Source organism: Lutra lutra, chromosome 7 (assembly GCF_902655055.1).
Source record: "Lutra lutra chromosome 7, mLutLut1.2, whole genome shotgun sequence".
NCBI lineage: Eukaryota > Metazoa > Chordata > Mammalia > Carnivora > Mustelidae > Lutra > Lutra lutra.
In genome coordinates, this window is record NC_062284.1 from 76494012 (window position 1) to 76561401 (window position 67390).

Below are 67390 nucleotides of genomic sequence, written 5' to 3' on the forward strand. Positions count from 1 at the left end.
GAATACTATGCAGCCATCAAAAGAAATGAAATCTTGCCATTGCAATGACAGGGATGGAAGTAGAGGGCCTTATGCTGGGCAAAATAAGTCAATCAGAGAAAGCAATTATCATATGACCTCCCTGATATGAGGAATTTGAGAGGCAATGTGGGGTCCTGGGGGGTAGGGAAGGAAAAAATGAAAGAAAATGGGATCAGGAGGGAGACAAACCATAAGAGAGTCTTAATCTTACAAAACAAACTGGGGGTAGCAGGGGGGTGGAGTGGGTAGAGGGTGGTTGGGTTATGGACATTGGGGAGGGTATGTGTGATGGTGAGTGCTGTGAAGTGTAAGCCTGACGATTCACAGATCTGTACCCCTGGGGCAAATCATACATTATGTTAATTTTTAAAAAATTAGTAAAAAACCTATGTTATCTTAACCCAAACTTCCTCCAGTAAACACAATGGCTTAAAAAAAAACTAAACTTCAGACTTGATCAAATCTAACTTCACCAAAGAGATCTGACATTTTGCTCCTCAGAAAATAGATTATTTCATTTTTTTTACATTTTAAAAATTATCATAAAAATGCAGAACCAGAGGGACGCCTGGGTGGCTCAGTTGGTTGGACAACTGCCTTCGGCTCAGGTCATGATCCCGGAGTCCCGAGATCGAGTCCCACATCGGGCTCCCAGCTCCATGGGGAGTCTGCTTCTCCCTCTGACCTTCTCCTCGCTCATGCTCTCTCTCACTGTCTCTCTCTCAAATAAATAAATAAAATCTTTAAAAAAAAATGCAGTACCAGAAATACTTTGACTAGCTCCCTGAAAAACAGAATTTTCAGTTAATGAAAATATTCTCATTTTAATGGCTAGAAAGAGTGATAAAAGAGAGAGATAACACAAGTTTGGATGTGCCAGCTCCATTCACTTTGAGTTTCCTACTTGGTTTGAAACATAAATACACTCCAACTTATTAACTCAAGCCCTCCCTGTATGTGCTTTCCTATGCCTAGAGGAAGCAAGCAGAGCCAGGATTCAGCCAGGACTTACATCTGTGAGGTCTAACCAATTCACACACCAAGCATTCAGAAAAGGCCGGGGGATCTATTTCCCCATCAATGCCAGGGGCATTGGCAGATTCTGCTTAGCACCAGTAGGACCACCTGGACCCCTGGGAAGTCCCACTTAATTAAAACATTAGGTCCTAACATACCGAAGAAAGCATCCTAAATTCATATGTGTTGAAAGTGAAATGAGGATTTCCTCATTGAGACTGCTGAAATCCCCTTTCAACTCCCTTTTGTGTACAGCAACCTGCACTGCGTCAAACGTCAACCCAGCCTCGCTAACTCAGTTAGAGGGAGGGCCAATAACAACACTCAGCTGATTATAAAAGAAAGGGAAAAGACTGAACGATTATAGAATTCTTATAATGTGCATAGTGTTATTATGGCACTCTGCCCAGGGCTCATCAAAGATAAATGAGGTTTGAAGAGTGGGTTTTTTTATGTTAAACTTAATAGACATTCCCTTTTCTTTCTTTCTTTTTTTCTTTCTTTTTTTTTTTAAACTGGCAGGGGAATGGAAAAGACATCAAAGCAGTTTTCCTATAAATCTATACGAAAATGAATTTCAGAGTCAACTTTTCTGCTTTTATTACTTATGGTGTTTTTATTTTTTTGGAAGCTGAAAGGGAACATAATTCAGTGCTTTTCAAATTGCTTTGGAGAAATATAATAAATCCAATATATATGGAAAAGTTTCTAGGGTTGAGTTTTTATTTTTTTGCTAAATATATACAACTCTCAGATCTTTCTCAGATATTAAGATTGTTTCAAAAAATTTTTCTTCCAAGTTTTTTCATATATATTTCTCTAGATTTCCTAGACGTTTAGTCATTTATAATTCTGAAGCCCAATGACAGGAGACAAGGTTTAATATTTTGACTACGTGAAGTTGTTGTCTTTTCTAAGCTGCTCCTCCTAAAATCCTCATCCAGGCTTCAAAATACAATAGTAATCTCTCATTTTAGTCTCTATGGCTAAGAATTTTGATGGAAGTAGGAAGGGGGAGAGTGTCCATTAATATTGCAGCATCAGCCTCTGAATGTGCTCCTTGTGTGTGAAATTATATTTTTATGACACTTCTCTGGTTTTGTTTGAATCAGCTCGATTGAAAATCATCTTGAACCCAATTTTTATCCAGTAACTGCCTCTCAATACACATTACTCTTGTAACTGTTAAAGATTTGTTGGTTCAGCTTTTTAGGCAAGGCTATTTGAATGCACAAGAGGTTACTAGAGTGTTCTCACTGCTATGTCAAAGTTAAACAAATCCAAAGTCACAGAGTTAGATCAGTGGCAAAATCTCCATTACAAAACCAGTACTTTAAGAGGAAGTTCAAAGTTCACCACCCAAAAAAGGAACTTAACACTTGTAACATAGTGTTAAATTCAAATTAATAAATCGTAGTGCCCCTGAATTTGAAGAAAAGTTTTCTTGAGTGGAGGGTAGCTTCAGAGCCTAGATAAATCCTTCTGAATCCCAGGTTAGGATCCTAATTTTTCCTCTTACTGTCTGAACATTGGGTTCATCATTTTATAAGTGGTCCACCATGTATAAAAATAAATACCAATTACCAGACACATACAATTAATACCAGAAACCATCAGCTTTCTTTTATCTAGTGGACCCAAGATGTTGTCTGTACTGCTTGGAAGAACTATGGGTCAGAGATAAACATTTCCCCAAGTCATCTTCATTCACCTAAATTGCACTTGCCTTTTGAGCAGGAGGTAGGAATTAATAGATACAGGCAAGAACATGGTAAAGAACTCCAGTGCTTTCTATCAGACTCCAGATCATTAGCACAGCAAAGAAAACTTTAAATAGATGTTAAAGGATTGAAAAACATTTACTCTTTTGAAAGTCTACCTTTCTTAAGTGTGCAGAACAAAGTTGACAGCCATTCAGCGTGCTAATGATAGTGCAACTCTCCCAGATTTAGAACAGTGCTGCGCAGATGGCTCACAGGATCCTTCCTAGGGGACCCGACCAGAGTTTCTCAACACTGGCTAAACATTACTATGGCCTAGGGACCCTGTAACTCAAAGCTTTTAGACTTGGAGAGGGGTGTGTTTTTAAAACTCTCATATATGAAGAACCAAACAGATTGCAGATAGTGTAGAAGAATTTCAAGCTTTTGTCATTCAGAATAGAATGTATACAGGTTCCCACCATCCTACCACACAGAATAACATCCCTCTCAATGAAGAACTAGTTTTCCAAAATGCATGGAAAGAAAATGATTGCAGTCCTATTCTGGTAAAAAGTAGGAGAATTTCTCCTTTTCTTTTTTTTCTTTTTCTATTTTTTTTGGGGGGGAATTTCTCCTTTTCATTTAATCTCCACTGCATATAGCAGTGTTATAAAATTTATTATACTATGTTAGATATGCACAGAAGATATATTGCCTTGATTGTGTTTATAGCTCCCTTCAGGACAACATCCTCTGGTTAATAGGCAAAACTATGTATTTAGTAGAAGTTTAAGCTTAGTTTGATTCAGTAATCAAAGTAGTCCTGTCAGATAGTATTGTCTTTCTTGAACAAAAACAAAAAAAAGCTTAATGTCACAGATGACCTCCTTATTCCCTACTTCCTTTCCCAAGATGATAGTAGAACATATATGGTGTCAGCTGGTATCTTACTGACATGAGACAAGAGTGGAGGGAAACTCTAGTATCACACAGGTCCCAAAAGTACATGGATAGCATCATCAGGCCTCTGGCAGGATGGCTCAGGTCTATTGTTCATTAGATACCATACTTGCCTTGTGCTCACCCCTGAGAGTGAACAGTTTGATGGGTTTTGGTCAACTCCCTCATGCTGTCTTGGCTTTTTTTCATCTTTGACTTCTGCAGGTTCTTGGGCATCTACAGCATGACCCATCCAACCTTCCAGCTTCATAATCCAACCCTATCCTCTCCTCTAGTTTCAACTCTCCCTGACTTACTTGTTAGAAGGCGGCATCGCTTCCATCTCTTCATTTTCTTCCTGGAAATTACAATTATTTGATAATAAAGAGATGTTGGAATAAAACAGAATAACATTCAAATATAATTGACACTTGGAAGACTCCAATTTCATTACTTTACTGCAAGCTTCCGTCACTCATTGCTCATGCTTTCCTGTCTTACCTTTTTTTTTTTTTTTTTTTTAAGTTCTATTCTCTCTTTTCTTTTCCTGGAAATTTGAGGATATAAGAGCTATTATTACCTATTGTTTAGGTAAAGAGGCAAAAACAGATTGCATCAATTCTTGTTTTCCCTGCTTCAAGGGTCAAATCACCATGTCAGGACACACCCAAAAGAGATTTACCTGCTTGAGTTCCCAGTCTATAGTAAGAGGAGAGAGAGCTTTTTGAAGGAAAGTGTATGAAGATAGAGATACAGAAGTTTACCATGTAGTTGACACATGTGGATATTTAAAATTATCTATTTAGACATGGGGTCAGGGTTGATAGTTATTTTCTAAAAATACTATTTTGGAGGAAGCAGAATTTGTAAAATAGCAACCTAAAATCAAAAGGCTATTAGAATTTTCAAGGCTGTATTTCCTAAAATGCTAAAGAGCAGGAAAAAAAAAAACCTATATCCCTGTGATTGTTTATTTATATAATTTAAAATTTAATATTTATAATTAATATAATTAGTATTTATGGTTTAAAATTGCAGTTTCCTAGAAATATCATAATTTTCATGGAATATAACACTTTTGGCAGAAATGCATTTAAAAAATTTTAGTAAGATAAGTATATAATTGTGTGTGTGTGTGTGTGTGTGTGTGTGTGTGTGTGTGTGGTGTTTGTAAGGAAAGAGAAGGAATTAATCCTGGCTGAAAAATAAGGAAGTTAGACTACAAAATCACTCAATGAGTCAACATAATGGTGCAAATGAAAACTCTTTCCGTATTTGCTTATTTAAAATCACCCCAGGGTGCAGACTCAAGCAGTAAGAATTAATTAGACTACACAAAATAGAACACCAATGACCAAGAACAATTCAAATCAACTAAAGATGAATTTTTAAATATCTCTCACTTGTTATCCTAAAAATTTGTATACAATGCATATATCCAGCCAGCAAAAGCAACTAATGTCTTTCATTGTACAAGTTCTATAGCCCATTTTTTGTGGCTCTGTTCTATGCTTCAATTTCCCCAGCTATAATTTAGAAATCTTAAGAAAATCCTTTCTCCCTAGCTCCCTCATTGAACCTACAGTATGGAATTATAAAGATAAGGTTAATACACTATTTGCCTTTGCTCTTTTGCTGATTATATATAGGAGTGCCTAGGTGGCTCAATTGGTTAAATGTCTGCCTTCAGCTCGGGTCATGATCCCAGAGTCCCGAGGTTGGGCTCTCTAACAGTGGAAAGTCTGCTTCTCCGTCTCCTTCTGCTGCTCCTCCTGCTTATTCTCTCTCTATCAAATTGATAAATAAAATTTTTAAAAAATCATTTTATATAAAAACATTACATAATCATTATATATGATATATAGAATGTTTTATATATGTTCTATATATGTCGTATTATATTTATCTATATATATTATATATAGATAATTTATATATATTTTATATATACAACATCCACATATTTTTTTAATGGCCTGAGTTTGTGAACCTCTTTTTTTTCTTAAGATTTTTTATTTTATTTATTTGACAGAGAGCAACCACAAGTAGTTAGAGAGGTAGGCAGAGAGAGAGAGGAGGAAGCAGGCTCCCTGCCAAGCAGAGAGCCCAATGCGGGACTCGATTCCAAGACCCTGAGATCATGACCTGAGCTGAAGACAGAGGCTTAACCCACTGAGCCACCCAGGCACCCGTTTGTGAACCTCTTAAAGTGTTCCTAAATGCCAAAAGTTTGCTTAGCTACATGACGTTCTGGTTTATTTATATTTCTATGCTAAAAATATTTTTTTAAAAATACATAACTGGCTCAAAAAAATCTCATGAAGCTACCAAATGTCTCTGTTTATCACTGATAGTGACTTGTATGAAGAATAAGTTGTGTTCATTGTAAGACTGTCTTTTGATGTATCCAGCTTCTCTATCATTCACCAGAAACCAACCTTAAGGAAAAGGAGTCTTAGGAAAAAACAAACAAACAAACAAAAAAACAAGAACACATAACTGCAAGATGTACTATTTCCAAATGATTCCACGGAGTTTCTGGATCATGCCGCCATTTGCCATGTTCTCTGAAAAAGTCACAGAATTATCTATCTGCCACCAAAAAGGAGATTTAGGCTCAACTTTGTGATAAATGATTCAATCATCAAGTTGATAAAGCAGAGGAGGACTTGAGGGGGGAAGGAAGTAGCTTCTCCAGCCTAAGTGATTAAGTCTGCTCAAGAACATTGAAAGAATGGATTTGGGGATTTGGATAGGTCAGATGTTCCCACTCAGCAGGAGGGAGTGTAAAGACAAGGCCCTGAGGTCCTTTCAACAACTATTTCCCACGATTTTTATTATCTCATTAATTCTGCCAATTTCCTTATGATGCGGGTATGTGGTATTATTAGATCTATTTTACTGAAGGAAAAGCCCCAGGAAAGATGAAGTGGAATTATGTGTTTATAGTCATATGAGTCATCAGCCAGGCCTGGAATGAGCCACCTATACACCTTTCACATTAATTTTAGTGTCTGTGATCTCTCTGATAATAGAAGTTGCAGGGTGATTGAACTCTAGACCCAGTTTTCTCCAAGTTGATCTATTTTTTTTTCAAAAGTACTAATGTATTAGAAATTAGTTGCAAATGAGCAAACATCATGCATGGCTCCCTAAACCAATTAACATGTCAGATCTAATTTACTGTTAGACAAATAATTTGAAATATTTACAAAAGAGCAGCATGAGAATTTATTCTCTGCAATTAGGCAGAGATTTCAGTACATTCTTGATATTCCTTGAGGGAGCTCACAACCAAGAAAGAACCAAAAAAGAAAGTTTTGCTGCCTCAGGTTGTGTGAGGAGAGGGACAATGCTGGGAAGCTTCACAGATTCCAAGTCTTAGTATTAGGAAACAAACATGTCATTGGGTTGATAAGCAAACTTAGCCAATCAAGAGAAATATCTAATGTGGTCATAAAGCTCAGCAGAGAGAGAAGTTAAAAATCCTTTAAATGTAGGTTCTAGAGATGGCATAATGTTTTCCTTGGGTCTTAAATTAAGTTTCTTCTACTATAGGTACAGCCTATTTCTTTGAATCTTATGAAATGGAATGCCTAGGGAATCTACAATTTCACATTCATTTCCTAAAAATATTAACCAAATTTCTCCTAGCATAAATAATACCAAACTCCTTTTACTTCCTTTACCAATGGTATTTACCAATGATTGGTATTTACTAATTATTTTATCATTTTAATGATAGAAGATCTGGAGATACATTATAGTCTGTATCTGTATGATTATAGGCTCTAGTCTTTCTACTGTTGACTTATATGTTTTCCTGGTCTGAACAGGTGGTCACCTAAAGGTCAAGTTTAAAAGGAACTGAAAGAACCAGCATATACATAGATCTCTTTCTCACTATTCTCTTATAGTCTAAAATAGCCATTCTATTTATTTTAGGTAAAGCATAAGAGTACCTTGTTAAAATGAAATTACTATCTAGAATGAGTTAAAAGCTCAGATATTACCCAGAAATTATCTATGATTTTGTTAATTAAAGACTTATTATGATTTAGAGATTTTTTTTTTAATTAACTCTCATCACATTTTTGGCTCTGAAAGTCTGGGACACTGAACAAGTATATTTTAAGGGAGGTCAGAGAAGATACAACATGTCCACATGGAAAATTCCTAGGAGGCTTGAATGAGTGTACCTGTACCTACTAGGTGCACTAATAGTACTGACCCAAAGGGAGACTAAAGACCAATGAAAAAGGAATGGTAAGTTTTTAAAAATAATCTCACTTACTTTATACTTTTGCCTAAAGTTGGTCATTGGTGTTACATATCCTTAACTGAAAGAGGAAGTTACATATTATACACAGTGAAGATGGAATTAATTGTTCTCTGTGGTTTTCTTCACTTTAGTTCCAAGGTTTTGAAAATTGTACAGGTAAAGCAAAGGGAGCCTGATGCTTTCCCCATTTATTTCTCTCTTCATCCGTTTCCTCCATCCCAAAGATTTCCTGTCGTCTCCACTTCCAATTCCACAATTCCCCTTACCAAACACACATGCTTTTTATAACTTTGTTTTCTCTGACACATCTTAATCTAGGAGATTCACATTTATTGTCAGAAAAATAGAATCTACCAACTCCAAAACCTGAAGCTCAAGACCCCACACTGAAGAAAAAGGAACATACTTAAAAAAAAAAAAAGGACCCAGAACAGTATAAATTGGCATCATTCTAGTTTAAACTTCATCCTTTATGTTCCTACTCCTTTCTCTCCTTATTGACAGCCATAAATAGTCACAGAGAGCAGGGTTTTTAGAATGAGTTGGACCATAAAACCAGCAGTTTCAAAGGTAAAGGAAGGAACATTTCAAAGCAAACATAGTAAGCTCCCTGTTTCCTATTCTTCAGTCATTTAAGACAATTAGACCCAGGAATCTAAGCCCCAGCCACGTGCTTAACCCAAGGTTCTATTATTGTGTACTGAGCAGGGCCACTCATTAACTCGTCTTCCGCTGACCCCTATGGGGAGGGCTGTGAAGCTGACACTTCACAGTTCCTTATTCCCTAATGAAAGTTCACCTCATGCATTTCGTTAACTACTCCAAAGAATAACACATGAAACAATGATCAGATATACTCAGAATAAAAGCCAAATACAATGGGTTCTTTTTTTTTTTTAAGATTTTATTTATTTATTTGGCAGACAGATCACAAGTAGGCAGAGCAGCAGGCAGAGAGAGAGGGGGAAGCAGGCTCCCTGCTGAGCAGAGAGCCCGATGTGGGCCCAATCCCAGGACTGCAGGATCAGGACCCAAGCCTAAGGCAGAGGTTTAACCACTGAGCCACCCACGCGCCCCGTGTTCTAAATAATGTTGGACTGTTGATGTCAACATTACCCTGAACTTGCTGAGCTCACAGTGAGTGCTTGTGATACTTTCTCCATTGTCTTCTTTGCATTATTTACACTTTATCAAGCATCAAGGCAGTGCTAGCTATGAGTAGACCCTTACATGGAACTGAGTGGCAACCATATAAGAAACTGACATTATTTTAGCATGAAAAATATTTAATAACCAGTTAATGAAAAAAAAAAAAAAAATAACCAGTTAATGGCCAATAAAGGAAACCACAGATAGAACAAATAAATCATATTGCATCGAAAGATGTACTTTTAAACAATCATTTCTCATTGGTTTTCTTTCACAAATTTAATCTGGAGGGAGAAAAAAAAAGAAGAAGCCTCAGTGACCATCACCAATTTAGTGGATGTCTAATAATGAGAAAAAATTATCCGAAGCAGTAGGCCTCTGTTCCTTCCCCTGCATTTAAGTGTCCAGGGGTTTTAGTTTTACTAGACTAAAGACAGTTTAAGTACGGACATTCCACACTCCCATTTGTTCTGCCAACAGCATAGAGTCATTTTTTAACTTTTTCTCTCAGGCCAGATCCAGTTCATCAAGATAGTCTGTTGGCTCCATCTTTAGAATATACCCATAATGTGGATATAATATGGATATATTGTGGATATAAATGTGTTATATCTATGTATGGTTATGCATGGATATGCATGGATATAATGTAGATATATTCTGAACCTGGATTTCTATTTTAATATAGTTGGCTGCCTTTGTAAAAACATTATTCAGAGGAATAGTCCACAGGCTTCATCAGACGGCCCAAGAGATTGACAGCACAAAACATTTTAAGATCCTCTGATTTAGAAGATCTGGAGTCAGTTTCTACGTTGGACCCTACAGAAAGCTAATGTTCAGACAATAATGATCACCACCTCAGCTATGAAGGAAGACCTTTGTTTTATCAGGATATGAGTCCTACATTTTAATTCAAACAATCTCAATCTATTTCACCACTTCCCTAAGACTTTCTTTCTTTGTTCTACATTCTTAAATATCCTTAAAATCATTTCTCATTCTGAAAGTTTTCTGGAGTATTATTCATTTTTAATATAGTTAAGACCCTAATCTCAGAACAAACACAAGAACCCGGAACAAACCTTGAATCCAATGCAACTACTTAAATAAAAGGAAAGTAGACATACAATCCCAAGCAAGGAAACTACCCAAAGGTCCCTAATGCTCATAGCTTCAAAGTTGGAAAGAAAATTAAGGTGATTTTGTATACCTTTTGCAGCGGGCCAATCACCAGATTTACTGTGTGTATGTGTGTGTGTGAAAACCATCTACAAGGGGTGTCTGACCACTCACTGTAGCTACAGAGAACACTGTTAGCATTCCTTACCAGATATGAACTTCCTATGGCCCATCAATATTCAAAGAAACCTGAAATTTCCTTTAGAAATTTTTGTAAAGCTACTAAAACCAGGGCCTGTATTCTGTGTGTGTGTGTGTGTGTGTGTGTGTGCGTGTGTATGTTGTGTTAACCTTTTTCAGTCCTAGCTTGTTTTTCCACAGAAGCTTATTTCTCTCATCCCTGTCCTCCTTTTTAATTCTGGTGGTATTTTTTTTTAAGATTTTTATTTATTTGACAGACAGATCACAAGTAGGCAGAGAGGCAGGCAGAGAGAGAGAGGAGGAGGAGGCAGGCTCCCTGCTGAGCAGAGGGCCCGACGTGAGGTTCGATCCCAGGACCCTGAGATCATGACCTGATCCGAAGGCAGAGGCTTTAACCACTGAGCCACCCAGGCGCCCCTGGTGGTATGTTTTTTGCAGCTTGCTTCCTTCCAACTGCTTAAGGGGGTCTATCAGTTCAATCTCTTCAGTTTAAATTCTACTTGTAACATGTATTTTCTACATTTAACTCTTTCCCATATTTTATTTTAAGATTTTATTATTTATTTGACAGAGAAATCACGAGTAGGCAGAGAGGCAGGCAGAAAGAGAGAGGAGGAAGCAGGCTCCCCGCTGAGCAGAGAGCCAGATGCAGGGCTCGATCCCAAGACCCTGAGATCATGGCCTGAGCCGTAGGCAGAGGCTTGACCCACTGAGCCATCCAGGCACCCCTCCCATATTTTTTGAGCAGCATTCAGCAGGTTGTGTGTTTACATGGGTACATTTGTATGTATGAGCTTTAAGGAACTTAGATCTCTGAATAACCTAGGAATTATACACAGTTTAGATGCTACAACTTGGAAAATCATTTCTTGGCCCCCTACAGTGTGTGAGCAGGAAGACTGGTGCTTTATCTTTTCCATCATGTGGTTTAATCATATAAAAAGTTTCAGTACTTAAATAAATAAAATCTTTAAAAAAAAAAAAAAAAAAAGGGCGCCTGGGTGGCTCAGTGGGTTAAGCTGCTGCCTTCGGCTCAGGTCATGATCTCAGGGTCCTGGGATCGAGTCCCGCATCGGGCTCTCTGCTCAGCAAGAAGCCTGCTTCCCTCTCTCTCTCTCTCTCTCTGCCTGCCTCTCCGTCTACTTGTGATCTCTCTCTGCCAAATAAATAAATTAAATCTTAAAAAAAAAAAAAAGTTTCAGTACCATTAGGTAGCTTTGATTTTAAGTAGCTCCAATTTAGGCATGCATAGATTTGACATATTTTAAATGGAAAATTTAAGTAGAGGCTGTGGCCACATCTATGATGAAGATGGCTAAAATTTTTCATTCTAACCTTTTGTGTTCAGTTAATGACAAAATCTATAAAGAGCTCTAAATTGAAGAAAGATCTTCCTTGTCCTTTTCTTGGCTAAAGATGATGATATTTTGAGTTCTTCCTGGGTGTATTTTGTTCTCTTTGTTAGAGAACACTACTTTCCAGAGATACAGGGAAATTAAAACTGGTGTGTGTGTGTATATATATATATATATATATATATATACACATATGCATATATATATGTGTATATATATATATATATATAAAATTGAATAAGGAGAAAAGGACTACATTGAAGCTTACATCTCTATATATCTATATACAGATATAGATATAAAGAAAAAGAAAAAAGTATATGTGTGAAAAATTTCAAGTTAAAAAGTTACTATGGAATATGTTGTACTAAGCATCTAGTTGAAATGATAAGTGTGTAAAAAGAAAAAAAAAAACAGAAAAGATGTTGAGAAAGAATTAAAAAAAAAAAAGAAAAGAAAAGTCAAATCAAAGAAATAAAAAGGCCATGAGGCAATACCAGGAACTTAATATACTATTATCCTCTGGTGTTGGTGTTGTACAGTTTTATGGGGACGCTTGGGTTGTTGTCCTCTTGTTCTTCCAGCTTGTCTTCCAGGGAGAGGGGCCTGATGTATTGTTTCTGAAAAATTTGATAAAAATTTTGAAAATTTTGATAAAAATTAATGCAGCAAATCTTACAACTGAAGAGAAGCAAAAGCCCATCTTCTGATAGTAAACTCAAGAGCCAGTCAAATGTCAACTGATCCAAACTGCTAAAAATCAAATGTCAGAATTGGTAGCCATTACTGAAAACATGGCACTTTAACTAGCTGTCAGGAACAGGACTCTTAGCAGTGACTGTGGACTTCTGGGTACAAGAAAGCACACTCCAGAAATTAGAGAAGTAGATGTGCGTTTCTCCTTCTGCAAAGGACAGACTTGCTCAAAAACCACATACCTCTGGGCCCTTTGGTTTCCTCCTTAGAATGGACCATTTTCAGGGCCCATAAACATGGTGGGCTCCCTGTCATCAAGAGTGTGTGCAGCAAATTCTGAAACCTGACACCAGTACCAAACACACACACACACGCGCGCGCACACACACACACACACACACACACACACGCCCCCAGTCAACATATGCTCTTGTTACTAAATAGATGCAACTTGTTAACTTGTCCTGGACTGTTTTTCCTATTTTTCTCTGAGGACAGTTAGTGTTTTTGGCTTTTGTGTAGTTCAAGTTCAGACTTTCCTTGCTAGACCCTAAACCCATTTGTTAATTTCAAGTGGAACAGCTCTCTCTGCGGGTCTCCAAAGTCAACTCTGTTTTTCTCTCTCTCAATTCTTGATTCCCTTGATTCTGCCCAAACCAATTTTAATCAAGTTTCCCTGCTCTAATTTTTTTAAATAGTATCTCAAATAGCAACACTGTGGCAAATCTGGCAGAGTAATCTAGTTTGTCCTTGGATGATTCTTTGCTCTTCTTATTTCTACCTTAAAACAAAACAAAACAAAACTCACGTTAAAATAAATTGGTTCTGAAAAGGATATTAATCTCCTTCTTCTAGAGCCAGTCACATTTTCATTTTCCCTATATCTTACTTTGGTTTTACAGTTTTTGTAAAAAAGACCAAATACAGATTTTTCAGCTTCATTGTCTTTAAGGCCCAGTTAAATTACTGCTATTTTTCTCATACCCAAAGATTGTTACTTTCATTCACCTAGAATAAGGGCCAATGTGTTCATCAGGCTGCACTACATATGTTCTTAGAAGCTGAAAATGAGGGTGCCCAGGTGGCTCAGTCACTTAAGTGTCTGCCTTGGGCTCAGGTCATGATTCTGGGGTCCTGGGATCAAGTCCTGCATCAGGCTCTCTGTTCAGCTGGGAGTCTGCTTCTCCTTCCCCTGCTCCCCCTTTCACATGCACTCTGTCTTTGTCTCTTTCAAATAAATAAAATCTTTTTTAAAAAGTTGAAAATGCACTTATAGTTTTGAAAACTAGTCACAGTGTACTTAAAAAACTCATCAAAGCTGCTTTAAATTAGAATTTTACCACAATTTATCTTCATTGTGAATATTAATATTAATACACTTGATTATTATAAAGCAGGGCCCAGCTGTACTTAATTTATAAGTACTTTCTGACACTAAAGATAAAGGCATCACTTCCTACTTTCACTCTGCTCTGCTCACTTTGTAAGCTAAGGATTCCCAAATGTTTTGGTCTCAGGATTCCCTAAAATTCTTAAAAATTATGGAGGATCCCAAAGACCTTTTCTTAAAACTCAAAAAATCTAAAAGCATGTATTTACAAATAGACTAAAATAATAATAAACCTACCACATGTTAATACAAACATATTTTATGAAATATCGCTATATTTTCCAAAATATTACTTAAAAATTAATAAGAAGATAGGCACTGTTTTACATTTTTGCAAATTTCTTAATCTCTTTAATGTCTGTTAATAAAAGATAGCTGGAATCTAGTATCTGCTTCTAATCTGTTAAATTAATAAATTAAAATTATTAATGAACTAATTAAAATCAATTTTAAAAATCTTTTGGAAAACTCTACTGCACATATGTAAGAGGATAAGAGTAGAAAAGACAAATAACATTACAAAATCATAGGTTTGACCATGAGGACCTCCTGACAGGGTCTTGGGGCTCTTCCAAGAGCCCCCACATAACACTTCGAAAACTGCTATTTGTTCTAATTAGAAGTAAAGTCTAAATAGAATGGGAGAAAGTAGTGCAAATTGTCATTACAGAACAGCTTACTGTAGCTAACTGAGAGATGACAAAATTATATTAAGGATGGAACAAATTTGGTGGCGATTAACTGGCAGAGTCATGCTGAGATATTTTTCTTGGGCTCAGTTATAAACAGGGTTGGAAGACTTATTCGATGTAAGGGGGATGGCTGGTATGGGGTGGTGGGACGCCTTAGAAGTTGAAGCCTGTCCTTTCTTGTTTCTCTGCATTTCTGTGAGGAAAGACCACCACCTTCTACTGATCAAGGCTATCCTGTCTGAAAGAGTTCCATTTTTACCAGATCATAGTACTAGATTATTTTCTTAAAAATATGATGCTCCTTTTTTTTCTTAAGGATATGATGATACTGGTCAGCACCAAGCACTACTCTGCCCTTTGTTCCAGACCATGGTGGGAAAAAATACTTCTCTTGCATAGTAAACACAAAAATCAAAGTAACAACACAAAAATCAAAGTAACAACACAGAGTGAGCAAGCAAGGCAATACACTGACACAAAAAGCCCTTTTATAACCTTTTTGTAGAAGAGAAAACTCAGGAGCATCATTAAGTTTCATTAATTTCCATTCAACAAATTCCAGCTTGACATCATAATTTTCTATTGCCTTATTTCTCCAGTTGCTGCTTTGTTTTTCACTATGGAAACAGAAAACACCTAAATAAACCTAAGTGCAACAGAAATCAGATGTTTTCTTGCAACGATGTACCATGGCCTTTCTCTCACCCTTTGATCTTTCTCCTTGTAGGCTTCTGATTTCACGGAGGACACCACCAGTGGGGAGAGTGAAGCTTTCCAAATTTGGAGATGAAGGGAGGGCCTCAATTGTAGAGCAGGTCCTGCTTGGGGCAAATGGGCACACCTCCCTTTCCACAGCTACTCAAAAGTCACAGGAAACATACGACATGCCCTACAAAGTCCCCTCGGTAAGCCTGGATTTTTAATAATGTATTGAGAAATGAGTTTCTCCACTGACAGGATTACACAGAGACATTTTTTTTCCTACAGTCCTCATAAAGTGAGGAGCAGTAGTTACTTAAAATGTTTAATCATTAAAATCATGTATGCATGTGTGTGTGGTGTGTGAAAAAGAAAGAGAGAATGAGAAAGAGAAGAAAGAAGGATGATTTTGTTGCCAGGATTAAGAAGCTATGTCGAAAAAGATTGACTGGACTAACTTGCCAATGCCATATATGGCCTGGGCTAAGAAAAGCCAATCTTTTGTTGAATCGCCCAATGTAATAAATTGCATTTGGAGGGCTACAGACTTCTGTACAAACTTTTCAACGAGATCTAATTGGAAGTGCTACTCACATAGCCAGGAGCATTCTGAAAAAACAGCGCAGTAGATTAACACCATTTTTAAAAGTCAGAAAGTCCTTTCTTCCCACGAAGGAGGGTTTTCCAGACATCATCTTCAACTTTCAAATATTATAAAGAAGGTTTCCAGCTCTCTCTTTCTCCCCTAAGCCTATAGTCTTCCTCCCTCTTTTGACCCTCCCTCCCTCTCTTCTTCCCCCCTCCTTCTTTCTCTCCATCCCTGCCAGTCCTCCACAGCACTCAAGCCATGAGTGAGAGCTGTATGGGAAGCAAGACTTATATAGTAAATGACTTATCAATTAGCTGTGTCCTAGATATTGTGATGAAGAAAGTAGGGATTTCCTTCAACTGGTTTCTTATTCAATTGATTCCCAGTTGAATAAGAAACGTTCAAACATGTGTCTGAAGCTTTTGTTAAAACTAGATAGTTAGAGGCAAGGATTACCGTATATATGACTACAAAAATTTATCTTTTCATCCTTTCTCCTAACCTACGAAATTTCCTTATGTAGCAACATTTGATTTGCCAATCTATATGCCTCATCTGAATAATTAGCAAGTAGACATAACCAAACTCAAAATGACCACCTTAGAAAGAGATGTTTAAATGAAGGAGAGCAAAAGCTTCTCCAAACTTTCTTCTTATTCTCCCTCATTCCCACCCACCACTACATCCTCGCCAGATATTGGAGTGGATCCAACAAGTGTTTTATGATAATAAGAGCCAGGGTAAGACCTCAGCAGTTTCAAGTTAACAAAGTAAAGTTTGAAAATGAGAAGTAATACATAAAAGCAAAAGTCTGTCTTCCAGCATTTGTGTTTTCTCTTCATGATATTTGCATCATGTGCAGAGGATTTACAACATAGAAACCTGAATATTTTGATTAATCACAGAAAATATAAGAGATGGCAGAGCTTACCAGAGGAAAACTGAATATACGAAACATTCAAAATGTGTGGCTCAAAACCCCAAATATTGATGTATCCTCAATATTCTTAGCACGTATAGATTTTGAATGAACATTTTATTTTCTTGTCAGTGATTCAGAATATCCACTGCTTCTGTTGAGCAATGAGGGAAAATCATGCCAACTGGGAGAAAGCTTTATTTTAAGGTCGAAGGCATGAAATAAGCACTAAGAAGACAATTGTACACCTGTTTTCAAGAGTAAAAAGGCATCTCAAATCTGCTTTGCTTTTGAAAATTTGGCCAAGGAGTGTATTTCAAAGGCCCAATAGCCCATAACATTATTCCCAGGGCTCTGTGCTCTCTGCCTAATTGGGAATCTACACATTTGCATAAGCATGATACTTCATGATTAATGCATAAGACCCAGCATGGAGCCCAGTATCAATCCGTCTGTGGAGGCTTTTCCCCCCACTGAAAACAATCATGTTTCCTAAAATATAATCCATCAAATCTGTAGGTATGACTACTCTGTAGAATATCAGCCTACTTAAATGCCATGACAAAACCTTTAGAGAATTGTACACCTCTTCTATGTAAGAAAGATGTTTTATTTTAAGATGCCCATGCCACTGCTGCCTTGGGACCATCATCATTGCCGGGAAAGGTGTATTTGCAAAACCAAGTGTCAGGCCCACAGATTTTTTCCTGTTTGGCCCAGGCAATAAATATAAAGGGAAGACTATTAAAATAAACACCTTATGATCACTTTTGGATTATGAAATAAATGATAGCTCTTCCCCTTGGTATCTTCAAATACCAACCAACAGCAGTGATGACTTCTAGCATGAGGACTCCACAATGGTGAGGGGAAACTTAGTCAACAATGCTAGAAGGTGAAGGGGTTGCACTTCAAAAATGAAGTCAATTCTCTATTTGATGGACTACCTCCCAGTTAAGAAATAGAACTCCTGGGATACATCTAGGTGTTCCAAATGGTGTTGCCAATAACTTCCCTGCAGGCTGGGTCACTTAATTAAGCAGGAACCCATTCCCATGGGAGGAAGTGGAAATGTGAAGTTCGCCAACAGATCCCAATATGCTCTGGGAATCAATGTAAATGACCTTTTGAGAGACTTCTTTCTAAAAATATCTGAGATGGAGTTTTTTAATTGTTAAAAATTAATATATGATTATAAGAAGAAATAAGCCATTTAGAATTCTATGAAATTAAGAGAAATAGTCTGACATCTCCCTCTTTTCCCATGCAGCTTCCCAGTGATGATCTCTTGAATGAATTATGTATTCTTCTAGATGTTTTATTTTATAGGCACATGAATGTGTTTGTGTGTATGTGTGTCTGTGTGTGTGTGTGTGTGTGTGTGTATCTTGACAAACTTTGGGGTAACACTATATTATGCATACTTAATGTGACTTGTTTTTCTGCTTCACGATTATTCATGAACTTTCCCAAAAAGTACACTCATGTTTATCTCATTCTCTTTAATAATTTCATGGTATCATGTTGTATGGATTACCAACACACAAAAATTCTACTAACATCAAGTTTGTTTGTTTTAAATCACTACAAGCAATGTTATATTTTGGATAGCAGAAACCTTACGGACAAAGACTTTCTTGATCACTGCTGTATCCCTGGTAGTGAACACAGAGAACAGCACATAGTAAGTGTTCAATAGATTATGTGTTTAATATATAAATGAAATATGCAGGGAAATCTCCATTGTTCCTTTATGGGATATAAGAATTTAAGGTGTGTATCAAAACTGCCTGTTTACCTCCAAAAACATTGTACCATTTTATACTGACACCAAGTGTATTGGTCACTGTATTCTATTTACCAACAATGGGATTATAGACTGGTTTCATTTTTCCTAATGTGATTAATGATTCAAGTGTGTTTCATTATTTCCAATTGCGTTTCATTATTTTTTTTTAGATTATTTATTTATTTATTTATTTGACAGAGATCACAAGTAGGCAGAGAAGCAGGCAGAGAGAGAGGAGGAAGCAGGCTCCCTGTTGAGCAGAGAGCCCGATGCGGGACTCGATCCCAAGACCCTGGGATCATGACCTGAGCTGAAGGCAGAGACTTAAACCCACTAAGCCACCCAGGCGCCCCTGCATTTCATTAATTTTGAAGAATTAATTAACTTTAGGACTATTTTAACTTTAGGACTATTCCTAAAGTTATTAACCATTTATATTTTTCCCTTTGACTATTCATATCCTTTGACCATTTTTCTGTTAGATTGTTGGTTAATCTTTTTCACATTGATTTTAATGAATTTTTCTGTCTGTTGAAAGATTCAATCCTTCTGCTTGATACATTTTATAACTATTTTTTAATCTGTGAAAAAAATTTGTCATTTGACTCTATTCATCCATTCATCCATCCATTAATCTTACCTAACAAAAAAGTTTAATACTTATGCTCAAAATATATCAGTTATTTTTCTTTATAGTTGCTGGTTTTATGCTTAAAAGAGCTTTTTCTTCATTCAAAGTATAAAAACAAACTTACTCATATGCCCTTTTAATATTTGTAATTTTCACTTGCACATTACTTTTTTTTTTAACTAATTTGGAATTTATTTTGATATAATGAGAGAAGGGGGGATCAGGATTCATTTAAATTTGTGTCATTCAGTTAGCTAATTATCCTATTAGTATACATTAAGAAGTGCATACTTTCAAAGATTTGAAAAGTCATCTGCATCATAGGCTGACTCTCCTAGGTACATGAGTTTATTTTGAACTTCCTGCTCTGGTTCATGGTCATCAGCTTTATTCCTGCATCAGTGCCATACTGTTTTAAATACTGTTGCATTCATGGTACATTTTATTCTTGGATACCGTTAGACCCCCACATTTCTTTTTTGTTCTCAGTATTCACCCAAATTTATATTCACCCAAATTTGTATTTTAGAATTATTTTGTCAGAATCAAAAAGTAAAAAATTAAAATTAAACATTTCAGTATTTTGATGAGATGTATATATGGTTTTAGCAGATTATTTTACAAAGGATTGATATCTATGCAACGCGAAGCTTGCTAACCAAAATATAAGATGCCTCTTTTCATGTCTTCAGTCTGCTTTTTTTTTTAAGATTTTCTTTATTTATTTGAAAGAGAGAGAGAGGGAACAGAAGTAGAGGGAGCAGCAGAGGGAGAGGGAGAAGCAGGCTCCCTACTGAGCAGGGGACCCCCCCCCCAAGGCGGGGCTCCATCCCAGGAACCCCGGAATCATGACCCAAGGGAGCGGAAGGCAGATGCTTAATGACTGAGCCACCCAGGCTCCCCTTCAGTCCTCTTTCTATGCCCTGGTCAGTGTTCTAAAGTTCTCTTCATGCAGGCTTGCACATTTTCAAAAGCTTTTCTCTGGCTTTATTTTTTTCCTTGCTTTTGTAACGAAGATATTTTCTTTCATATCAGTTATTGTTTTTAAAACCAAAAGCTAATTATTTTATAGATTAATTTTGTAACCAGGCACTTTATTAAATATTCATATTGTGTCTAATAGCTTTTCAGCTGATTCTTTGGGGCTATATAAGTACATTACCATGAGAAACAAATTTGTCTCCCTCTTTGGAAAATTTACACCTGTTATTTCATTCCCTTGTCCTCCTTCGACATATTGATATGATAAATGACTTTGAGATGAGCCCCAGTTATTCATGATTTATTACTTATAGAAGTATTCATTAAACTGTTTTTATTTTAATATTTTATATAACATTTTATTAAGAAGTTTTGCACTGACATTCATTAATAAGATCAGTTTGACATTTCCTTTTTATGCTGTGTTTGTCAGATTATGGGATCAATTTGAGCAGGCTTTATAAAAACAACTCAAATGCTTACCTTCTGTATCCATCAGATTCTACTAAGAAGCATGGGAAGCATTCAGGATATTTCCAGCAGAGAGGGAGTTGAAATAGGAAGTCCAGTCTCAAGACGTTTGGTAGGGCTGGAAGAGCAAGATCTCACCCTGAGATCAGGACCTACAGGAAGCAGCTGCAGGCCTGGAAGAAGTAACCACATAGTCATTGTGGCCTCTGCTGCCTTTGGACCACCACCACCCCCATCACAGCTACTCAGGAGCCCGCTCATACCAGCCCTGGACCGGCCACCACTGCCAGAAGGAGAACTTGGCTTCTCCATTCCTCCCCCTTCCTAATCTTACATTAGTGCCTCCAGCTGGCAGAATTAACCAGAACCCTGCTAGCAAGAGCCCTGCTCCAGATCCTCAAAATACAGAAGAGAATACAGATGGTCAGATAAGAGGCTGGATACCAATAAATAATAGCTGGCATACCCTTTTCTCAATTTTCTCGGACCATGTAGATAACATTGGATATTATCTATTTCGTGAAGTTTTGAAAAAATCAACTGTGAAACCATTTGGACTGGTGCTTTTGTAGGAAATTTGATAGTCTTTGTTCCTTCCCATGGAGAGATTTTTGCCTGCCTCTTTTCATGATAAATTTAGTAAATTATGTTTTCTTACAAAATTATCCATTTCGGTAGGTTTTCACACTTATTTGTGCTTTATAATATATGTTGTGTTTTTCTGCATCAGGAGTTATTTCTCTTTCCTTTTTTTTTTTATAATATGCAGATGAATGCTCAGTCTCTCTGCCACCTTGCCCGGCCCCCATGCCCTAACCCTCCGAATTTTTTAATATGTTATGGTACTTGCAGATAGGATAAGGCTATAGACCTTGAGAAGGGGAGAGTTTCTCGGATTATCCTGGGGGACACAATCAAAGCACGGAAACCCTTAAAAGCACAGAACTTTCTCCGACTGGAGTCAGAAAATATGGTAGAATGAATGTACCGTGAAGAACATGGGCAAGATTGGAAGTATGAGAAGGATTTGACACACAGCTGCTGGTTTGAAGGAGCTGAGAGAGGCTCCTCACTGAAAGCCAGCAAGAAAGCAGTAACCTCAGCCCTACAACCACAAGGAAGTGAGCTTTGCCAATGCTTAAATGAGCTTCGAAAGCAGACTCTTCCTCGGCACCTCAGAATGAGAGCTCAGGTTGACACTTTCATTTCATCCCTTCAGCCCTGGCCCAGAGGAACCTGATGATCATCTAAGCCCACCTACACTTCTGACCTACAGAATTGTGAGATAATAAGTTTGTGTTGTTTTAAGCCACTTTGTGGTAATTTGGGACACCTGGGTGGCTCAATTGATTAAACAGCTGCCTTCAACTCAGGTGATGATCCCAAGGTCCTGGGATCCAGTCCTGCAACAGGCTCCTTGCTCAGTGGGGAGTCTGCTTCTCCCTCTCCCTCTGCTGCTTCTGCCAAATAAAGAAATAAATCTTAAAAAAAAAAAAAAGAGAGAGAGAAAAAAAAACAAACAAAAAATCCTGTGGTAATTTGGAAAAGCAGCAACCAAAAATGGATATATTTCTAATTATATATATATTTGTGTTTCTTCTACTTTGTTTCTTGATTATTTTAGACAGCTTTATCTAGTTTATGGTTTGGTTTTGATTTTTCAAAGATGCAACTCCTATATTTATTCATTGATTCTGCCACTATTTTTTCCAGCTCAGTAATTTCGGAGAAACTGATTCAACCTTTGCTTTGCATACAAATAGAATCATATCCTATGTATCCTGCCATGATTTGCTTTGTTCCCCTCAAAATTGTGTTCCTGAGATTTTTTTCCATGTTCTTATAGTAGAGGCAGTTTCTTCCTTTACACAGGTTTCTAGCATTCATGGAATGCATCCACAAAGAATTCATCCATTATCTACCTGAGCGGTATTTGGTATTTCCAGTGTCTGTGTGTCCATTTGCTTTTACTTCTAGAAAATGTGCTGCTGCAAACATTCTTATTTCATGTCCTGGGGCTGAGGGGCTCATTTTCTCTAGGGCATATCAAGGAAGCAGGGTATCTGGGATTATTTATGAGATAATACAAACTGTTTTCCAAGATGGCTGTACAAATTTATATTTCCACCAGCAATGCCGAAGAGTTCTGATTACTGTAAACCTTTGCCAACACTATCTTTAAGGCGTCTTTTGATAAACAGCAGACCCTGGTTTTACATGAGTCAAATTTATCCAAGTTTTTCCCCGTATGTTGTACCCTCTTTTTATGTCTTAAGAACTCCTTCTTTACCTAAGATACTGTAATTTTTTCTTATTTCTTTTTTCTTTTTAAGATTTTATTTGGCAGAGAGAGAAAGAGAGAGAGACAGCGAGAGAGGGAAAATCAGTGTGTACACACATATGTGTGCACAAACCCATTCAGGCAAACTTCAGACTTTTGGTAGAATAACCTTAAATCTATGGGTCAGAAGGATTATTTATCCTTGAGGGAGATTTCCATTTTCTGATTTTAAAACCAAGGAATTTTTTTTTTGTAGGGGGAGGGGTTTGATATCCAATCATTTTTCCCAGGATGTGTGTTTACGTGTTTTTTGACAACAGTTTTTCCTGGTATAGAGGGCCACATTTTTGATGTACAGGATCATATTTTCTTTCATTTCAGGGGAGTTTTCTATCACATCCTTGAAAATAGACCATTTTCTTCCTACATTATTCTCTACTTCAGGGAACACCAATTATCAACACATATAACCTCCAATTTCTGGCTTCATATATATTACAGCCTCTTTTGACATCATTTCTTCATCTTCTCTGCTCTATTTTGCTCATTTTCCTAAGAATCTCCCCATGTTACTGTTTTGACTGGTACCCATGTTGATTCTCTGCTGCTCTATTTCTAATTTATAAATTAATCCCATAATGTAGCTATTTTTACTGAAGGTCTTTTTTTAAATTGGCTTAGCAATATCCTCTTTTAATTTACACTATCTTTTTATTCTTTTCCTTTGTGTATTTAATCACCTTAAATCTGACAGTTCCCAGCATCTCCTATAGAAAATGTTCTTCTTTCATATACACATGTTCTTCTGGAATGGTCACTTTACCTGCAATAATTATATATTTTCTCTTTTTTTTCTAGGCTTTTTTCTTTAAAGACCTTATTTATTTATTTGAGAGAAAGAGCACAAGGCGGGGGGAGAAGGGGTTGGGCAGAGGAAGAAGCAGAAGAAGCAGGCTCCCCGCTGAGTGGGGAGCCCAGCATGGGACTGATCCCAGGATGGTGAAGATCATGACCTGAGCCCTGAGCAGTGGGCAGATACTCAACCAACTGAGCCACCCAGGTGTCCTGGCCTTTTTTTTTTTTTTTTAATAGTTGCATGTTTCTTTCACCGTGCACATATTTATTCAAAACTTCCATAGTAGCTGTTGATTATGCCTCCCCAACACCTCCTACGCTGCTTTTGGGATGTGTAGTGCTCTGCTCTATGAGGGGGCTGTGGTTGTTTTAAACCAATTAGAGCCTTCCTATGTCATCTGTCAGAGTTATTGGTCACAGGCATATGTCCGGTAATTGACACTGAACCCAATCTGTGCCAGTTTGTTCTGAGAAAAATGTTTCCTGGAGGTTTCATCTCTACAACGTTTCTCACAATTCTGAGAAAGCTACTAGTCCACAGCCATATCCTTTCTTCTAAAGAATTGTGTGTATGTGAAGTCTGGAATTACTGAAGCCATTTTGCTGCTATGAGGGAAGATTTACAGCTGACACTCCAAAAGTGAAACTGTCTTTGATGACAGAGTTGTACCCCAAAAACAAATCCAGAAACCTAGCCCATCATCTATGGATTTTACAGCTAATAAGCCAATAAATTATTTTGATTGCTTCAGTCTGTTAGAAATAGGGTTTCTGTCATTTACAACACAAGTGTCCAAACTGATGTAATGGTTCCTTGTAGGGATGTGGGTAAATTGTCCTCACAGCAATCCCCACCTTCTCTTGGTCCTGTCTATACACTGCTATTATCAGGGGCTCTAAATGAAGGTTTGTGTCCTACATGCCACTTTGTATTATGTTTTAAAAAATACTGGACCTGTTTTTTGTGTGTATATGTGCATGCATGTTTTTACTGAATATTATCTATCCTGTATGAAAATGTATACAGTCTTAAGATAGTATCATCTGTCATCTTCCCCACTCAGCTAGAGAAAAAAAAAACAAAATGCCTTCATCTAATCCACAGCTGAGCTGAGCTGAGACTGGATTTCAATTTTAGTAAGCTTCAATTTACTCTCTTCCCTCTGCCCCCACTGTTCTGGGGTACAGCCTCCGAGAGATCCTGACCGAAAGCCTGGGATTAGGGCTCTTCTTCAACATATCCTAAACCCTATTTTCTTCCTTCTCCTTGAGGTTATGAAGATGCCAACAACTCCACATTAACTGTCAGTACATTTTTGCTTTGCTTCTTAAGTTCTAACCCTGAGCAACTTAAGAATTTAGCAAGTTCCGGGGCACCTGGGTGGCTCAGGGGGTTAAAGCCTCTGCCTTCGGCTCAGGTCATGATCTCAGGGTCCTGGGATCGAGCCCCGCATCGGGCTCTCTGCTCTGCGAGGAGCCTGCTTCCCTCTCTCTCTGCCTGCCTCTCTGCCTACTTGTGATCTCTCTCTGTCAAATAAATAAATAAAATCTTTATTAAAAAAAAAAAAAGAATTTAGCAAGTTCCTGGGGCACCTGGGTGGCTCAGTCAGTTAAGCATCCAACACTTGATTTTGGCTCAGGTCATGATCTCAGGGTCAGGAGATCTGGCTCTGAGTCAGGCTCCACACTTAAAAGTGGGGAGTCTGCTTGAGATTCTCTCTCTCCCTCTACCACAGCCCGTCCCCCTGCTTTCTTTCTCTCAGTAAATAAATAAATAAATCTTTCTTTTGTGTGTGTGTGTGTGTGTGTGTGTGTGTGTTTCTTTTTGAGATTTTAACACGTTCCAAAACAAACAAAAAACTGAGTCAGGCTTACTTCTTTGTGCTTTTCTTTACTTCAGGAACTTGGACCTTCAAGTCCTGGCTGCTCTAACAGCCCTGAAATCTGAGCTTTGCCTCTCCAGCCCCACATGATTGCCAAAGCTTTGCCAGCTCCTGTGTCTCTTAGTAAGAGCTGCCCCAGATTCTCAAGCACAGAACTCACAGCAAGAATCAGCTGATTTCCGGAAGGGACAAATGAAGTATAAGATGCTATTCCCTCTCTCCCTAATCATGTCCCTCAAATACCAGCTGGTTCTCACCGCCTCCTTCAAACAATTATTTATTGTATTGTATCTGATTTTCTAGTTACTTTCAGTGGGAATGTTTGGTTGATGCCAGCAGCCCTGTCACACCTGGAAGTGCAAGACCCAACTCTAAACTTCTCAGAACCTCTACTTTTTTTTTTTTTTGCCTCATTTACTTTTCTAGACTTATCTCTCACTACTCTTGGCTTCAGCAGCACACCTAAAAATTGTAGAACACATAATCATACAAATTTAGAACTAAAGAAAATGATTATCTGACTCAAGTCTCTTATTTTCCAAATGAGGAAGCTTGAGGCCCCAAAAGATTGTGTGTCTTAACTCAGACCACATCGTACAACTGAACTCAAACCCAGGTCTTCTTGGCTCTGTACAGGAGCTAGCAGAGCAAGGTCAAGAGCAAAGCAGAATTGAGAATGGCAATTCTCAATGGCTTCACATCAAGAAGAAATATTTCAATTCCGTTTCCCCAGTGAGTCAGATCTGTTGCTTTCTAACACACACCTCTACTGACAACACACTTGTCTTCTAGCATAAACTATGATTTTTCCCCAGTTATTAATTATAACTGTCATTCCTGAGCACAGAGCCAGGGGTAATCATCATACTGAAAAGTAAGCCGCTTCTTACACCAAGAATGAGGGAAACTGGAAGACATCTATAAACTACCTTCCAACCTATTTTAGTCAAAGAAATATGTATCTCTCATATTTGATAGCCAAGCCTGTAGGGGGTCAAGATGGTCATATAATTTATTGTCTAAATGGGACAGTTTTTGAGAGAGATAGTGGATGCTATTAATAATTACAGCAGGACAACAAGCATATACCTATCCAGATCTGGGCACCCTCATCACCAGATAATTTATCCCTGACTTACAAAACCAGTTCTTTATCTTTTTTTTTTTTTAAGATTTTATTTATTTAGTTAGTTTAGAGAGGAAGAAAGAGAGAGAAAGTGGTGGAGGGGGGCAGCACAGGGAGATGGTGAAGAGAATCTCAAGCAGATTCCCCACTGAGCATGCAGTCCAACACGGGGCTCAATCTCCTGACCCCAAGATCATGACTTGAGCTGAAATCAAGAGTTGAATGTTTCACCCACCGAGCTGTCCAAGTGCCCCAAAACCAGACCTTTTCTAATACTTCCTTCAGGGTTCTAATCACTTTCGTATGTGGGAAAGAATTATTCATTGTCAGAGAATGCATTCCTTTAAATTAATAGAGTTTATTTTTTTAGAGAAGTTTTATGTTACAGAAAAAAATGAGCAGAAAGTGCACAGAGTTCCAATACACTCCCTGATCCTCCAATTTGTTTTCCCCTATTATTAACATCATGCACCGGTGTGGTGCATTTGTTATCATTGTTGAACCAATAAGGATACATTTTTAATTAAAGTCCGTAGTTGACATTGTAATTTACTGCTTGTGTTTGTACATTCTATGAGTTTTGATAAATGTATAATGTCATTTATCAAGCATTGCAGTACCACACAGAAGAGTTTCACTGACCTAAAAATCCCGTATTCCCTCTATTCGTTCTCCCTCCCTCCCGCTAAGCCCCTGGCAACCCCTAATGTTTTTACTGTCTCCACAGTTTTGCTTTTTCCAGAATGTCATATAGTTGGAATTATATAGTATGTAGCTTTTTCAAATTGGCTTCTTTCCAGTCATTTGTTTTTAAAATTTTAAATCTTTGGTGTTAAGTGGAATCTCATCATAATGAAAAAAGTAGAGGGCATTTCAAATGAGATCATAGGATTTAAAGTTTTCTGTGCAAAAACTTAGGGAGAGTAGAAGTATTTTCTAAACAAAGAATAAAAATGTGTAAGACAAAAATAAATGAAATAAAAAGACAAATCACAAATTAGAAGATATTTATAATCCTTACCGCTAAAAACAGATTATAATTCAGAATATATAAAACTACCATGAATCAATAAGGAAAAGACAAGTAACGCAATAGAAACAAAGGTATCAGGAAAGGGCAAAGGTATCAGGAAACACATGCAAAAGAAGCATGACTTGTTGATAAAATACTTGAAATTTTTCAACTTCACTAAAAGCAAGGACATAAATGTTCAACAATGAAAACACGATTTCATACTCATTTGGTTGACAAAATGAATAGCCTAGTAATACTATGAAAATAAGCACATTGGAATATGGAAATTTTGGTAAGAGTGCAAATTGGTACCACCATGTTGGTTAAACAATTCGGAATTCCCTTGGAAGGGTATTGGTGCACATACCTTAAAACCCAGAACTTACTCTTCTTACATACCTACCTTAAAGTCTCTCAAGTGTATGGAAAAGGAGACGTACTAAGGGTATTTACTGTAGCAATGTTTGTGACAGAAAAAAGCACAAACACCCAAGCTGTCTCAATTAGGAAATGTGATGTGGCTTATTCATGCAATGAAATATTGAACAAAAGTGTAATGAATGAATTAAATCCTCACACCATGATGTAAAAATGAAGAAAAAACAAGTTGCCAATTAAAACATATGGCATAATGCTCCCACCCTCAACACACAGACTTATATACATAAGTTTTTAAACCCAAATAATATAGTTATTATGAAAGACATTAAAAGATATAGAACAATTAGAAATAATCTATTACACTTCAGAATAATTAAGGAATAAGAAGAAAAAAGGAATGAAACCAAAAACCTTAGACATAAATATTGCATAGTATTAACGGATGAATTTAAAGATGGAAAAGTGAAGTGAATTTTGCAAAATATTAATAATTTACTTAAATTGACAGTTGATATATTGATATCTATTATTTTCTGTACATTATTTCTTGTTAATTTGGTATGTCTCATATTTAAAGGATTTTGAAAGGTCTAACCTCTCTTCCCCTTATACCCCCTGCTAGAACTGCATTGTAATGCATTGTACAATTGGATACACAAAGATAACAGAATATTATTCAGAAAAAAAAAAAAGAACAGTTGTGAGATCTCAAGTCCTAGCTCTTATACTTGTTGGACACAAAGCCCTTGAGCAAGTCACTCCACAGTTAACTTCCTCACCTATAAAATGGGGACATAATACTACTAATAATATTAATATCTACTTTAGAATGTTGGCAGAATCAAGTAAAAAGATAAATGTGTAAACATTTAGTAAGCTAAAAGTCAGACATAAACACTGATTTTCGTTATTGCTCTTATAAGACAGAATTAAATTGCTTGATTGCACCTTTTTATTTCTTCTGCCTGCATTCTGGTGGAGATGTTTATGATTGAAGAAGTGACAAAAATAAATAACAGAATAAAGAAAAATTAAATTAAAAAGGGATATGTAATTTACAAACTATAACTATAACATGATTCTATGTTACATATAATATCTAATATGACGTATGTAATATAATAGGTATATATATAATACAAAGAAAAATTATCAAGGGCCTATTTATTTTTAAAATTTCAGACAAGTTTAAGATTCTCTCACATATACCTTGCAAAAATTGCCAACTATTGTTACTATGTAACATACAAATCTTTGGAAAATAAACAGAAAACATTTTCTGCGTTTAACTTGGTTCTTTTTATTTTTTAATTTAAAATAATATTGCAAAAACTTTATTTCTAAAATTTTTTCAGCTGTGATTAGATTTTCATTGTTTATACCTCACAATGCATGCATGCTGTAACATTTTGAAAATATACATAAATACAAATAAAAAAGTACAATAACCTAAAATTACAATTATTCCTTGTAGTACGTCAGATATAAGTTATGGACCAAAATAAGAGTTGTGGTAGAAATTAAAAAAATCAAAAACTCAATTGATTGAACAAGGACTGTTGAAAGAGCAAGGTATTAGCACTACATTCACTTGCTTTACCTCATGTATTTTTCTTCAGATCTCCACTTCCACTGCTTCCTTTTGGCACCCTCTAGGGCAACAACATCAAAAGGTAGGCATGTAGACTCCAGGGATTCCTATGATGATTCCCTGGGCTGTGGGAAGAAAATACTAGATTGTCCTATTTTTTACCCAAAGCTAGAGAAAAGACTGAGCTTTACTTTTATATAATATACAAATTTATTCTGTACCCTCTCTTGGTCTGCATATCAGATGTTCACACATCATGTCAGATTGGCAAAGAAATCTTGCAGAAAGAGTGAGCGTTCTACAACACGGAAGGGTTGGCATTGTGATACTAACATTTTTATTTGCTTTCAACTTACCCAGCATCATAGTACTCAAGTGGATTTCCATATCATATTATCTCATTTTAACAAAAGCAGGTCTCACTGCATGACACGGGGCTTAAAAGGATTACTGCAGAAAACAAAAACGTACAAAAATTTAAAGTAATCCAAAAACACAAGCACAAGCAAACCTCAAGCAAATGGAAACATGAACCCTTCCCTATTTCTAGAACAAGGTCTTTGTGAGCGGCATGAGGAGGTATAAACAATGGACATCTAGTGACATCTGACAAAAATTCAGAAAGTTTCAAAATTATAAAGACTCTCTGAAATAAGGATTTACACCCATATCTTCCCAAGGTATGCATTTTGCTTTGAGATCCTGGTTAGTTATTGTAGAAGAGAGCATGACAGAAAAACATTGTTTTGTTTTTTTGTTTTTGTTTTTGTGGTTTTTTCCCCCATTTTTATGGCATCCTTTCTTATTTCTGTTTCTGTGTGTGTTGTATGATGCATGTAGTATATGAATCCATGAATCCATAAATGTGGCAATTAATGCCACATTTATTACATAAGTCACAAACTTACATATTGGGTGGGTTGGGTGTAAAGTCAAGAGTTTTATTCTGTATAATCAAAGTTTTTCAAGACAATTACACTTAACCACTCCCCTTGACTTACCTCTTTCCAACACATCCTGCACACGTCAAAGAGGGTGCTTTTTAAAATCAAAATAAATGAATTATCTGTTGAGTGCCCATCATATGCCAGATGCTGTGGTGATGGGTAGTGAACATTTACTGCCAGGAGGAATAAATGAATTGGCAGTGAGGGAGTGTGAGAGGTGAAGAGATAGATGAGTTTTGGAGTCTCAGTAATTTGCATCTTGGTTCTAGCAATAAGCAAAAAGTGGTCTCAATAACATCAGCATAGTGAAAATTAAATAAATGTTTATTTTTAATCCATTTTAAATTGGGGCGTTATTTGGGCTAGACTTGCTGATTTTGGAGTGGAAAATGAAAAATCAATAGAGCAGTCAATAAACATTTATTGGGAACCCACTGTACAGAAGTGGACCCAAAGCACAAGAAGAGTCAAATTTTAAAATATAGATTTAAGGGCACCTGGGTGGCTCAGTTGGTTAAGCAACTGCCATCGGCTCAGATCTTGATCCCGGAGTGCTGGAATCAAGTCCCACATCAGAGTCCCTGCTCAGCAGGGAGTCCGCTTCCCCCCAACCCACAACCCTCCCCGCTCTCATGCTCTCTTTCATTCTCTGTCTCTCAAATAAATAAAATCTTTTTAAAAATAAAATAAAATATAGATTTAAAATAATATCTTTTTCTTTCTATGTTGCCGTATTCTTTTCTTCCTATTTGCCAGATAAATTGGCTGGTCTGACTTAAAACAATAATGCAGTATTTCCTACTTATCCCCTAGTTCACTTTGTTTCTCTTGTTTTGGCCTGCCAACTCATTTATTATTCATTCAGTAGTGGTTTAAGAAAGAAGAAAACAAACAGTATCTTCCTGTTATTGAGCTTAAAATCCTGTCATTTAGATGATAGTCATTAGAGATAATAAAATTATAACCCAGTCTTATAACTGTCTTGATCTGAAAAGGGGATCTTCCTTAAGTATTCAGAACCATGTCAATGGAAACTTTATTCAGCAATTATGTATTATTTCCTTTAATCTGTTGGTGTTCACTTAACCATTGTCTCAACAAATACAGACTGAGTACTTGTTATATGTCTAAACTGTTTAGACATTAGAGACAAAGCGGTGAGCAGAAGAAAGCCTCATCCTCATGGTCCCTACCTTCTGGTAGGGAAGCAGACAAATTTTGTCAGGAGATGTAATTCAGAGGTAAGTACTCTTACCATAATTCTCTAAGTTTATTTTCTTCCTTATTTTTAATTGATCTATCTTCCAACCATATTCTGCTCCATGTTTTTCCCATTTTCTATCAATTAACTATTAAAAGATTAGATGATAATAGTTGTAACTATTCCTAATGTTATTTGATTTTTATAAACCCTCTTATGCAGTAAAAATGACAAAAGTCAGAAATTTCAGGCACTACTGTCTGTCCCGAGGGATACTAGAATGTATTTGGTTCTTTAAGAGCTGTTTTCCCAGAGCCCTGCAATTCCCAAAAGGTTGGTTGCAGACTGGCCAGTTATTTTAAGAGAATAACCATCGCATGATGGAGTTTGGGTTCCTTGGTCAACAGCTCATAAAGTCTGGCAGGTTATCATGGAATCTTTCAAATATGGATGACTATACATTTACCTGGTTCTCATTTTTTTATTTTAGCCAATTACAGGAAAATCACTCAGTGTTACTCAAATATTCAGTGTCCAAATCCATCTGAAAATATAGCATACACTTTTGACTGTTCTTTCTCTTTCATCTGATGCATTTAGGGTTTTACATCAGATCTAACACTTCAACACATCTACTATATTTGACACAGGGACAGAAAGTTGGAAGCTAGCACAGTTTCTACATTTGCTCTGAAAAGGTTTATTTATCAAGTGCACCTGCGTGGCTCCATCAGTTAAGTGGCTGCTTTCGGCCACTGTCATGATCTCAGGGTCCTGGGATTGAGTGCCATGTCGGGCTCCCTACTTAGTGGGGAGTCTGCTTCTGCCTCTTCCCTCTGCTCATGCACTCTCTCTCTCAAATAAATAAATAAAATCTTTTTTTTTTAAAGGTTTATCATCAGAGAAGCCATTAAATCTTAGTATTACAAAAAACACTATTCAATCTTGCTATCCTTCCTATTGCTTAGGTTGAAATCCCAGCTGTATAGCTTACTAGCAGCATGACTTGGGCACATCACTTCCCTCAGCTTCCTCATCTGCACTATGAGGCAGATAATAGTACCCACCTGTAAGTATTGAATAAACCAGTGCATGTAAAGGGCTATGAAAAGTGCCTGGTCTATAGTATTGTAGTGCATACATTACCTCATTGGCCAGGATGCACGAGCCATTGAGGGCAAAGGTTTTTTGTTTTTTTTTTTTAAGATTTTATTTATTTATTAGTCAGAGAGAGAGAGGGAGAGCGAGCACAGGCAGACGGAGTGGCAGGCAGAGGCAGAGAGAGAAGCAGGCTCCCTGCTGAGCAAGGAGCCCAATGTGGGACTCGATCCCAGGACGCTGGGATCATGACCTCAGGCGAAGGCAGCCGCTAAACCAACTGAGCCACCTAGGCATCCCAGGGCAAAAGTTTTTATTTGCACTTTTTTCACGGATGTATCTCCAATACTACAACAGGGCCTGGCGCAGCATAGAAGTTTCACAAATATCTTGAATAAATGAATGGCAAAACATAATGCAATTACACATGTGGGCAGGTTTATCTAATGTGTGGAGCTGTAAAATGAATTGTGGTTGTGTCTCTCAAATATAACAAGGGCTGCTCAGTGTGACAGAATGGCGCCTGCTTCAGTGTGACAGCTGAGCTCCGAAGGCAGAGAGGAAAACAGCAAAAAGGATCGTGTAAAGGCTAAAGGGAAATAGTAGTCTCTCTCCCCAGTTCTGTTAGAACAGTGAAGTAAGTGCCTTGGAATACAGGAAGTAGAGAGACCAGGAGAACTGAATCTAATTGCCCCTCCCCACTATAGCAAGCCTATGCCTATTCTTGCCAGAAGCCCAGAAAATTGGTGATGACCTAAACTGATTTCAGTTTCCTGCAAGATAAGAAGTGTGTCAAGAGAAGGCTTGATGGCAGATCTAGCCCAAGAAAATCATATTGATACACATCAGCACTTTGGTGATGTCCTACCTCCCCTTTGAACACCAAGCTTCTCCACCCGCCAGTACCTGTGCTCCTCAGCACGTGTCTAGGGTTCTTTTCTTTGATGAACTCAAGACTCACCTGAGATCTACCACTCGACACAGTGAAAATCCACCTGCCCTGCATCTTACTAGATTGAATTTTCCTCAGCTTTCTGATCCATTCAGAGAATTTCACAAACTACCAGAATAAAGTAGACATGAGTGATAACAAGCTTCTGTTGATTGCAAAGGACTCAGTCACTGATGACTTGGCTTACATCAGTGATGAAAGGCTGGGAGTGAGGTCTGAACACACAGGAGGTCCTCTGTGTTAAGGGAATCCTTCCTGGACTCTCAAAGCACGCTGCACTGCCAATAATCTGGCCTTCTTAAATCATACCACCCTGTGTCTGAATATAATCAAATCAGGAGAAAAGGAAAAAGATGAACCTTACAGTCGGGATATGACCTGGGATAGTTCCGATGAGGTCTGCTGAAGAGCAAAGAGTACAGCACACATGTTTCAAGTGGACGTGTTAGAAACGATGGTGTACCATCTGAGCAAGTTTGTCCTCCTGTGAAGGGGAAAATGTACCACCACATCAGTTTTCTGGGCAGAATTTATATGGAATCTGGTGATGACGAGTTAGTTCTCCCAGTTGCATTTGTATTGGTGATAGAAAAATACAACGAAATTATTTGCTGCAACTCCTAATCCTAAGGGGAAACACTGTTGCTGAGATGTTCATCCCCACATTCAGAATGGATTAGGCACATGTGCCTGGAAATACGAACTCTCTCAGCCTAAGACACAATTCTGGCTCAAAGACAGAAAGGCCCAGTAGATGGGAGAATCACCACGACCACTTACTAAAAAGGTCAGACTCACTGGAAACCATTTCTAATCCTCAGAAGAGCCTATTTAAGTATTTTCATCCCCATTTTCCAGAGGAAGAAATGGTGGCTCCAAAAGTTAACTTACTGCCAACTGAACCCACATCTTACTAGCTCAGTGTAAAGTCACATCATTAACACCCCTCCCACCTAATTCAGATGATATGAGGATAAAGCAAGATAACACCGGTAAAAACACTTGGAAAATTAAACTGCTATATACCCATGAGAAGCATTAGTATGTACAAACTTTTCTTGGATGGGAATAGACATTAAAATCTTGGCCATGTGCAAAATTGTTCTTAATTTAGGAAGTTGTTCAACCCTGTTTTTAGCCCCAGGATTCTATGCTTCTATGTATGAGGAGGAAAATGAAATATAGTCATGCAAGAGGCTATTTCTTTAATTTTCTGGATTGTCACATTCATTCAGCATGAAATTTTCTACAGAAAGTCAATTTTGGAAAGTTCCAAACTTAATTAGATCTTGCAGTTGTGATCTTCATTATAATTATCAAATACTGAAGAGCTAATAAAGGATCAACCTCTGGGCTGCAGAATAACCTAATCTATTCATACCTCAGTGACGTCCTGAATTAGAACTGGGGGCTGATGAACTCCAGTGTGCCAGCCAACCAACCATAGTTAGCAAATTGCAATACACAACTGAGCCTTGATCAGACCAAGATGAATACATGATATGTAAAATAATCCAATAAAGTTTATCAATAATACATGGGCAATTCAGATGAGACATACAGTGGTGTAGCAAGTCTAATTAAGAGCATTTCTATGATAAACTGAAGCCCTATCTCCTGCTATCATGCAATTATTCATTTGAGTCTATTGTTACTAGAACAATGAGCAGTGAGCATTTCCTTATTAGTGATCCTTCTTCCTGATACTGGCAATTTAACCAAATAATACATCGCACCCTTTTAATATTCCAAAGGGTATTTCAATGCCCAGACAGTTTCCTTAATGTAGATTCTGTCGGAGACAGAGTGGTAAATTCCGGATCATTTGTTTTGTTTTTTGTTCTATTTTATATATATATATATATATATATATATATATATATATATATATATTTTTTTTTTTTTAAGATTATTGCAGATACTTCTCAGAAGCATTCTGTAACTTTTTTTGGCTAACAACATCTTAAAAATAAATTTTACCACAACAGAGCCGTGATTCTTGCCGAGATTCTACCACAAACTTCATTAAATCCTTCAGGTCCTTAGCACCTTGATTTAGTATCACCTCTGCAGTTATCTCCCAGACTTTTCCCCCCCAATTCTTAATGTTTAAAAGCCAAGGAAGTAACCCCAAAATTGCACAGTAAACATTGTAACTGGACTAAATCTAAGAATGTATATTAGTGGAAACTTAGATTCCAATTTGGGGGGAAACTTTGAAGATTGGAAAAGGGCTGGGTTAAAAAAAAATCACAATTATTTTAAAATTTACCTTTTCACCTTTAGAGGTATAAACTTCACATCTGGAAAAACTAAGTCCTTTGAATAAGCCATTGAGTTGTGTTTGTTCTAAGTGTTTTTCTAACTGTAAAACAAGTAAACTGAATTATCTCTAATATAGGTGGACTTAAATGGTCAAGCCAGGAGCAACTCCTTAATACTTTATCCTTCTGAGAGGTGAGTAGGAAGAAGAGGCACTTTCTTTGTACATGGAATAGAAAAAAATACTGTGTCTGAATTGTTTGCTCCTATGCCACAGATATAGTTTGTTTTGTGTTGCTTGTATTTGTCTGTCTGCTTGTTAGAAGTATACTTTGGGGGGGGGGGGCGGAAATCATTGAAAAGTTGCTTGCAGGAGCTAGAGAAAGAAGAAAATACTAAAAAGTCTTTGTGAAAAAATTTTCAGATGTTCAACAACAGTATTACTTTGGGTCCAAGAAAAAAAACATGCCTCAGATCCAGGTGGAAGACTGTTCTCCCACATCCATACAAAATCCAGTATGTATACTACCCTGAGGAACCAAGCTTTGAAAGAAAGGAATAAAGCATCCTTGGCATGGACACTGGCCATCTCCTGAAAGTTGTATCAGAAATGGCAATATAAATAAATAAATAAATAATAAATAAATAAATAAATCTGCTTCTGCTACTTTTGAGATAAGATGACCTTGGCCAAGGGCAGATTTAGTAGGAGTGGAAGAATATGGCAGATCCCTAAGGTTGCAGTCAGCCATGGTGGCTTAAAACCAAACATGAAGGGCAATATGGGAACTTATCTAAATGAAAAGGTGAGATTTTGTTCATAGGAGATACTAGAATCAGGCAATACATCTACTTGGGTTTTGAAGTGATTGTAACTTGGCCCTGAAAGCTAGTTGTAATCTTAATGGGTAATCATAGGCAGGTTTCATCAATGATTCCAAAGCAGATTTTCTAGCCAATCTTTATGTGTATTTACTTGAGTAAATTCCAAAAGATGGCTGATCTGTTAAGCCAAAACATTTTTTTATCTAGCATCAATTTCTCCCAAAGTGTGAATTTCAAACTACAGTTTAAGTGCTTCTCAGAGAATGTCCTTTTCATTAATTTAAAGGTGTTTTACTCTTCTTATAAATAGACCATGAAAACAATTATTTTGTTCTATTCAGCCAAACTGATCTGCTTGCAATTTCCTGAACCGAAATAACATTTTTTACTCTTGCTGGAAAGAATGGTTTTCCTTTTCTTCCTTGTATATCCAAGCCTGTTATGTCTACTTTAAAATTTGACCTATTTAATAAAAAACCCAGTACCAACTCATGATAAATTCCTTTTGTCTCCTCATAACTCATTCCTTTATTCATTCAGTATTTATTTTAGTGAAGATGACAATGTGCCAAATGTTCATTAGGCACTCACTGATGCTTTTGGATTGTCAGTTATCTTGCTATATGTCTGACTTTCGTTCCTTTCAGCTAGATTATAACCTGTGTTTCACCTATCTTTGCTCATTGTTTTAGTACCTAACTTCTCAGAAACAGGAATACTTCAACAAAGTTATGATGGATTTGACTCCGATTTCAGTCTTCAGGTAAAAGAAAATGGAAACTTAACTATTTTTCTTTAACAAGGGTTAGAAGACAATACTTACCATTGATTGAATGCTTCTTGTATATCAATGTCTTTTCATAAGTGATCTCTAATCCTTGTGGCAGTCCACCAACATAAAATTTTGCTAGCCCCAATGTGTCTAGGAGGGAAGAGATTCTAGAAGAAAATACATTACTTTGGGTTTCGCTTCTGGCCCGTTAGAGAACTGGCTCTGGAATCTAGGCCTACATGATTCTTAAAAATCAAGAAGATTCTCAACTATGGAGAGATTCTGTCTCTGCAGTTGTTACCATGACAGTTTCATATAGATGAACCAAGGGAAATACATCTTAATGTCATTTGGAAAATGTCAACTTTGTCCAATTCTTTCTGTTCTTTTGTCTTTTTACATTTCCTTAGCTAATATTCCAATGAGATGTATCTTTTTTAGAAAACTGAAAGCCACAAAACAATAAGTATAACTCTCAGGATGTAAAATAAAACCACTGAATAAAAGAAAAAAATGTTAATAAAAAAAGAGAAAACTTTCTTTAATCAGTGAATACATGCTAAATAATGGAATGTTTTCTATATTGCTTGCCGTAAATTTATTCAAGACAATCATACACATCAAAATATTGTATCTAGGTTATAATGACTGGATTTGTTATAATTGTTTTGCAACTGCAAAAACATAGGAAATCATTTTATATAATCAAGGTGTATACATTGAAAAGAAGTGAGATGCTAAATTGATTTTCAAAGTAGCTGCTGCTCTTCATATATAACACAGTAATAAGATGAAGATTAACAATTAAGTAAGAATTTTACCAATATAAAATAATTCTTAATTATTTGTGGTGGAGCATTTGTAATTACAGATCATTGTTTTTAATGAGTTCCTTTATAAATGGAAAGTTTTCAAATGATTTCTCTAACTGTTGCCAATATCTGCAGAAAGTTGACCATAGGGCTTCAATGCCTCAAAAGATCCAAGAAGAATGACATAAATGATAAAGTGTTAGTATCCAAATCTATAAAGAATTTATCAAACTCAACACCCAAAAAATAAATAATCCAGTTAAGAAATGGGCAGAAGACGCAAATAGACATTATTCCAAAGACATACAGATGATGAACAGACACATGAAAAGATGATCAACATATCAAGGTAATACAAATCAAAACCATAAGATAACACCTCACACCTGTCAGAATGGCTAAATTTAACAACATAGAAAACAGCAGATATGTGTGAAGGTGCAGAAAAAGGAGAATCCTCTTACACTATTGGTGGGAATGCAAACTGGTGCAGCCATTCTGGAAAAGAGTATGGAGTTTCCTCAAAAAGTTGAAGATAGAACAACCCTATGACCCAGCAATTTGCACTACTAGGTATTTACCCAGAGGATACAAAAATACTGATTCAAAAGGGCACATGCACCCTGAAGTTTGTAGCAGCATTATCAACAACAGCTAAATTGTGGAAAGAATCCAAACATCCACCAATTGGGGAATGGATAAAGAAGTGGCATATTACTCAGCCATCAAAAATGATGAAATCTTGCCACCTGCAATGATATAGATGGAGATAGAATGTATTATGCTAAGAAAATTAAGCCAGCCAGAGAAAGTCAAATACCATATGATTTCACTCATATGTGGAATTTAAGAAACAAAACAGATGAACATAAGAGAAGGGGGGGGTGGAGAGGAAGACCATAGAAGACTCTTAACTATAGAGAACAAGCTGAGGGTTGCTGGAGGGGAGGTGGGTTGGGGAATGGGCTAAATGGGTGATAGATGTTAAGGAGGGCATTTGTGATGAGCATTAGATGTTATATGTAAGTGACAAATCACTAAATTGTACTCCTGAAACCAACAGGAAACCAATATTATGCTATATGTCAACTAACTAGAATTTAAATAAAAACTTGAAACAAACAAACAACAAATCTAAGAAGAGATGGGATCTATCAGGTATATGCTTGGTGAGGGGGAAAAGGGAAATGATCTGCAGTCCCCCATCACAGCATCTAGAGAGGCACAGAGAACTTGGCTCTATCTGAATAATTCAGGTTTTCTATTGAAGGACTCTGACTCAGTGGGTAAAACTAGGAAATAAGTACCTCAAGGTCAATGATCCCAAAATGAAGGAAGAAGTCAGTAGCATATTAGAATTAACTGGGGAGACTGGGGACATTTTACTAAGCTATTCTTTGTTCTCCAGAGATTCTGATACTCCTACTTCCCTGCCAGTCGCTATTCATCAGTAGCTATTTATTGTCATAGTGATTCACTATTCTTAAATTCTGGTATGTTACAGATGAAAAAGTTATAGCTGGTAATTACTAGTCTAGTCACTAGGGAAATGTGTAGCCAAATGAGTGCCATGGGTAATAGTATCCAGGTTGCAGAAAATCATGCTGATTTAAGGTAGGACTATAACCTTAGTCCATCCCCTATGAAGGAGGAATTGACAAAAGTAACAGGACACCAGACCCAGAATGAGAAGACTTGGGCAAGGATCAATTCCCAACAGTTTGTTTCTCAGGAGACAAAAGGTTTTAGAAGAAAGACTGAGGGTCAGAGGCAGACTCAGGACAACATGTAATTCCCAATTCACCAAATGCTGGAAACGTGCCCTATAATATATTTCTGAAATTGTTTGTAGAGAATTAAATATAACTGATTCTGTAAATTGGGATAGCTGAGAAGGGTTGGGGGAGGAAGAACTTAAAGATAAACAACATAAAGGCTTGATCATGATCATTACTATGACAACATAAAATCTCTGGGGAGCAAAATATTTTTGTAAAAATGTATGAGAGTCAAGAAAATAATGTTTGCTCTCATTATTTCTATACGAAACTTCCCTGAAGTCCCAGGCACTGAAGAAAGATAAGGTAAAATGGAAATAATTATCAGGATTCAAAGGAAAAACAAAATTATTCTCTACAGGCAATAGGATTTTCTATATAGCAAATCAGAGACACTCTGGAGATAAATGGTGAGAAATAATAAGAGAATTCAACAATGCTACTAGATATAAGATAAACACACAAAGAACAGCTGCATTCCTGAATACTTGCAACAACTAATAAGAAATATTCCATTCATTAAAGAAAGAATTACCATTAGGTATGTAAAGGAAAAAATACGCAAAAAAAACGTGGAAAACATGTATGGAGGAAATTAGTTCAAGAAGATAGGTTTAAATAAATGGAGCTATTTATCTATACTATCATAAACATGCCAACTCTTCCCAAATTAATCTGAAAATTCAACCAAAAATTCCAAAAAGGGGTATCATAGATTTTTAAGAACACAAAAAAGCCAAGAAATGTTTGAAGAATAATATTAGAGACAGCTGAGGACTCATTCTACCTTATGTAAAGACTTACCATTAAGCCACAATAATTTGGTAAGGTAGTTTGGGCACAGATGTAGATTAACTAAGCCAACAACATAGAAATTGCAGCAAAACAAACTATACAGAGTTGAACAGTGCTCCCCTAAGAACCTCAGAATATAAACTTATTTGGAAATAGCCAGCAGATGTAAATAGTCAAAATGAGGGCATACTGGACTGGGCTGGGACCTAAGCCAATGACCAGTGTTTCTACCAGAAGGTCATGTGAGGACAGGAGACAGTCAGGAGAGAATGCCACGTGATGATGGAGGCAGAAATTGCAGTGATGCATCTACACAAAATGCCAAGATTGCTGGCATACACCAGAAGTTAGGGAGAAATGAGGAAGTATCCTCCTCCAGAACCTTAGAGATAACATGGCCCTACCAACACCTTGATTTAGGTGTTTAGGTCACCCCCACAACTGAGATAATATATTTCTTTGTTTTAAGCCATGTAGTTTGTGATAATTTGTTTTGGCAACCCTGGGAAATTAAAACACAAGCAATCATATATATCAGATATTTATACAGGGCTGTCACATTCCATAGCTCCAGGGGACAGCATTTACATTATATTCTATGTGCTCTAAGGCTGTGCCATTCACATAGCATATGATATGAATGGTGCCCCCTGGAGTTGTGCAGAGCAACAGCTCTCTTTATGTAGGACAGAGGAGTCAGTACAAATTATTGTGGAAAAGACCAACTTTGAAATGCTAGGTGCCAGAATGAGGGCTAGGCATGTGGAAAAAAATAAAGTCAGAACCTGATCTCACTTTATATAAAACAAACAAAAAAGCCAAAAACAATTCTAGACAGAGTGATGGTCTCTCTAAACTTTATCCTTGGTAAGGTTTGAAAAAATGTAAATTAAAAAAATATATATTAAAATAACCTTATACCATTGAGTTTGAAAATTATTTTTTTTAAAGATTTTATTTATCCATTTGACAAACAGAGACAGAGATCACAAGTAGGCAGAGAGACAGGCGGTGGGTGGGGGAGAGCAGGCTCCCTGTTGAGCAGAGCCCAATATGGGGCTCAATCCCAGGACCCTGAGATCATGACCTGAGCCGAAGGCAGAGGCTTAAACAACTGAGCCACCCAGGTGCCCCTGAAAATTATTTCTTAAACAAAACACAAGAAAACCCAAAACATTGTTTTGATAAGTTTGAGTATATTGAAATTAAAAATTTCTGTATGACAAATAACATCATGAACAAAGTGAAAATACAAGCAACAAAACAGAAGACATTTGCATTATGTATTCCTTATCAAAGAGTATATCCAAAATAGTTAAAGAACCATAAATCAGTAAGAAAAGGTAAATAAGTCAAAAGAAAAAAATTAGCAAAATGTATGAGCAGGTAAGTGGAGAAAAGACACCATGTTTATGAAAAAATGTTAAGTATTTTTTATGTTCAATAAAACTACTCTACAATCCAGCAATCCCACTACTGGCTACTTACCCGAAAAATACAAAAACATTAATTCAAAGGCGAAAAATACAAAAACATTAATTCAAAGGGATACATGCACCCTTATGTTTATTGCAACAATATCTACAATAGTCAATTATAGGAACAGCCCAAGTGTCCATCAATAGATGAATGGGTGAAGAAGATGTGAGATAGATAGATAGATAGATAGATATTTAATGTGATATATCACATTTATTATCTAATATATAATAATATATAATAGAATAAGTACATCATAAAATATTACTCAACAATAAAAAAGAATGAAATCTTGCCATTTGCAATGACATAGATGGAGCCAGAGAGTGTAGTGCTAAACAAAATAAGTCAGAGAAAGACAAACACCCTATGATTTCACTTATATGTGGAATTTAAGAAACAAAACAAAAGAGCAAAGATTAAAGAGAGAAAGAGAGAGAAAGACCAACCAAAAAAACAAACTCTTAAGTCTAGAGAAAAAACTGATGGTTATCAGAAGGAGGGGGGTGGGGGGAGGGGTGAAATAGGTGATGAGGATTAAGGAGTGCACTCCTGATGAGCACAGGGTGATGCATGGAACTGTTGAATCACTGTATTATACACCTGAAACTAATGTAACACTGCATGTTAACTATACGGAAATTAAAATTTGAAAACTTTAAAAAATAAAATAAATTTACAAAACACATTTTTAAGTTTAAGGAAACACACATTTAAATACATGAAATTCTATTTCATATCCTGAAGATTAAGAACAATTAAGATGTCTGATAAGACTAATAATTTGCTAGAATAAGGAAACATGCAAATTCTCATACATTGTAGTGTATGCTATTTTTATCACTACAACACTTTGTGAGGCCATTTGGCAATCTCTGGTAAAGTTAAAGAAGTGCATTGCCTATTATCAACAAATCCAGTTTTAGGAGATCCTAGAGGAACTTGAACAGGGGCATAAGCAATCATGTAGAAGGAATTCATTGTGTGTCACTTGTAATGGGAAAATACTATAAATAATCTGAATGGACATCCGTAAGGGAGTGGATAAATTTATAATTGAATATTTATGTATTGTATGCTTACACAATTATTATGTATTTATAAATGAACTAGAACTATACTTACATGGAAAAGATCTCTAAAGAATAATAATAATTGATTTTTTAAAGGATACTGTAAGACATTCATACTGTATAGCATCACTACATAAAACATTAAATCTTACAAAATAATACTAAACACTGAAAAATATGCATTGTTTCTGGATAAATACATTATGTTTTAACGATATAAAATGGACTGGAAGGATTCATACTAACTTTAGGATAATATTCATCTATAAGGAAGATGAGCAAGGAATGAGATGAGGTGCCTTTAATTAGATATGTAGTATTTTGATTATATTTTTAAAATCTAAAGTAAATATAAAGAATATTAACATTTATAAACTCTGGCATTAGGCAGTACATGGATATCTGATTTATCATTTTCTAGTCTTTTAGTATGGTTGAAATATTTGGTAAACAAAATAGAGACAAAGAAAGAAAGGAAAAGGAGAAAGAGGAGGCAAGAAGAAAAGGAGGGAGGAAAGTGGATATGGTCTTTGGACACAGACAGCTCTGCAAGCTAATTGTGGCAATGTGGTTTAGTAGAAGGAGCTTGGCTGTGGGCTCAAGTAGACTCAATTCTAGGTCCTTTCAACTTTCAATTATCCTAGAACTCCATTTACCTACCTCTAAGATGGACAGATAAAATGTAACTAACCATGTTCTGTGAAGACTGTTGGGGAGGTATGTAAAATGCCCTATACAGTGTCCACCAAGCACACAGAGTGCTCCCTGAATAATGCAGCCTCCTCTCTCTTCTTTTTAGCAGTGGGAAACAATAAAGTCTGCAGAAAGTATACCACCTTAATTCACTGGATGGAACTGAATTCCTCCTTCTGATGCAGTCTTTTTTTTTCTTTTTCATCACAGTAAAAGTAATTTTGAAAAGAGATTAAATGCCTTTGGCATGAACAAAGATGCAGACTATAGAGAAAATTGTAGGGCTTCAGCTTCCACCAAAGGATCCATTATAAAGGTAGGTGAGAAGTTCCCATGGCTCCGCATTTCAGCTCAAGTCACTTATTTAAGGAGATCATGGCACAGGCCCTTCACCCTTGGTTGTTAACGACCTTACTTTGAAGTACTGAATGGAACACGCAGTAGGGTCAATTGCAGACTCAATGACAAGAATTAAAGCACAAAGCTCCCTAATGAGATCTGTGCTTATTCCTTGTGGTTCAAGGAACACGGTGGTTAATAGTTTACAGTCTACAGGGTCAAACCCCTTGCAGAAGCTGAGTTAACTTAGGCATTCCCTGGGCTGTATAAACAACACTGTCTGTAGTAGAAAGCTTGACCCTCCTTTTATCATGCCAGGAAATTCTTGGAATGTAGCCACTGTCTGATATTTATGGTTCCAGAAGCATTTGACTCTGAAAAGTCTCTAATTCTGGAAAATGGCTGCTTGTCAGTTGTGAATACACAAGCAGTGGGGGGGGGGAGTCACCTCTTAGAAGGAGAGCAAGGACAAAAGGAACAGCTTGTGAGGCCAGAAGTGTGGCAAGAATGTCTATACCTATAGAGGAAGTGTATCTGCATGTTTAATACATACATACCAAAGTCCTGTATGTGGATTTCCACAAAGAGAAACTACAATAGTAAAACGTGCTTAAACATATAATTTTGTTTAATTTACCTTTTGTCTATATAAAAAAAATTGTGGCTTACAATATTTAGCAAAATAGTAGAATAAAACAGTCTAAACTTACATAAGCTTCTGTCCCTGTGTAAACTTATTTTTTTTTTTTGAGCTCTTAGAACTGAAAGGAGCCTTGAGAGGTCCTTTCATCTATTTCTCTCTTCTTTGCACTAACAGGGATATTCAGGGCAACCCAGGCAATTGTTCACCTTATTGTTTAAAAAAAAGAAAGAAAGAAAGAAAGAAAAAAAGATTTTTAAAACTTCCTTGGATATACATATCTCCATGTCTAAAAAAAAGAAAGAGAAAAAAAATCCTCTATTCTGAAATTCATTACCAATCCTTTCTAAAGGATTTTTAAATTAAGCATAGAGAATCCCATAAGATACCTAATAACTGAATCAGAGGTAGTGGTTTCATACATTTTCCAAACATCTTGTCTCCAAGGTAACCTGTTCCTTCCTGTCAGGCTGGAGGGCTAGAGAGAAGTGAGAAGATGGAAACATGATGAAGTCACATCCAAGGATGAGGTGGCCACTGGCTGATGGATCGATTCCTACAAGAATAAAACAATTCATAGAAATCAATGTCACCGGCCCACATGTGCATCTCACAACTGCTGCTGCGCTGGAGATGAGCTGCAAACACTGCATTCTTTTCTCAGTAACACTAGCGTCCAATAGTCAGATACTACCTTTAAGCCTGACCTCCATAAAGGGAAAGGGGGGATGCCCCTGAACTCCATAATAAAAAGTCACCCAGAGATCTTCAGCAGGTTATTCCGGTCTACAAAATCTAGGCAGGTGATGAAGAAATCAGAGGCACCTTGGTAGAAATTGAGTAAGGGACAGACTGGGCTAGAAAGAGAGAGATAGATACAGAAATCCCAAAAATGTGGAGGTGCTGGGAAACGAGAGATAAGGGAGCAAACCTGAGCACCCTGCTCCTGCACCTGCAGGGTTGGTGTCTTTTTTTATGATAATCACTTGTGACCAACAAAGAATAACCAGACCCTAAAATGGAAGTAAGCCATTGAAGGTGTGATCACTAGTCCCTGTTCTATGGTGTTACCAATAGAGATGCTAAAAGAATTTAAGTTCCCAGGTTAGCTTTCTATTGAAGACTAACTTTAAATGCCCTAGTAGGGTCCAGCGTTTTCTGTATCCTTGTTTAAACTTTTATCTCTTTACTCACTGTCCTTTGTCCACACTATTCATTCTTCGACTCCTTGAGACAAGAATCTAGCTCTCCCGCTTCAAAATAACTGGTATTTTGCTAGGAGTTTCTGGTATTATTCAAGGAAATGTGAAATCTCCTTTCCAAGAGTATTTGAAAATATCCAACTACACAGAAATGGTGTCACCTGGGAAGTGGCCCAAGTTTGAACAGTAGAGATTCGTTATTATAGGCCTGTTCAAGGTGGAACCCCCCAAACTTGGCCCGGTGTCACACATTCTGCACTTTTGGCGTGTTAAAAGACCCAAGCAGGGTTTGTAATAAAAGGAAACTTAGTTCTCCGCCCAATGGGACCCAGCAATTAATGAATTTACACATGGTGGTCCTTTCCTGCTTCAAGTCGGTTTCCACTACCACCCCTGTGTCTGCTTCCTAACATCTTAATCCTATCTACAATACCATCAGCACACCAGTCTGAGGGGAGTTAGGGCGTCCTGGAGCCAACTGGCCTGAAGAGACAGAATACTCAATAATACCAGTTTCTGTTTCCTGAGCAGCCAGTATATCCCTAATACTGGGCATTAGGCTGCATGCCAGTATTTAAAGAAGATCCTAATAAGGAAGCATTAACATTATACTTTTTTTTTTTTTAAGATTTTATTTATTTATTTGAGAGAGAGAGAGAGAGCAAGCAAGCACGGGGTGTAGCAAAGGGAGAGAGAACAAGCCGACTTTGAGCTGAATGTGGAGCTGGATTCAGGGCTCGATCCCACAACCCTGGTATCATGACCTGAGCTGAAATCAACAGTCAGTTGCTTAACCGACTGAGTCACCCAGGCTCCCCTAGTATTATTTTCATTTCAAGAAGAAGGAAACTTAGACTTAGAGAAGCTAATTTATTTAAGGATATGCAGTGAATAAGAAGAGCTGGGAATCCAACGTTGGGAGTATTACCTTCAAGTTCATATTCTTAATACCATGTTCTACTGCCTATATTTAATAAGACTTCACCATGGGCTAGATATGGAAAGTTGTGCCAAAATCTCTCTGAATCGTGACCTTTTTATGCGTAAAATGTCTCTTCCTTTCTTCAAGAGAATTTTAAGAAGTCTGTGTAAGACACCCGCGCTACTTACTGTGCTATGGAACTCGGACTGGATCCTGGCGGAAGAACCAAGCGGCACTGGGAGACTTTGGAGCATTGGATGTTTATTTAACAGGGGTGGGCTCAGAGAGTGTTGCTCTCCAAAGGTCTGAGCCCTGAGCATAAGCAGGGAGGGAAATTTATATCTTTCTACTTCTGCATACTTGGTACTTTCCGTGCACGCGGGAAACGGGGTAGGAAAGAACCCGGAAGGCCTTTGAGACAGGGACTGGAACTCCCTTGCTAGTTTGGTCGGCCATCTTAGAGTATGGTTTTTCCCTATCAACTGGAAGTAATAAGTGTACAAAGTAGGAGGGGGAAAGGTAGAAAGAAAGGGAGGGAGGGAAGGAGGGAGGAAGGAAAAAAGAAGAGAGATACGAGTTTGAGGGTGAAAAAGATGCCTTTGTTATATTAATGAGTAGGCTGGACAAGTCCCAAGATCACCTAAGGGTGGAGGTGGGTTATCTTGAGGAAATAACTGAGCGATTGGAAGGTTGGAACTTTCAGTCCCATCCCCCTAACCCGCAAGAAGGAGAGGGGGTCTGGAGGTTAAATCAATTGCCAATAGTGAATGACTTGATCAGTCTTGCCTATGTCATGAAGCTGCTATTAAATCCCAGGGCAGGGTTCAGAAAGCTTCTGGCTGGTGAGCAGGTGGAAGTGCTAGGAGTGTGGCCCGCCTAGAGAGGGCGTGGAAACTCTGAGCTCTTCCCCTACACTTTTCCCTGTGCATCTCTCCCATATGGTTGTTCCTAAGTTATAGCCTTTCATAATAGTCCATAAACCAATGTTCTAGTAAGTAAAATGATTATCTGTGTTCTGAGAGCTGCTTTGGCAAATTAATCAAATCTAAGGTGGGGGCCACTGGACTCTCTGATCTATAGTGGACAGTGAGAGGCACAGATGACAGCCTGGGCTTGCGGCTGGCATCTGAAGTGGGGGTGGGGCAGTTTGGAGAGACTGAGCGCTCAACCTGTGGAATTGCTGCTATTTCTGAGTCAGTTGTGTCAGAACTGAGTTGCATTATAGGAAACCCAGCCGGCGTCCACACAGCATCGCTCATTTATTGGTGTGAGGAAGTGCCTCCCAACAACGTGCACACGTTGGAACTGAGTCCTAGAAGCACAAAAAAACCATTCCTGGCAGTGGAGACACCATATGCAAAAACCCTCAAAATGGGAAGAAATCAGTGTAGCTGGAACAGAATCTCAAGTAGGACAGCGAGGGGCATTGAGGCTAGCGGGTTCTGGAGGTTATTCTGGGGAGTTTGGATTCAAATCTATCCTATACTATTAATTCAAAGGATATGGATCTATTGCCTAAATTTATCAATACAGACAAGATTCTCGGAAACAGTAATGAAAAGTGTCTGATATAGAAACCTAGAGATGTAGAAATTGAGGGTGAAAGTGGAAATGCTTTGGTAAAGCTAAAGTTTTAAACCAGTTTAGGGGCACCTGGGTGGCTCAGTTGGTTAAGTGTCTGCCTATGGCTCAGGTCATGATCCCAGGGGTCCTGGGATCAAGTCCTGTGTTGGGCTCCCAGCTCAGCGGGGGTCTGCTTCTCTCTCTTCCTCTGTGCTCTCTCTCTCTCTCTCTCAAGTAAACAAATAGAATTTTAAAAAATAATAAAATAAAAATTTTTTAAAAACTCAGTTTATTGTGAGTATTTTTGGGGGAAGGGGGTGTTTGTTTTACTTTGTTTTGTTTTGCTTTTGCTCTTCTCCCTTTCATTGGAGGAAATACACAGACTGAGGTGGCCGCTGGTAAGGTACATTATATCAAGAAGAAGCCCTGAAGATGTTGTGGCGCTCTAATGCCAGGCTCCTAAAACCTTCATTAATTCATCTGACAAAGTTTTATTAAATGTGTGACAGTCACTGACACCAACTGGCCTTGTGTTCCTCGCTCATGGTACCCTGTTATTTTGTGACTTAGTATTCTCTGCCCCCAACAGCGTGCTCAATTACACAATTCCCCAGCTTCCTTCCCACGTAGAGAAAACTGTATGACCCAGTTCTGGAGAGCAAGATGTAAATGGAAGGTTTCTGGAAAAAAAAGACGGCTTACCTAATATTAAAGTGCCTTGCAGACCTCTCACTATAGGGGTCATAACTGACTGAGGCCCCATCTGCTGCACTCTGAAATTTATCTTGATGTTTCCCAGGAGTCCATGCTATCCCTGGCTGCTTCCAGATCACAACCCAGTGCGTCAGGGACATTCCTGGGAGACTGGAGACTCCGATGGGTGACTTTGGCCAAGGGCTCCCTGACATTCTTACCAGACTGGTGTAATCCAGTAGTCCTTATCAGACACCAGTCTGGTAAGGACACACCCATCCAACTTTCCTTCTGTCTTCTTCACTCAGAATCAGACTTGTATTGTGATCTGACAACTACTGTACACCCTTTTTCCACATTCTCTTACAGGCTTTTCATGAATAATACTATCTTGGCATCCACTTCTCACAGGACCCAGACTAACACAGAAAATATGTAATGTACGTTATGTTATAAAAAAATCTCCAGGATATATTAAGTGAAAAAAAAACAAGGTTCAGAACAGTATGTAAAATGTGCTACCTCCTGTGTTAAAATGAAGGAGAGATAAGAATAATATGAACGTGTATTTGTTTTTGTATGCAAATACAGTGGTTACTTATAATGGTGCGTTAGAGTAGGACCTGGAAAAACAGATGGAAAATGGAGAGGAGAGGGAGGGATTCTCTATTTTTATATACATTTTTGGTGTTTAACTAAGTGAAGATATTATGTATACATTTTTTTGAAGATAAAAGAGTCGATGTCTTAAGAAACTAATACAGATTTTCTGGGTTCTGATTGCTCTGGAACGTGTGACACATATTCTTAATAAGGCAATTTAAGAGTTGGAAAAGCTTTTTGTGAGCTATAAGGAGACATCAATTACTCAACGCAGTTGCATGCTAGAGCCCCAAAGCAGCAACACTCCTTGAGAAGCTGAGAAAACTATTTAACACCCTTCTAACAGGATTCTGCCACCACTCTCAGTACACACAGCCACATCAACAGAGCCTCTATTCCGAATCTGAAGCTAATGTCTTCTGAATCAATTCCTGCTTAAGTTTAAATATGTGGCCATATAACCTCCCATTCTAATCCACAAATCCTAAAGATAGCAGGACTCATGATGACCTGGATGAATTTCCACTCGAGAAGGTGGTTGCTTAACAAGAACCAATGCTGTCTCCCCTGCTGGGCACATCATCAGGAGCTCTGAGATGGGCTTTCTCATCTACCTCAAACCCATTTGTGAGACTATGATACTTATAAGAATGGATGTCAAATTATTGATAAAAATGCTTTATTAATAGGCCTGATAAAAGTTTCATTGATAAATATTTGGTGGTAGACAGTTTGGGAGAAAAAAAAAGTTGTTTATGATCTTTTGTGCATTTCACATTAGGACTGATGGGAAAAATTATTTGATTGGGGGAGACATGATGAGTAACTTATATTGTCAAGGTTAAATCTTTCAAAATTTCAGGAATTCATTTAATATATTTGGAAAAAGAGACTGTAGATGGTTTTAAGTGTAATAGTGTAGGATATTTAGACTATACAATTACTCTTCCAATTCTCTAAAAATTATCTGTCATGTCTCCAAAGATGAATCCTGTGTATTATAAAGTAGCGGTGTTCTGTTAAAAAAAAAAAAAATTTACCATCTGGAGCCTATTTCCCTATTAACTCTGTTAAGAACTTTAGAGGTTTTTTTTGAGGATGGTATTGGGTATAAGGGTTACTCTTTATTGAGCCCCTACTATGTTCTAGGCCCTATGTTAGAAACTTTACACGTATTATGTCCAAATTTCATAACCACTCTATGAGCTAGGTATTATTTTTTTGCAGATGAAGTTCTAAAATCAAGTAATCCAGGTGGGGCAGAACATGGCTACAAAGCCCACACTCTTTCCCCTGTATGAATTGCCTTATAGCACAGACAAGGGGCATATACCTCTCATGGTATCTGCCACAAAACAGATGACTGGTATTTGTGCTTTATTCTCTAGGCATGGAATTCACCCATCTATCCAGAAGTTGTCCTGACAATTGTATTTCTGTTCACCCCAGTTGGATTTGCAGTGGATCCAGGGAAGCCCAGCAGGTGAATGCCCTCTTCCTGTCATTTGGGTCATATTTTCCAGCCAGATTGGAACCAGTACCACTGAGTCTCACTCTTTGAGGTGAGGCCTCCACATTGTAGGAGAGACAGAGTCAGGCCTGCAGCCTGACTTCCTGCCTTGCAGGAAGACTTTCTCCATCAACATCAGAAAACAAATGTTCCACAGACAAGGCTGTTCAGCACACCTCAAAGGCATCACCATGGCCCAGCTCTAGTTATGACCCACCAGGGTTCCAAGGAAACCTGAGTTCATAGGATGTTAATAAGAGCCTCAGGGAGTTAAAAACATAGGATGAAATAAGTCAGAATTCCTACATTGGGACACTGGGTACCATTATATGGTATGCTGTTTAAAATTTCATTTTACTACATAACACCTTGCTACATGGCAATAAAAAAAAAAAAAAAACAGATTCCAGAAGGTATGTTCAAAATGAAAAGGAAACACATTATTATCTTTTTGCATATCCTTCTATCTTAAACTTTGTAATCATGTATAAAAACATATCCTTCATATGATACTCAATATTCTGCATCTTGTACCAGTCAAGGTTCCCAGTTGTAAGCAACAGAAATCTGTCTGATTGAAACAGATGACACTTGAAGGTAAAACGGACACTTGGAGAATTGAGAAGGCCTCAGCACCAGGCACAGAGGGGGCATTCTGAAATCCCCACAGGGGGCATTCTGAAACTTCTGGGTGAAGCTGTTCTGCTCAAGACACCACTGCTGGGTGCTTGGGGCCCCTGGGACTTCCTCAGCTGCCATCTCAGAGACTGCCTGAGCTCTATGCCTCCTCTGGAAACATTGTCTCTGTTACCCCTGCAGGAACAATGAGCCTCCTCTATCAGCAGCCTCATCAGAATAGACTCCTTACCCCTGCTTCTTTGCCTCACAAGCTATCTGTGGTCATTTGTTCTGAATGGGAGAGTCTAAGACCGGTGCCCACATCACAGTGAAGGGAAGCTCTCCAGAAACCACAAAAAGCCACAGCCTCTTACTGGTGAGGATCTTTCCTCCAAATTATTATTTTAAGTCAGTGTGAGTAAGGGACAGGTGGGGCTGGGTAGGGAGAGTTAGATAGGGGACTATGTGATCAGGCTCACAGAAATCCCCCAAATCTGGAGGAATGGGGAAACCAGGGATAGGGGAACAAACCAGACCATCCTGCCCTAGGACACCCTGCCCTAGGACTGCCCTGCCCTAGGGCCACCCTGCCCTAGACATGCAAAGAATAACCAGACCCTAAAAAGGAAGTAAGCCACTGAAGGTGTTATCACTAGTCTTTGCTCAATGGTTATCAGGAGAGGTGTTATAAGGATTTAAGTTCCCTGGTTAGCTTTCTATAAAAGACCAACCCTAAGGGCCCTCATGGGCAACACTATCATGACCCCTTTCACTCCTGAAATATTTTCTTGTATCCTTGTTTAATAAACTTCAATTGTTTTACTCACTCTCTGTTGTACAAGAGATAAATACTTTGACTCCGTGAGACAAGAACCTAGCTCTCCCGCATCAAGTGTAACCTGGAACATACTGATTTCAAGTCAGGAACCAGCTGTTCTGTTAAAGGCTGGGTTCCTGGAGAATAGCTGGGGAAAGAAAGAAAAAGAGACTTCTTTTGTTGAGTCTAATATTTAGCCTTATGGTGAGAATAATGCTGCATAAAAGTGTCTCCCTTATTAAAGCTCTCCAATAATTATCAATTTTATCCCCTTCCCACCTTCTAAAGTGGGGCAGTGAGGAGACACAAGACCACACCAGCTCAACAGCACTACCTCGTTTCTCATCCTGTGCTTTGACATCAACAAAATATGTGAAGCTGGGCAAACGGGAAGTGGTGACTTTGCTTATTTAAGGTGAAGTTCTGTTTGCAACATGCATGCAAGTATCCAGATGGGGGAGTGCAGGCGGGTGATACATCAGTGCACTCAAACTGGGATCCCCAGGCCAACAGTGTAAACATTACTGGGCAACGTCATAGAAATGCAAATTCTTGAGGTTCGTCCTAGACATTCAGAATCAGAAGTTCGGGGGGTTGGGGAGCAGGTCCCAACAATCCTCTTTTTAATGAATGAATGAAGTAATTAATTAATTTTTGAATTTTAACTTTAATGAATGAACTAAATCATTCATTTATTTATTTGAGTGATAGAACACACAAGGGAGAGAAGGGACATAGGGGAAGGGAGAGAGAGGGAATCTCAAGCAGACTCCCCACTGAATGCAGAGCCCGTCTTGGGGCTCAATCCCATGTCCCTGAGATCGTGAACTGAGCCAAAACCAAGAGTCCCATGCTCCACCAACTGAGCCACCCAGGCGCCCCCAACAATCCACTCTAAAGAGACCTCCAGGTGATTCTAAGGCAGGTTACCATTGAAAAAGTGCGCTGTGTAGAGAAAAGCTACCGCACTTGAGCGTTTACCCCTCCAGTGTCAGCCTCTGTGTGCACCTGGCCTCACAGAAGAAGACAGAGAAGGACTCCCTTCCCTCAAAAGCAGACACAAGTAGTGCCTTGGATAAGCTCGCCCTGCCCAGGAAACACGGTAAACTGCCAAAGCAAATACCTGTAGAGAATTTGACTTTCACCCAAGTTCTTGCAAGTTTTGCTGTGACTGTAACTCGGACATACCTATTTAAGAAAGGGGTGTTCAAGGCATGCCTATTTACACATCCACATACAGAACTGTGTCCATCAGTAAAACCACCTGCAGCGCGTAGCTGTCCAAGGGAAGTGAGAGATTTGCCTCCATTAAGTTTGCTCACTGTGTTGCAACTGTATTTTTGGACTTTCCTTATCACAGCGTGACGTCCATTTGCACAACCGCATTTTTCCAGTGACTGAAAAGTGATCGCCGCAGCTTGGCCGCCTATACTGCAGCATGATCATTTATTTCTCACAGCACTCTATCCTGGACGTTCCCATTGAGCACAGAGCCTTTGAAGTCTATGGTGCATATAATTCAGCTGACAGTGGATTGGATTGGAGTCCATCTAAATAAAGCCCAAGTCTGAGCAGGCATCAAAATATCTCCCCCATAATTGGCAAGCACTATTATTCTACGGAACTATTTTTTTTTTTTTTTAAGAGAGACATTTTCTTGGCTGCATATTTTATCGACTTTTGCTATAATGAATTTCTCTTTACGTTTGAAGGTGTTTTGTTTTTTCTGAGTCAAAATCTTCTTCCACTCTAACAAGCTCTCAAACTTTACCTCGGTTTATGTTTACCGATTTGCCCACTGGAAAAAAACACAGGAATATTTTCAATTTCTCAGGCTTTTTGACCTACGAAGATCCCTTTGGTGTCCCTTGAGCTTTTCCGTCTAATTTGCTTAAATCCTTTTTAAATTGGGGTTCATTTACTTAATGTTCGATGTCTGCATTGACTTCCTAATGCTAATTTCAGAAGACAGGGGCGGTTCCAGGAGAGAGCTTCTTCTCTGAATGGTCCTATAAAAATGAGAGAGGACAGGAGGGAAATTTGGAAAGATGGAGACCAGGGATGCTAATTTATTGTATTGGTTATGTGGTAAACACTGAAATAGTCACAACAATAACCCATCACTTTCTACTTCCTCCCCTCACGGACCCTAAGTTAGAATATGAAACATTCTGCCTATGTTAGTATGTTTAACTCTGTGTTGCAATATAAGTAAACCTAGGCTAAGAAACACCTGGGGTAATTTAATAATAAAGCAGGACACAGAGGATGCTAACAGTTGGCACTAGGGCATAAAAACACAGAGAATATAAAATGTAATAGCAATTTCAAAATGTAATACAATTGCATGAAAATGCAATTAAATCAGGTTGGATAAATAGCTTCCAGGATATAATAGCAAGAAGAGAGAGTTCATTTCAATGAAGTGAAAATGGCAAAAAACTGAATAAATAATTTAAACCTGGAAATGAAAAAAGTTCGTGTGGAGTTTAGGAGACAATTGAGCTCATCTGACCTTGTGCAAGTCAGTTAACCTCCTGAGGCTTTATTTTCCTTATTAGGAGAAGGAGGGGACAGGAGGGAGGATTAGGCTACGTGATCTCAAAGGTCTATTCAAATTCTAAATTCCCCTCCTGGGCATGGGAGGGAGTGGAAATGTAGGGCATCAACACAACAACAGTAGTGGCTCTGGAAAAAAAAATGCACTTACACAAACTTTGAATTTGGGTTCCACAGGAAGCATTTATTTTATCTGCTGAGATCTCTTATTATTCTTTGTAAAAATAATAGATAAGAACGAATGCCTGCAATGGCTGAATTTCCCTGTTTCCCTGTTAGTCTGGCTATAGTTTTCCCTTATCTGGGGTTACAAAAAAGGTTGTCTGCATATAAACAGCCCATGTGGATAATGTTAAGCAGAAGTTTTGGGCTCCATCACTCTCTTCCCTTTCTGCCCTTCTGCCACTTTTCATTCACCTGATCCTCAGGGTAGGAAAGTGAGCTGGGTGGGTGCTGATCAGTGGATAGGGAAGGGGGAAGCCTGCATTATTGCAACAGGGATGGATCATGGATCACTGGTCAAGCAAGCAAGGACTCCAGTTAGAGATTTAATTCATTTAACTACAAAGACATGGTGAGGGAAAGGAATGCCCTCATGCAACACTTAGAGACAGCAGTCAATCACAGACCAAGGAGGAAATGTTGCATTTATAATGCTTATTTACAGTGCAGGATAGTCAGAAGAAAGGCAGACAGGGGCAAGGGGCCCCTTCCTAAGAGGAAACTACCCTTAAAAGGAAAAAAGACCCCATCCTGTTATTCTACACCACCTTGGAAGGAGCTCTTCACCCTTTCCCACATGAACAACTACCTGATAGCTAGATGAGCAGGTAGACAAAAACCTGATTGGGAAACAGGTGTGTGGAGGGTTAATCAGATTTAAACAGCCTGCCAACATTCTCATTAAAACCCCTAGACTTAGAAACTCCTGTGGCAACCCTCTGGGGTCCCCTCCCTCCTCGAGAGCTTTGTACTGTGGCCCAATAAACTTTGCTTTTTTGCCCACCATTCTTTGTCTCGTCGACCTCTTCATTCTTCAAAATGGCTGGACCAAGAACCACGGGCACTAAAAGAAAAGAAATCCTAAAACATTTATAAATCCACGGGATCTGGAGAAAAAAACAAAGAGGTGTCTTTTTGGCCCATATTATGCTTTAGTAGAAATAAAAAAAAAATAATCAATACTCTGTTCTTCATTGTCTTCTGAGGATCTATTTTCTACCCTTCTTTACTCCCAAGTAGCTAATCAGCAAACATGAAATTTAAACCCAAACTCTGTAAAGGAAAGGCTGTTGACTATGTTCAATGGTTTAATACTTCAATTCCTGATTGAAAATGCGCCTATTTGCCAGTTATGTGATAATTCCAACTGTTGGAAATGGTTTAATAGCATTAAATTTCTCCTTAGTTGAAGAAAGACAGAAGGTATCCTGGAGATGTACATCATTGCAACGTGATGCTAAGAGACCAGGTGATGAATCCTGACATCAATTCCCTGGGTTTGAATCTGGGTCTGTCACCAGCTACACCCCAAGACCTGACTTCTACTGCCCCCGTGTCTGTACTCACCCACCTTTGTCCATTTTTTCTTCAACTCTTCTTTCCAGATTATCTCTTAATTCAGGCAAATGGAAAGTGAAGCCACCTCTTGAGTGGTAGTGGCTGCCCTCACAAGACCTCCAGCCATCCCAGACCCCCCAGACCGGTTTGAGGTTAACCCCTGACTCTCACCTGCACAGAGGGACCATTGAGCGACCTCTAGAATGACCAACAACTACCTTTACCTCATTATAAGACTAAAATGCCCCAAAGAAGCACAAGCCTCATTTACATACTATACCATGTGTGTGTAAGTGTGTTTCCTGAAGGCACACTTATGCCTGCCTCTATATACAATGATAAGGCTTCCCTATCTAAATAGTTATCCTAACTCTAAATAAAAGGAATCCATGGGATTGGTGCTCTGGGACTCATGGCTTTGGAAGTTATTCCCTACAATCTCCTTATTTGCTGCAAATAAAGTTTTCTCTGTGCAACAACTCAAGGAAGGAGAGGACCCACTTTGGTTCGGATATAGGTTCCTTCCTAGCTATGTGACCCATGCAACATGCCTAGGTATTAGTGTTTTCAAATGTAAAGTTGGTAATATTAACAATAGCACCTTTCTCATAAATGTATATGGTGATTAAATGAGCTACTAGAGGACAGATGTTTGGAACAGCGCCTGGAACTTAGTTAAGTACCTTGTGTGAGCAATTATCACAAGAAAGAGGCTTTGGGAGAGCCAACAGTAGCCATAAGAATAGACCCAAATCTTAATTTCAGGACTCAAATAGTTCTGAATTATGTGCAAAAGTCACAATTATAGCATATCTGTCTAATATCTTATCCTTCTAGATAAATATTCTCCATCCCCAGTTGTATTATAGATTATTTGCAAAGGAGTTTGAAAAGGAATCCTGTGAGCATATATTATGAGCTATTGTTGGTGTTTTGCTTATGGGAGCGAGACTGGGGAAATTACAGTTCATTCCCAACAGAGACACTTGAGCTTGCCTGCTTCTCTTCAGGATGCAATAACATACTCCAGTTACCAAGGATAACAGGAGTTAATCTTACAGGAATACAGGAAGAAATGTAGCTCAGGAAGATGTCTAGCTTTAGAAAACAGAGCTTATGAAGATCTGAATCATCACTCAGAAGAGAACCACAATCTGGAAGTCTCCTTTTCTCATGACATAGCTTCTCTAGCTCCCATTTCTCTTTCCACTTGTTTCCACTGCTGTTTGAAAATCCCACAAAATATGATTAGTTTAGTTAGGTTTTGTGTTTCATTTGTGTGCTTTGTTTTTGTAGGAGATAATGCATCATTTGACAGAGTTTCTAATCCAAAGCCTCCCATCAGATCCGCCTCTACCTTCTTCATAGTCTTAAACTCAGGTACTGATCCCTGGTCTAATTGGTTATGCTCAGTGAAAGAATCTTGCAGTATAAAGTACAGCAAAACATATGCAAGGAATGGTTCCTCTGTTGTGTACTTCAGAAGGTGGAGGCTATGGGTGTGGCAGACATTCGTAATGTCATGGACATCTTTCTAGTGTGAGACCCACAAGGTCTGAGAGGCTGGACTCAGATTAGGTACCGTATCTTGCTTTATTGATCATGATAGGCTAAAAGGTAAATGTAGGTGGCCTATAAATAAATTATCTCTAATTCCCCACTATTTTGTTGATTTCTCCAAGGCCACAGCTAACTGAAGTAGGTGTCTTAGCATTAAAATTAACAATGAAAAAAAAAATCCTAATAGCAGCAGCAGGATAACTTTGATGCAGATGAGTTTTACAGGATTTTACAAAAATGTATAAACCGAGATAAGCTAAGTTACTAAACCAAAAATAGCTGAATTACTCCTAAGTACAAATAAATATTATTATGAAGCAGGTTCTTTTCAAAAGAAAGAAATCTACCTCTCAAGTTAAAACTTTGAAATATAGAAAAGGCCAAAACAAACAAATAAACAGGGGGAGACTGTGGCCATATTACTAATAAGACTTTACCTCTCCAGGTTTCACTTGTGCTCATCTCAGAACCTAGTTTCACAGGGCTTCAAAATATGCAAAACACATGAGATTTGAACCACTTGGAAAGCCAAAAATTTACACACATGAAGATACTATTATGACATTGAATTTGTAATTATATTATGAGTAAGCATCTGTATCAATGACATGGTTTGTGAATTCTCCAGGACGGTGGTTTTCCGTGCTGACTCTAGCTTAGACCCACCTGAAAAGCTTTTAAACCATGATAATTGCAAGAATATATGATTTAATTGAGTGAGGTAGTTTCATACATTGATATTTTTATTAAGTGGGAACATTTATCAAAGTTCCCCAGGATTCTTATATGCAACCAGCCCTCAGTGAAGTAGAGGAGATTCCTGTGAACCAGAAGAGTCTGAAAAGACTGTGAGAAAAGGTTTTAGAAAAGAACTTTAAAGGATTCTATGAATGTAAAAGAGGGAAAGTTTATTCTAAGATGAGGAAAGTTTGAGCAAAATTGGGAATCATGTTGTGATAAGTGATTTGTTTTGTGACTGTGTGAGGTAGTTATGGTGGAGCAGGAGTATAGAGAAACGCAAACAACAAATCGAGGATTTGGAGCTTAACAAACAAACAAAGGAGACTAAAGCAGAGACAGCCGAGGCCTTCAAAGGAAAAGCCAACAGGACTCTCAAACTGATTAGACATAGCTGCTGAAGGACTGAGACATCATCAATTCACTATCGCTTTGAAGATAGGAAACATTTTTTCATTCCAAGGGATTCTCTGATTCCACTCAAAGCTCAGAAAAAAATATATCAATTTAATGTTTGTCTGTATGCCTAGAGTATCTAGTTAATGCTTGGCCACAATGTCACCCCCCACTGGGGGGGTTCTATTCTGAAGTCTATGAAGTCTTTAATATTGGGGAGTCAGGAAATAAAAAATAAATTATAGTCATTTCCTATCTTTCAAGTTCATCTAATATGAGTAATATCTGTACTATACATCATGTACAAGGACATACTCTTTCTTGACGCTTTCTGTGTCATTTATAATTGAACTTCTATTTGGGTGGCTTTTAGTCTAGGTGCAATATCAGAAGACAGCAATCTCATCTTTATGAAAACCTTGAAATTGTATGATAGAGGGGAAGTAGCAGTAGATTTAAATCAAGTTCTCTCATCAAATAACTGTCTGGACTCTGAGCCAGTCAGTTAACCTTTTGGGACTTCAATTTCCTCATCTGTGAAATCAGGAAGATGACCCGGATGATGTCTAACATGCTTTCTAACTCTAAAATTCTATGATCCATTTGCTTCCCTAAATTCTCTTTCACTGGGTGGTTAAAGGTTTTGAAAATAAATATTCTTTGTCTTACTGACTTCTCTTAAGATTTTTTTTTTATCTCCCAGAATTTCTGTTTTCTTTCTATTTAACATATGTAAAAGCAAATGTTGTATGAGTTTACTCAATGTACACAATGGACCGGGTGAGATTGCGGTTGATCTCAAAACTTTCTAAGTAAATAGCCGATTGTGTTGCTACCACCATTTTTCCAATTCATCAATCTCTCCTTTTCTGGTAAAGTCTTCTAGAAACTAGATATTCTAGATGTTCTAGAAATTCCATCCCCTCTAATTTTACCTTAAGGATTTCCCTATATGCTCCTTCCATGACAAATATTTTTAGGGTTCCATGAAAATAAAAATATTGCTTTCATTCAAATAGAAGGAATTTTTGACACTCGTCCTCTATATTGTAATAATGAAAAGGATAAAGGGCAAAGACTGGAGTTGACAGGACAAAGTGCAGAGATCATTCAGAAATGTTTACCATGACCATGATATAGTACAGTTACAGCATTCTTAGTGTATAACTGCCAAAGTGACTTGGACCAATGAAAGTGATATTGTAATTTTTAATAAGAAATATACGTTTGACAGAGCTCCTAAAACCCCTGAAATTTCGTAAAAGAGATGTGAGTGATAAAATTACTTTTTGTTATGTTAATGAGGTGCCTTTTGGCCTGCAGCCTGAGGATGGTTGGAGGGTGGGGAGGGAGGGCTTGCTGCCGGAAGAACCACCAGGTGATTAGAGGGTTGGAAGTTTCAGTCACACCTCCCACCTTCGCCTCCCCATCCCTAACCCCTGAGAAAGGAGGGGAGCAGGACTAGAGATTGAGTTCAACCAGCAGTGGCCAATGATTTAATCAATTATGCCTATGTAATGAAATCTCCATAAAAACCCAAAGGACAGTGTTTGGACAGCTTCCAGGTTGGCAAATGCAGAGATTTGGGTAGAGCGGTGCCCTGGAAAGGGCACGGAAGCTCCAAGCCCTGTCTATGTACCTCACCCTATTTACATTTTCACCTGGCTGTTGATTCATCTCCCTCCATATCCTTTGTAATAATCTGGTAAATCAATTGTCTATCTGAATTCTATGAGCCACTCTAGCAAATTAATTGAACTCAAAGAGAGGTGTCATGAGAACCTCCAATCTGTAGCCAGTTGGTGAGAGGCACAAGTGACAACCTGGCCTTGCAATTGGAATCTGAATTGGATGGCAATCTTGTGGGATTGAGTCTTTAACCCACGGAATCCACAGAATTTGATACTATCTCCTAGTAGATAGTGTCAGAATTGAGTTGAATTGTAGGACACCCAGCTGGTGTCTGGAGAATTGTTGGGTGTGTGGAAAACACACACACACACACACACACAGGTTGAAAAAGTGATCGTAATTCTTATAAGTAGTAATGACAAGCTAAATCATGCTGAGTTAAGCAACCTCATAATAAACAACAAAGTTTTCTTTCTTGCTCAATCTACATGGACTCTGCATATCATTTGCATCTGAACACCCATGCCAACAAAGTAGCTCCAATACCAAATGGTTACTGCCAGAGTGCCAGAGCAGACCAAGAGGAATCTGAAGTTTTGAATCACTGGAAGTCCTACCCTGGTGCCTAGGAGAATTCCTATATGTCAAATAAATGAATTTTAATAGACTAAGATCTTAGGCTCTATCTTTCAGAATCATTTGTGTGTATCATTCTATTATCATGTCCATGGATAAGAAGCTCTGAATAAAGCAGGGAGGCAAGATGGTGATGAATTGGCTTCAACCAAGTTCTTCCACCACCCTGCAAATGTATTATCCAGTTAGCATTTCTGCATCCAATGAACAGCACATTTGAATTGCCTTGCTTTTAGAATAAATCCATGCAAAAACTCATTAGGAAAAAGAAAAAAGGTACTACCTTGGTAGGCATCTTTACTTTGTTATTTCACACATCCTATGACCCAGACTTTATATTTTGTAGAATGGTAAAGAAGTCAGATGTGAAACCTCACATTTTGAGCTGGTCTCAAATATGAGAGAGTAGGCAAAACTGTCTGTCTGCTGCATTTAACCCACAACTCAGAAGGACCCAGATATTTGTTGTTTCATTTAGTGTTGAAAGAGTGAAAGTTGAAGGGTAAACATGAAAGTGAGTCAATCGATATGATTAATATGCAGATTCATACTATTGCAACTTCTAAAATCCATATTGTAATCGCAATTTAGCAGGACTAATTTTATTCATTGATTAATTGTAGATTAATTGCCTCTTCTCTTTTTCATTTTGCATGGTCTTAGAAGTATGATTCTGGTTAAAGAGCAAATTCCTTTTCCCTATAAGGAAATGGCCCAGGCTAGAAGACACTACAGGAATGGTTGTCTCCAATACATTCTCTTTAGAGCTCCCTGTCTTCTATCTGGTCTGTTGCTCTTCTTGTCCTCTTTTTCCTTGAGTTCTGATGGGGCCCCAGGGATTCCAACTGGCTTCAGAGAAAGGTGATTTCTGACAAGAAGTATTAGCTCTAGAATCTTTCTATTCATCTTCAATTCAACATGCAGTCAAAGACAGAAGCCTAGGTTAACATTGGAATAGTTCACAAGCCTACACAGATTTCTAGATTTAAACAATCCTGGCTCAAATCATGACACCCCAGGGGCTGGGATCCTTAGTCCCTTTTAGAACCTGTTTCCTTTCCTTCTCTTCTACCAGCTTCCTTTCTCCCATTCACTTTAACCTTTCTCTTTGTAAAAATATTTTGTTACAATTGATACATGCGCATAATATATGCAATGTAAATATATAATTAAGCAAAATAATAAATATTCATGAACCCAACACCATAATTAAAAGTAAAATGTTATCAGTCTCACAATACTACTTGTGGGCTCCTCCACCCATAATTCCATTTTCTGCCATTCACCACAATCATGTATTTTGTATTTATTGTTTCATAGTTTTTATTTATAGTTTCATGACACACATAAATACTCCTAAATCAATGGTTTTCCAACTGTAGGTTATGACTATGAAATCAAAATAATGGTCACTACCAGAATTTGGTTTTCTTGATATGTAATACAATGGAATGGAAATTACCACAGTACACTGGACATGGTAAGGGTAAGTAATATGTGTGTTTGTGTATGTTTGTGTGCGCAGTTATTTCCTACAGTGGTCCATGGATCATAGTGTAAAATGGATTTCTTCCTTTGGCCAATTTCAAGTAGTTTGCTTTTTTTTTTTTTTTAAGATTTTATTTATTTATTTGACAGACAAGAGATCACAAGTAGACAGAGAGGCAGGCGGGGCAGGAGGGTGGGGGAGGAGGCAGGCTCCCTGCTGAGCAGAGGGCCTGATGCGGGCAGGGCTCCATCCTAGGACTCTGGGATCCTGACTGGAGCTGAAGGCAGAGGCTTTAACCCACTGAGCCACCTAGGCGCCCCTCAAATAGTTTTAAAAAATACTGCCCTAAATACTACATTATTAATTCTGTTTGTTTTGGGCTTTATAAAAATTGAAAAATGCTGTATGTATATATTCTTTAGTGACTTGTTCTTTATGGTCTAGGTTTCATTTATGTTGATTTATTTTTACTGCCAAATAATATTCTATTGTAGGACTATAATGTAATCTATTTACATAGTCTTCTGTCACTTGTCATTTGGGTTGTTGCCAATATTCCGTTATAACAAAAAGTGCTATTGTGAATATTCTTGTGATCTCCTGATGCACTTGTATAATTGTTTCTGTAGAGAATATAGCTAGAAGTGGAGTTGTTAAAATATCTTCTACAATGGTATCTTCCTTTGTGTACCTTTTCCTCTTCTACTTCCATAGGCACCCGGAAAATATCATCATGGTCTAGAATTCACAGCCCTGCAGTTGTACTCTGAAGCTACACTGACCCTAAAAATGTTTTTCCTAATGCCTTATATGCCACACATGAAAGGCATTTTCCTACCGGAGCCTTGAAACACTTTCTTTGAAATGGATCCTTTTGTAATTCTGATAGAGACCTGAGCAGCTCTGGGACCCTGAAAATCCCTCCCTTATCCATGATTTGTTTGACTCTCAGGAAGAGAATCTTACAACTAACTGCCATTAACTCAAGCCCGGTCCCCAAATTGACCTTGATTTCCCTCATATTTGTCAGGAATTGTGAAGGGTCTGAGATTTCACCTGACTTGCAAAATAATACAACACTCTGCCATAATTTCACGGATGCTGGCAGAAGACATGAGAATTCTAGGTCATAAACAAAGATGTTTATTACTCACAGAATAGCAGTTGCCCAAGTATCAGCATTTTCTTGCACAGGTCCCCAAGCCCCAATTCCCGCAGGGTAACGTGAAGAGGGCCAGATAACACCTGCACAGGGCACAGGCAGTGGGTTGTATTACAGAAGAGGAACTCTCAGGTTAGGGGACCTGAAACTCTTATACTGGATATAATACAGAGTTGCTGTCCATTGTTGCAGAGTGAAATACTATTATCTATTATCTTCCAAGGCTGAAAGTAACACTACCTTTTGCTCTAGAGAGAGACACTATTTCTATTTTCCAAGGATGTTTGCTGTACAAACACGCCTAAAAAGAGAGTACAGAAAAAAAAAAACAATCAGTTCCTCTGATCATAAGACATGCAGACATATGGGAGATCCAGTATCTCAATACTATTGAGAGATAATATTCTATAGGAGAGTTCAGATCTACATGACCTTGGAGAAGGATGTCATCTTACCTGCATCAAACTACTGTCCTCTAATTTTAAGAAGGACTTTTCGATTTCATTGTTGGGTTTTTTTTTTTTTTTCTAAATCCTCTCTATATTAGGATAATCTAGATTATGTTGCAATAACAAACACCTTCCCAAATTTCAGAGGTTTGATATAAGGCTTTTTATCTCTCACATTAGTCTGCACAAGGCTCTGTTCCATACCTTCACCCAAACCAACAGAACACTACCTTCTTAGGGATGCAACGTGTACAGCATCAGCTCTTCAATTGCCCTGACATCAGAAGAGAAAAGGACTCACTGCCTTATTCCAAAAGTGACACGTGTCACATTTTATTAGTCCAGACTGTTGACATGGCCATATCTAATAGCAAGGGTGCTGGAAAATGCGGGAAAATTGATGGAATTCTGAGTGAACACTCCTCTCTCTGCCACATTCTATTTGGACCTCCAAACATTTTCCTATTTTCTGTTTTACAGGCAGTTCTATTCCACTTCTTAGCTTAGATTACCAGATCTGCTTTGTCCAGGTTCTACAGAAATCTTCCTTTTTTTTTTTTAAGATTTTATTTATTTATTTGACAGACAGAGATCACAAGCAGGCAGAGAGGCAGGCAGAGAGAGAGGAGGAAGCAGGCTCCCTACCGAGCAGAGCCCGATGCGGGACTCAATCCCAGGACCCCGAGATCATGACCTGAGCCGAAGGCAGTGGCTTTACCCACTGAGCCACCCAGGTGCCCCCCAGAAATCTTCCTGATGATATATTCAGTCCTCCAGAACATGAAATCACAATCCTATCCCTATGCATTTTTATTAAATGGGCTTAAAGTTTGTCATTCTTCACCAATTCTTTATAAAAATATACTTTCCATCAAAGGGAAAGGAAGGTTACCCCCTCAGAATCTGAGTTTCTTCTTGGTTTGATCTCTTACTGTGGGCCAGATATGAAGCAAGGCTTCAGGGATAAAGAGATTAAAAAACAGAAGTGAAAACCAGGACTCTGGGAGTCCACAGAACAGTGAGAGACACGTGTAAGCCAGTCTGGTCAAACAACAGTGTGGGATAGTTGCTGCAATTGAGGTGAGTTCAGGGTCCTGTGGGAGCTCAAAGGAGAAGATATTAGAGCTCAGATCAGGGAGTTTTGAGATCTTCTGATTCTCCAGGAAACAACTAAAGTGAATGTTGAAGGACAAGTAATAGCCAGTTACGCTTACAAAACAAAGTCAAGGTGGCTGGAAATTCAGTCTAGAGGTAGAGAATAATTGGCCCAAGGACAGAGGTGAGAGAACGCAGCTTTTTTTTGTTTTGTTTTGTTTTGTTTTTGTTTTTGTTTTTTTTTAACGCAGTTGTTTTTAAAATGCAAGTCCTTTGGCATCACCAGGAGCAGGTGAGTATTAGGTGAGTATTGGGAGGTTATAAGAGATGCAAATGGACAGAAGAGGCTGAGCATATCCTGCATGAAAACAATGGGGAATTACTGAAGGATTTTAAGCATGATGGGGATTTTGCATTAGAAAGATCGCTCTGACAGTAAGCTGAGGGATTAGAAGTAAGTGAGACTGAATCAGTAGAGGAGACGGGGATTTTACAATATCCCAGACATTAGTGGCACTTTGGATAGAGAGGACAAAGTGGATATCTATGATGTTAAATAGACACAATATCAGAACAGGATAATTAAATGGAGGTTGGTGATGTGAAAGAGAGAAGACTTAAGTGTAACTCCAAATTTCCAAGATTAGAAGAAGAAATACAAATTCTAGTTTGAAAGTAGAGTTTGCTTTTTGATCGGCAGCTATAGAACATCACGGCGTATAGTCTTGTGTGCAGCTCAGCT

At 38.0% G+C, this 67390-nt stretch overlaps 1 long non-coding RNA gene across 2 annotated transcripts; it reads right to left on the minus strand.

Annotated features, from left to right (window-relative positions):
- Positions 1–12290: 12290 nt before the first annotated feature.
- LOC125105619 (uncharacterized) lies at positions 12291–47895 on the minus strand. 2 transcript variants are annotated; one of them, XR_007128962.1, is made up of 5 exons: positions 47757–47895; positions 30135–30228; positions 29788–29903; positions 20659–20798; positions 12291–12409 (listed from the first exon to the last, which is right to left on the minus strand). It is a non-coding gene; the product is annotated as an uncharacterized LOC125105619 (long non-coding RNA). The 2 variants fall into 2 exon arrangements; XR_007128963.1 differs by lacking the exon at positions 29788–29903.
- Between the last annotated feature and the right edge of the window lie 19495 nt (positions 47896–67390).